The sequence below is a fragment of the Sphaeramia orbicularis genome, chromosome 21, assembly GCF_902148855.1.
Source record: "Sphaeramia orbicularis chromosome 21, fSphaOr1.1, whole genome shotgun sequence".
In the NCBI taxonomy this organism is placed as follows: Eukaryota; Metazoa; Chordata; class Actinopteri; order Kurtiformes; family Apogonidae; genus Sphaeramia; species Sphaeramia orbicularis.
Window position 1 is genome coordinate 26,966,408 of NC_043977.1, and position 70,777 is coordinate 27,037,184.

Genomic DNA, 70,777 nt, shown 5'->3' on the forward strand with positions numbered 1-70,777 from the left:
ATTCATTAATGGTTTTCAAAACATTGCTTTGTAAAGATATTGTCAAGGGATACAAGCAAGAATGATTTTTGATGTACTGATTGGTTACATACTGATTTGTATCCTAAAACTGATTTTGATTTGACTGTAGGTGAGGTGTATATAAGCATTTAACTTCTGCCTCGGCCTGTTCAGTCTCAACCGAATTCACAGTCAGTTGACTTAAAATTAGCCTCATTGTTTGTATTTTCTGTATTTTGGATGATGATTGAATAAACTTAAACCTAAACTTAAACCCTCTGTGTCACCATCTGTGGAGTAAAATTGTAGAACAGATTGTGTGCGGAGATAAAACCAATATCAAACATAATTCAGTTTAAAAAAAGATATAAAGAATTGATTTCTGTGAGGTACAGTACTTAATAATGACAGTGACGGCTGTTTGTTTATGGATGATGTTGTATTGATAAATATGCTGTAATTATTGAAGAAAATTGTTGAATTGTTGAGTCTGTTTGTATGACTGTACTGCTATGAACATATTGTTGTGTATAATTCAATTACTGCATTCTGTATTTGTTATGGTTGAATGCTAAACTTAGGAAAAATGTATTGTTTGATTGTAGTAGTAGTAGTAGTAGTAGTAGTAGTAATAGTAGTAGTAGTTGTAGTAATAGTAGTAATAGTAGTAGTAGTAGTAGCAGTAGTAGTAGTAGTAGTAATAGTAATAGTAGTAGTAGTAGTAGTAGTAGTAATAGTAGTCGTAGTAGTAGTAATAGTAGTAGTAGTAGTAGTAGTAGTAGTAGTAGTAGTAGTAGTAGTAGTAATAGTAGTAATAGTAGTAGTAATAGTAGTAATAGTAGTAGTAGTAGTAGTAGTAGTAGTAGTAGTAGTAGTAATAGTAGTAATAGTAGTAGTAATAGTAGTAATAGTAGTAGTAGTAGTAGTAGTAGTAGTAATAGTAGTAATAGTAATAGTAGTAGTAGTAGCAGTAGTAGTTTATTTCGAGCACACAGAATCATCAGATAACAAAGAATCATACAACATGGTCAAAAAAAATAAATCCCTAGAAATTTTTCTGCGCTGGAAAAGGAGTGGGAAGAAGTATAACTTACTGACTCCCACCCCCTTTTTTTACAATCTAATACTCAAACTAGATCTGCTTCCTTTGCTTCGTTAACACACATTTCCTCTGTATATTTTTTTACAATAACACAAAACGTCTATACAAACCATTCATATACACTTTTAGTCACTTCACACACAATCAGATTTGCGTAGTCAACCGTTTTTAATATAAACTATAATATTTATAGGCACTTTAAATATTTACGCCAAATATAATGATCAATAAATATGATAGTATCTTCTTATCATGATAACCAATTAACTACAATGATACCTTATTTTATGCGTACTTCTATAATGTTCTATATTTTGTTATTATAGTGGATTTATACATCCTTTTAAATGCACAAATTGAAGAAGACATTTTAAGTGTTGCTCCAGATTATTCCACAGATGTACCCCTCTAACAGAGATACACTGGCTTTTTATGTTTGTTCTACACTTAATTTTCTTGTAGATTTCAGTTCCCCTTAAATTATAATTACTTTGCCTGGGCTCAAACATCTCCTGTAGACTGTAGGGGAGCATATGGTCATGGGCTTTATACATTATAATAAGAGTATTAAGGTCAACAAGATCGTGTAGTTTTAGAGCATTTAATTTGATAAATAGGGGATTTGTTGGAGCTAAGTACTGTGCTTGATTGACAAGTCCAATTGCCTTTTTTTGAAGTAAGAATATAGAATTAATGTTTGATTTATAATTGTTACCCCATATCACTGCACAATAGTTCAGATATTGTTGTATTAAGTTAGTGATAAAAGTGTAAAAACACTTGAGCGGTAGGATTAAATAAGTTTATACTTCTTTCTACTCCTTTTCGATCATGCAAAATTCAGACTTGTATGTACTTGAAGATAGATTCTGTTTATTTAAATGCTATTTGTTTTTGTTTTTGTCTTAATTTGCTTCCTTTGAAATAAATAAATAAAATAAAATAAAATAAAACCTAAAAAGCTGTGAGCAGCATGTAGCCAAACAACTGTAAAGTAGTCTTAGAAGCCTTTTTTGTTCTTCTTATTCATCCATCAAACACAAACTAACAACTCATCCTTCTGCATGCGACATACGCTCTACAGACATGGTGATGGATCTTATCAAAACATCATTTGTGCTTTAATTCAGTAGATTGAAAGCAAAACAAACCTTCCGAGCTTTAGTGCATTTGAGTTTTTTCAGCGTGTCATTTTCTCTGACCACTTACTGCGACCGTGGAGATGAAAAAGCTTTTACGTGAAGCCGTAGTGGGACTCACAGCGGCTGTCATCCTGAATCAGATTCAGGTGGAAGTGCGTGCTTCAAACAAGCCAAGGTGTCATATCACAACCTTTCATCAGCTGCCTGCAGTGCACCGGCAATCATCACTTATTGAACGGGCCATTAGGAATATTGCTGGGGTGCATATCCAGGAAAAAATGCTTACATCATGTTGGGTGTTTTTCCAATGTAATCTGCTCCAACACTATACAGGACTTTGCCAGCAAATGTCTCATATCATGTTTTTTGTTTTGTTTTGTTTTTTTTAGCTTTCTGTGCAACACAGTGTGTGTTTTAGCAGAATTTAATCATCCCCAGCTGTAGCAGAATTAGTCTCATCTGTTTCTGTTTTATCTGAGTGTTTTTGTTTCACCTCCCTCTTGCTCTGTCCATCTTTCTTCTCCCATCTATCCATTGTGTCCATACAAGGTAACTCTCGTAGCCAGAAACAAAATTCTTTCTCTGGATATAATATAGCTTGTCTCAGCTGCTGAGAAAAGTCATACCCACAGAGGCTATAAATAACTGAAGAAATGGGGGGGGGGGGGGGCTTAGGGGGAAAATGTCCTGAAGCAAACATGTTTCAAGGCAAAACTTCCTTTGACATTTGAGGTGTTGTCTGTGTGAATCACAAAACAGTTCTTAATATTTACAATTAAAACATACATGAAAACAATTCAAAATCACTAATCCTAATGTCAATGTTAATTTTCTAAATCAAATGTTTGAGTTCATTGGAATGACACCTCCCATTTTTTATATTTTAATACATTAGTTGAAAAATTATCATTTTGTCAAACCACAATCAACAATCTTGCATCCAAAAAGTCTTGCTGATGTTGTTTAAACGCATAAAGACCCAGTGCTACTTTTATGCCCCAAAATGAGTTTTTCGCTGTATTTAACCTTATCACCATTTATTAGAATATTCCCCTCTGTACTTTGCATTTTTTTAGTGAAAATCAGGTATTCTCTTATATTTAATATACTGATCATGTTGATATTCATAAAAGCGCAAATTAAAGTTAAGGGTTTTATATCAAAAACAGAGAAAATTGAAGAAAAAGAAATTTTTCAGCAAAATATATCATTACTGAACATAAAAACGAGCATTTCCACTCACTGTCATTGATCCAACTCCATGGGTTTTACTGGTGAATCAATGTTGTAGAAGGTGACAGGGTTTCCACGCTGACTATGAAGCCTCTGAACGTCCAAATGGGTCATATCTGATGACCATGAAAGACGAAAACTGCATTTACACCAATTATTTCATATATTGATGGGATTAGTGGTTCAGAAGTTATTAAACATTTTACATCAGTAGATGATTTTAATTACCAGTGGCCATTTGGATCTTTATGGGTTAAAGCTTAATCCAATCCACTATGCAAGAACACAGTGTTGTTTTGAGAGCTTTTATTTACTTTTTAGTCATTAAATCTTTTTTCTGGGTGTATCAGCCTGAATTAGTGTCAAAGACACTGCTTGTGCTTTGGCAATACTCCTTTAGTCTCAATGATGAAACACTTCGATTTTTACTATTGATGCTCACTGCATTATCTATATTGATGTTTTCTCCTCATTAAGCCAATGCCTGTTTTTTTAATTATCTCAACCTTTAACCTGAATGTAAGGCCAATTAACCATCCACATGACTCTGTGCAGCACTGCAGGAATGAACTCCTTTATCATTCACCAAAGAGTATTTTTACAACAATGCATCTAAAGCAAGACAATGGGTGAAAAGTAGACATAATTGACCTTTTTTGTCCTGGCTGTTTTTCAAGGCTTTCATGTCTGTTTAATATTAATTACTAATTATGATTCATGTTACCTGGCTAACAAAGAATAAAAAAAAACAGAGACACAGATTTTTTTTACACCACCTTATAAGTCAGGGGTGTCAAATTTATTTTAGTTCAGGGGCCAAATACTGCCCAATATGATTTCCAGTGGTCTGGACCAGAAATGACAGTGAAAAAAGTGGAATAACACTATGAAAATGTTCACATCTACAGTCTATCCTTTAACAAATGTAAATAACATGAACAACCCCAATATGAAATTTATTAAGAAAAATAAGTGCAATTTTAACAAAACTATGCCTCAGCTTATCATTTACACATGTGCATTACAACTTACAGATCACAGTAGATCTACAAATACACAAAACATTTAGTAATATATTCTATTTGTAATATCATATATTGTTAAAAGTGCACTAAGGTCTCTGAAGAAATTTCAGGTTGTTCCAAGGTTATAATAGTTTTGGATTTTTAATTATAGTTTAGTTTTAATTAGGTTTGACTTTTTTTTCTCTAATTCAGTTAGTTTTAATTAGTTTTTAGAGAAGGTTTGTTAGTTTTTATTAGTTATTGTTTTTTTCTGAATGCTTAGTTTTAGTTTAGTCTAGTTTTAGTATTAGTTTTAGTTATTTCATATATTTTATCTTCCTCACCATCCTATTCAAAGAAATTAGTGAGGGGCGAATCAGTGGGTTACTCTGGACACTTTATTTGGGGGTCAGGTTAGAGCGGCTCATTGACTGAGCAGAGACACAAACACATGTACAGTAGGATGTATAAATTCCCTATAGCAGGTTGGGGGAGGGTGCGATCCATACACAACGTCACTTACGTGAAAACAATGTGAAGATGTGCAAAGCGTGCGAGGAGATGCACTAAGCAGCCAGCAGTTAAACCAGATAGAAACATATATAAACCAGCCAACCAGCAGTAAACTGCATACAAACATATATAAATCAGCTAACCAGCAGTTAAACCAGATAGAAATATACATCAACCAGCTAACCAGCAGTGAACCGCACAGAAACATATAGAAACCATATAGAAACACATATAAACCACTTATAAACACATATAACTCAGTCTTTCAGCAGTAAACCACACCTTAGCAGATCTCTCATATCTTAATCATCTACAGTTCCGTTATTAGCCAACTTTGCTACATTTAAGTTTAGGTAGCTGTAGCTAGTAACATCAAACGTTTTTTAACATTATAACAGGTTCCATACCTCTGTAATTGGATTAGTTTTCATCCTTCTCTTTTCTCCTCTTCTAAACTGTGCAGTTCAGGGCTTGGAAGGTCTTTTCATGGTGATAAACTCTCCAATTTTTACCTGGATGCTAGTTCAACACTGATGCTGTCCTTTAGCTCCGCTCTGTCTCTGTCACACACACACAGTGCACAAAAAAAAACAAAACAAAACAAAAACAAAAAAAGCGACTCCACTCATCACTAAAGTCAATCCCAGACAGGACTGTGCTGCTGTGTCCCACCTTTAGTCTGTATGTTCCAGGTAGAGTTAGGACCAGAAGAAGACTGGAAACCACAGTGACCAGACATGACAGACTGTTTAGTGTCCTATGGTGCTGCTAGCTAAAACTGCTGGAGCGAAATAAATCAATATGATATCAATTGACACTGACAAAGACGAAAACTAAGGGAATTCTATCCATAATTTTTATACGTTTTAGTTAGTTTTGTAAGCTCACAATACAGTTTCAGTTAGTTATCATTTTTTTCTTTTAATTAGAGTTTTTATTTATTTCAGGTAACGAAAATGTTTTTACAATCTTAGTTTTCATCATTTTGTTCGTTTTTGTTAACGATAATAACCTTGGGTTGTTCACATTTGTTCAGGTTATTCACATTTTTTGTGAAAGGATAGTTTGTAAATATAAACATTTTCTCTTTTTTGTACATTAAAACAAAGTTTGGAAGTTGACATTCTCTGTAGGTTATTAGGATTTTATTGGTGTTGAGACTGACTTAGGCAGCATGTGGCCCCTGAACTAAAATGATTTGGACACCCTGGACTGTTAACATCTTCAGTGTAATTTCTGCATTTCATGAATTCATCCCATTGGCCAGATTGGACCCTTTGGTGGGCCGGTTTTGTCCCATGAACCGTATGATTGACACTCCTGTCTTAAAGTGTCAAGGTCACTGGTGTCAAAAGATGAGCTTAAACCATCAAACATCTGTACTGTAAATCCAACAGCACATTCACATCCACCCCCTCCCTTAAACACCAGGACTCACAAGAAAGAAAGAAAGAAAGAAAGAAAGAAAGAAAGAAAGAAAGAAAGAAAGAAAGAGGGTAGATTGCTTCCAAAATGCCTTTGGAATTAGATGAATTACATGGATGTTTTCGTATATTAACCCTTAAAGACCCTTTGCTACTTCTGTGTCAGTTCCCAAATGAATTTTTCTCTCTATTTAATCTCTCTCAAGCTATTTATTTCCATTTTTTGTAATATTATCCTGTGTATTTTGCATTTTTTTCAATGAAAATCAGGTATTTTCCTACATTTAATTCACAGATCATACAGATGTTCATAAAAGCTCAGATTAAAGTTGACTGTCATTATATCAAAAACAGACAACAATGAAGAAAATGTGACTTTTTCAAAAAAAAATATATCATAAACTGAGCATAAACCAAGTGTCTCCATCCACTGTCATTGATCCAACTCCATGGGTTTTACTGGTGAATCAATGTTGTAGAAGATGACGGTGTTTCCACATTCACTACAGAGTCTCTGAACGTTCAAATGGGTCATTTCAGATGACCATGAAAAGATGACCAACTGCAGTTTGCACCAATTTTTCACTTATATTGATAGGATTAGTGGATCAACAGGTTTTAAACATTTTAGATCAGTAGAGGATTTTGGTCGCTGATGGAGGTTTGGGTCTTTAATAAATTGACAGATGTGTTGCTTCTTTGTGTGTTTGACAAAGTGGGCTTAGGACTGTGTGATAAAATACACTTGGTGATAATGATGATATGAAGAAATCATGTTGTAACAATGCATTCACTTTGCAAGTTTAATGGTTCTATCCCTTACAGATATCTGACCTGATGCTGCAGTTCATAATATCCATGTCTATCTGGAGTCATGTTTTGATTTTCTATGTTGTAAAGCACTTTGAATTACCATGTGTAGGTATTGTGTTATTCAAATAAAACTTGCTTTGCCTTGCTCATATTTATGTATGTTTCTTGTGCTAACTAGAAAATTCTATTCTATTCTATTCTATTCTATTCTATTCTAGTCTAGTCTATTCTAGTCTAGTCTAGTCTAGTCTAGTCTAGATGAAAAGATGACAAACTGCCTTTTACACTAATTATTTCTATGTATTGATAGAGTTGGTGGATCAACATATATTAAACAGTTTAGAGAAAGAAAGAAAGAAAGAAAGAAAGAAAGAAAGAAAGAAAGAAAGAAAGAAAGAAAGAAAGAAAGAAAGAAAGAAAGAATCTCTCTCAAGCTATTTATTGCCATTTTTTGTAATATTATTCTCTGTATTTTGCATTTTTTCAGTGAAAATCAGGTATTTTCCTATATTTAATTCACTGATCATGCAGGTGTTCATAAAAGCTCAGACTGAAGTTGATTGCCATTATATCAAAAACAGAGAAAACTAAAGAAAAAGTGACTTTTTCAGCAAATATACCATTAGCTGAATGTACAAATATGTCCATCCACTGTCATTTATCAGCCTCCATGGATTTTAGTGGTGAATCAATATTGTAGAAGATGACGGTGTTTCAAAGTTCACTACAAAGCCTCTGAACGTCCAAATAGGTCATATCTGATGACCATGAAAAGATGACAAACCGTACTTTACACCAATTATTTCTATGTATTGATAGAATGAGTGAATCAACATATATTAAACAGTTTAAAGAAAGAAAGAAAGAAAGAAAGAAAGAAAGAAAGAAAGAAAGAAAGAAAGAAAGAAAGAAAACACACAGTACACATAAGACCTGTACAGTATCTCAGATAACCCACTCCAGTGTGTTGCACCTGAAAACATCCTCCACTAGAGGGTACCCACTAGCTCAATGTGATGACTAACTCCAGCTGAAAACATATCATCTCTCTCTCTCTCTCTGTTTCTCATTTGCATGTTATGCGTGTTAGGGGCTGCAGTAAACAAAGCGGCTTTAGATGTGAATAACTCCAGCTGGGAGAACGTGCTGGCTGGACTCCCTTTTTGTTTTTTGGGGTCACAGTGTTGTTCCAGTGAGACGAGCGTCAGCACTAACAGCAGCTGGCATGCTCCAGGCTCTTACTGGCAAATCCCACTGAGTCATCAGCAGGCTGCAGCTCTTTGTGCCCAGGTTTAGCAGCTCTCTGTGACCTCCCTCCTGTACTCCTCTGCCACGGAACCGTGTGCGCTGATGTTTGGGGCAGGTTACAGTAGGTACAGTAGCATCAGGTAGTGGTGGACCTGTCTGCAAACACCTCAGAGATCAGCGCAAGACTGCAGCTCACCGAGAATTAAAATGAAGAATTAAAATGAAGAATTAAAATGACCAAACTATGGAACTAGTCCTGTTCTGTTTGCACTTTTGCATGTTTGCAGTGTATGTCGTTTTGCATGTGAATGGACCTGTGGTTGTTGAAAAACTGCAAACCTCCTCTTCTATGTTGCAAATGTCTCTCTTTTTTTACATTATGTTCTACATTATGTTTAAACCAAGGAGAAGGATGTAATACTTTTAATTTGCACATTCTATGCAACTGCAGGAATCTCCTATTTTTACAGGTGGAATACTGTAATATTGTAATACTAAAGGACTTAAGCATAAATATGATCTACTTGTACGTAACTGGAGTGTTTCTGTCTGCTTGAATACACAGTTAAAATGGTCATGTTTCTACTCAGGTTTGTTGCTGTAAGTTTTATCAGAAAATGTTATTTATTTTATTTGTCTGTTTTCCAACTTGGAAATGTAGGTTGAATTCACACTCAACCACTTTTCACATCTGAGAAACTGTCATACTTTTATTCATCACCAGTATTGCTGTATTTACTCTGCTATTGAGGACTTTAGTTTCAGCTCACTTTTCAGATTTTCATCACCTTCTTGTCCAACGAAAACCAACATCTGCATTTTTAATGTGATAAACTGAAGGTATATATTTTCTTTTATAAATAAACTCTTTAAAATTTTCTTAGAATAGCTGCAAAATGTCACAAAGCTGAAAATAAGGTTGATTTCCTGAGCTCATGATAACATAACATTTTAAAGATATTTGTTGGTTTGTTATTTCAAATATAACATTAAAACCAAACCACAAGAAGATTTATACAAAAAAGGAAGGAAAACATTCGAAAAGGAGCGAGATGAATTCTCCCAAGACAGTGAAGTCATTCCAATGAGCTCCAGTACAACATATGAATTATTGCAGGAGCAATGAATCTAAAAACACTATTTAATTATAAAACACTGACCGCACAATGACTACTTTTACTTCTTGTACTTTAAATACATTTTTCAGATACGACTAACATGCTTTTACTTAAACCGACTTAACTGTCACATCCATGAGCACCACTAAGTTTTTTTTACAAGTTGTATCCTAAACCTAAACTTAATAGTAGTACCTGTATATTATGTAATATTCTATAAGCAAAGGAGTTACTCTGTAGTTTTTTGCATTTTACAATTATTGTCTTTAACTGCTATAAGGAACTGAATCATGTCACAGAAAAATAAAAGCAAATAACTGAATAGATGACTAATAACTGTTTTCACGCAGAGAATGAAAATATTCACACTGAAGAAGATTCATGGGGAGTCTTTTAGTCATGCATGATAAACATGGCTGTGGCTGTGCACACTGTCATTGACTATGTAGGGATGCAGGTTTTGTGATTTTTCTATGTAATTTAAAGGAGTCATATTTTGCTTTTTTAAATGGAATTATGCATTTTAAAACATTTTCCTGTGGTCTACATAAACTGTAAATGCTATGTTTGGATCTGTATTCTTCATTAATTAAACTCCACAGGTCCGTCTTCAGCCCTATTTCTGAGTAACGACACCAGAAAACAAAAAGACAGGGGTAGGATTAAATAAGTTTATACTTCTCCCTACGCCTTTGCAACCTTGCAAAATTCAGACTTGCACGTACTTGAAGATAGATTCTTTTCATTTAAATGCTATTTTGTTTTTGTCTTAATTTGCTTCGTTTTGTTTTATTTTGTTTCTTTGCATGCTCGAAATACATAAACAAACAAACAAACAAACAAATAAATAAAGGTTGTTTTGAGCGCTGGCTCTTTAAATGCAAATATGCCACTTCCCACCCCATCTTATATGTGCAAATGTCGTGATGTAACTAGTTATAGACGTAACAAATTAAGAAGGAATTAAAACAGGTTGTAGAAATCCACTTGATTTTTGCCAAAATTAATATAAAGATAGCTTTGCAGCACCTGGAGGGTTCAAATTCAAACTTTATGAACTATTACGGTCCAAATACACAAATAAATGTACCAAAGACTAATAAAAGTGGGTTTAGCAAAATATGACCCCTTTAAACTTCCACAGATGATCAGCTATAAACCCACTATAAAATAATTTTCAATGTTAAAAAAAAAACCTCATGTCGAGAGCAATCCAAGAAATGTTCAAAATTAAAGACAGTCAGTATGATCTTAGAGCACAGGTGTCAAACATGCGGCCCGGGGGCCAAAACTGGCCCTCCAAAGGTTCCAATCCGGCCCGCGGGATGAATTTGCAAAGTTCAAATTAAGGCATCGAACTCAAAAATAAAATCATAATAATCTATAAATAATGACAATGCCAGTTTTTTTCTCTTTGATTTAGTGCAAAAAACATTAAATTTTGAAAATACTTACATTCAGAAACTATCCTTTAACAATAAAATATGAATAACCTCAACAAACATGAACAACCTGAAATGTCTAAAGAAAATTAAGTGCAATTTTAACAATATTTTGCCTGTTACTAAACGTTTTGTGCCTTTGTAGATCTGATCTGTAATACACATTTAAAAATGATAAGTCGAGGCATAATATTGATAACATTGTACTTATATTTCTTAACAAATTTAATTTTTCAGGTTATTCACATCCTTTTTGTTTGGATAGTTTTGTAAATGTAAATATTGGCAGAATTGAATGTTGATTTTTGCACTAAAACAATTTGGACTTGTCATTATTTATTGGCTGTCTTGCTATTATTTTACTGGTCCGGCCCACTTCAGATTAAATTGGGCTGAATGTGGCCCCTGGAAGAAAATGAGTTTGACACCCCTGTCTTAGAGGGACTGAAATATTCACAAAGAAAATATTTAGAACAAACATTATGAAATCCAATAGGTCTGTCAGAGGAAATTGAAATTGTTGAAATTATGTACCTCTCTCACCTTAAAAAAAAACATTTATAAATATAACTCTTAATAGATACATGAACTTTAAGTCTTAAGTTTGTGCGCAACATTTAATATTTATTTCAGCATTCATATTGTTTTCATTATCGGTGTGAATATACAGGATGGGGAAGCAAAATTTACAATGAACATTTAGTTGTTTTTTCTCAGCAGGCACTACGTCAGTTGTTTTGAAACCAAACATATACTGATGTCATAATCATACCTAACACTATTATCCATACCTTTTCAGAAACTTTTGCCCATATGAGTAATCAGGAAAGCAAACGTCAAAGAGTGTGTGATTTGCTGAATGCACTCGTCACACCAAAGGAGATTTCAAAAATAGTTGGAGTGTCCATAAAGACTGTTTATAATGTAAAGAAGAGAATGACTATGAGCAAAACTATTACGAGAAAGTCTGGAAGATACTATTAAAGAAGAATGGGAGAAGTTGTCACCTGAATATTTGAGGAACACTTGCGCAAGTTTCAGGAAGCGTGTGAAGGCAGTTATTGAGAAAGAAGGAGGACACATAGAATAAAAACATTTTCTATTATGTATATTTTCTTGTGGCAAATAAATTCTCATGACTTTCAATAAACTAATTGGTCATACACTGTCTTTCAATCCCTGCCTCAAAATATTGTAAATTTTGCTTCCCCACCCTGTATTTTGTTTGTTAAAGTTGAGTACGTCCTGTAAGATCATGTATAAAGGGTAGGCAAAATAAGCAGAAAGCTTCAGCCTACTCTTTTTCAGTCTGACCGTATAAATTAACAATTTAATTAGCGAAGTTTGAGTTATAAATTTTCATTTTATGGAGTGATTGTTGGATTTATGGATTGGGTGGATCTGTGGACTGTGTTTGTTCTTCAGACTGAAATAAAACAATAAAACAGAACAAAAAACTACAAGCAAACAGAGGAGTGCATTTACTGAGCACAAAACTTTTTTATTAAATGTGCAAAGAACAATTAAGTACAACATCAACTGAGAGAGAGACAGTCTAAAACTCATGGACTCGGCGGAAGGACCCCACAGCGGGGCTCATGGCTGCCCACTCGTTGAAACGGCGGTACTCTCCCCTCTCCAGCAGGTACTGGCGTCCACGGAAGTTGGGGAGCTCGTGGAAGACCCAAGCGCCGTCCAGGATGTTGGCGGAGTGGACGTCACGGAGCTGCCAGCGCTCGGGCAGGTTGTTGACGTCTTCAGTGCACTCCAGCATCTGTCCACTGAAGTCAGGACGCTCATAGACGCGCACTCTGAACAAACCAGTGGTCTGAGAAGCAAATACCCACATCAACAACACTACACAGGTCAGAAAAAATCATCAGAATGCACGAATGTCGACTCCACAAACTTACATTTCTCACGATCCTGCATGACCTGATGGCATCATTGTAGCCCATCCAGGACTGGTAGTTGGGGTACTCCCCCCTGGTCAGGATGTACTGGTAACCCAAGTAGTTAGGCTTCTCGAACAGAACCCAGGCCCCGCTCTCCACACGAACAGAGTTGCAGTAATTGAAATGGGTGTTCAGCTCAGTACAGTCAGCGGTGCATTCATAATAACGGCCTTTGAAGTTTACGTCCTCGTAAAAAATAATCTGCAAAAGGAAGAAGGAAGAATAATGGAGGTAGAATGGGTTGTACGAACTCCTGCACATTTATAAATGAGGCAAAGGTCTTTTCTGGACTCATCTTAGCTTTTGGTGCATGCATAGAGTTTTCATACACCACACATTATGCAAACTATGTAATAAATCAAATGATGCTAATAGCTGGTCAGACAGATTAGCATAAATCCAGCGAGGTCTTACATTTAAATGGATTCACATTTTTACAAGATACAAATATAAATATCAGCTTGCTCTTAATAACTCTCCAAGTCAAATAGATGTTAACCTTTTATCAGGCAAGTGACTATTTTTGGTCATTTCCAAACATATTACAAGACAGTGAGGACAGTGAGACAGCAGTCTGAGGTCCAGTGTGGTCTGTAGGGTCTGTTAGGTCCACCTCTGCATGAACAGTAAGAGTAACTGCTTTAAATGTTCCTTTCACAGTACGGGTTTTTCTTGTATTATTTTATATATACGTCTTGGATTTTTTTTTTTTTTTTTTTTTGCCACTTACAGGCAAGGAACTAAATACAATAACTCCACTGACCTTGATTTTCTACATCACAATAAAAAAAATTTGAAAAATTCCACAAAAGTAATAAAGTCCTTCAATGACACATTAAGGTTAATGTTTTGCATTTGCATTTTGCAGAGTGTCCTATAAAGGGTTAAATATATAAAATTAACAAAAAAAAAACAAAAAAAAAACTATCCAATTCACATGCTGTATACTGGATATGTCTTTACAAACCATCTCAGCAGCTCCAAAAATAAAATCTTAAAATCATTTTACAACAATTTAAAATGTAATAATAAAAAGCAGTTGCATCCCACTTCCTCTTATGTAACCATCTGTTATCTTCTTCTTACCTTCCCTACACGATCCATGTTTGGGCCTCAGACCGACGTTTAATAAGTGTTTGTTTATTCCAACTGTCACATAGATAATATTGCCCACCGGGATGGTCCAGATTTATATATACACTGTATGTGGGCACGGTGAAATGCACTGCCAGGGGCATCATTGTCGTTTTAATTGCCTCAGCATTTATATCTGCACAATGGCTGATAATGCTCTGCTTATACAGTGTTTACTCACAGTTGCAAAAGGTTGACCTTTTTAACTCTCAATACGTGATTCCAGAAACTATTTATTGATTGATTTGAAATTGTCTCCTTTGCAGCTGGTATCAAGGCTGGTACTGTGGAGTTGGCTTGTGGCCACATAGCACAGTGGTATGAGCTTTAACGTCTGTGTTCAGAGGGGCAGGGGCATTCAGACTGTCACGCCCCACCAGTATAGTCAGCTGACTGCTCTCAGACCAGCTCTGAAGATCCATGAAGACACAGAACGGTTTGTTTCTCAAAGTGTGCAACAATGGAGGAGTTTATTCTAGGGGGGGCAGTTGTTTAGATGTTTGGAAGCTGTTTCACCAGATTGGAAAAGGAGCAGCATTAGTGTAGTCATTCATTTGTCAAATAAAGACGTGTGTGTTTGCAGAGTTTAATAGAAGCTTCGATGGAAGTGTATTAACCTATAAAGACCCAGTGCTACAGTCATGGAAAAAATGATTAGACCACCCCTTGTTTTCTTTGATTTCTTGTTTGTTTTAATGCCTGGTACAACTAAAGGTACATTTCTTTGGACAAATATAATGATAACAACAAAAATAGCTCATGAGAGTTTAATTTCAGAGCTGATATCAAGACATTTTCAGTGTTTTCTTGATAATAACCAAAATCACTTCAGTTCTTACATCAATAGCTGGCACTGGCAATGGCACTGTACTGCCAAAAACAATGCTTTTATATGGAAGTAAATCTGTGTCAACAGATATTGAATTATAGAAGACACTGAATTTGTAGCACTGAATTTTTTTTTGACTGAAATTAATTATTTGAATTTTTTTTTTTTGGCACTGAAATTAAGTATCTGAATTTTTTTTTTTTGCACTGAAATTGTCTGAATTTTTTTGCACTGAAATTAAGCATTTGAATTTTTTTTTTTTGCACTGAAATTAAGTAACTGAATTTTTTTGCACTGAAATTAAGTCACAGAATTTTTTTTGCACTGAAATTAAGTAACTGATTTTTTTTTTTTTTTGCACTGAAATTAGGTATCTGAATTTTTTTTTGCACTGAAATTAAGTATCTGAATTTTTTTTCTGCACTGAAATTAGGTATCTGATTTTTTTTTTCCTCTGAAATTAAGTAACTGAATTTTTTTTTTTTTTTTTTGCACTGAAATTAAGTATCTGATTTTTTTTTTTTTTTTTTTTTTTTTTGCACTGAAATTAGGTATCTTAATTTTTTTGCACTGAAATTAAGTAACTGAATTTTTTTTTTTGCACTGAAATTAAGTATTTGATTTTTTAAAATTTTTTTTTGCACTGAAATTAGGTATCTGAATTTTTTTTGCACTGAAATTAAGTAACTGAATTTTTTTTTTGCACTGAAATTAAGCATCTGATTTTTTTTTTTTTGCACTGAAGTTAAGTATCTGAATTGTTTGTCTCTGAATTCAACTATGTTCATAAATTTAGAATTTAAAAAAATCAGATGCAAATAATTCAGATGCAAACATTCAGGTGCAAAAATTCAGATGCAAAAAATTCAGATACTTAATTTCAGTGCAAAAAAAATCAATGCTAGAAATTCAGTGGCTTTTGTAATTCAAAATCTGATGACACAGATTTACTTCCATACTTTAGGCATTCCATGTTTTGTTTTCTGTCTGTTTTAGTCACATGATGCACACAGGAGTTAGTACTTGATTGCATAACCATTGTTTTTGATGACTTTTGATGGTCTAATCATTTTTTCTGTGACTTCCCAAAAGAATTTTTCTCTCTAGTTAAGCTTTCTTCAATGACTTATCACCATTTCCTCTAATATATCATAATACTGGAAGGTCTCAGAGCATCTTTGTGTGTATCTGCACAGTTCTGAGAAATTAAAACCTTTTTAACTGGACAATTTGGTACCTACAGTTGAAGAAGTCCATACATAGTCCCATCTCTATATTAAATATCTCGGCAAGTTGATAGGACCAACATTTTGGGAGATATTAGTAATTTTGGAATACAATAGCCTTACAGTCACATTGCTATGCCCATTATGGTTGATGGGAAACGTGGTACCACACTGCATGACGGGAAATGAAGATAAAAACAGGAATGGAACAGTTCCTGGATATTGGTATTAATATGACCTGTGGTTTCCAACCGGTCAATGCACCAGTTATTTATTCTCTTTTTTTTTTTTTTTTTTTTAAAGTAAATCATGTATTTTTCTTTATTTAATTTCCTACATTTGATTTAGACATTCATGAAAACTCAGAGTTAATTCAAAGACTATTATATCAAAACAGAGAAAACTAAAGAAAAAGTGACTTTTCCAACAAATATACCATTAACTGAATAAACAAGTGTCTCCATCCACTGTCATTTATCAACCTCCATGGATTTTAGTGGTGAATCAATGTTGTAGAAGATGATGGTGTTTCCACGTTCACTACAGAGTCTCTGAACACCCAAATGGGTCATATCTGATGACCATGAAAAGATGACAAACTGCATTTTACACCAATTTTTTACATGTATTGATAGGATTAGTGGATCAACAGGTATTAAACATTTTAGAATAGTAGATGATCCCCCCTCTCTGTGGTGTCTGCTGGATGGCCGGGCCTTGGGGCCCTCTTGGTCGGTCCCTGATCCTTGGAGGGAGTGCGGTTGCGGTTGCATGTGTGTGTTCTTCACCTCAGTCTGGTTGCCTGGTTCACTCTGTCACAGCAGATGAATGTGAACAACTGATGTTGTGTGGATTTGTTTCTGGTATTATTTGTGTGAACGTGGTATACAATATTTTGTTCATGCTTTCTTTTCTCATATTCATCATTTAATAGGTCTTATGTATGTTATTGTATTTTTTTGTAGTTTTATTTTGTTTTGTTTTGTTTTCTCTTTCTTCTGCCCAGTTTACTCAGTTCTGGTTGTAGTTACTGTTACCATTATAATTATCACCATGATTGTTACTGTTTGTATTGTTGATACTTCCTTGTGAGGGTCTTTGCCACCTTCTTCTCTCTTGCTCTCTCCCCTTCACCCCCCCCCAGGTCAGGTTCGGCATCGAAATGTGGTTCAACAAAACGCATAATAAACACAGTAGAATATCAAGGGGAGCTTCATATACTTTATGAAGTTACCCTTGGCAAAGCAAATTTGTTCAGCACCAAAAGGCAGCCAGACTACCATTCTGCTGTTAGGATGCTGGACAAGACAAGGGGAAGAAGAAAAAAAAAATAGAATAGTAGATGATTTGGTCGCTGGTGGAGGTTTGGGTCTTTAATAAACTGGCAGATGTGTTGCTTCTTTGTGTGTTTGACAAAGTGGGCTTAGGACTGTGTGATAAAATACACTTGGTGATAATGATGATATGAAGAAATCATGTTGTAACAATGCATTCACTTTGCAAGTTTAATGGTTCTATCCCTTACAGATATCTGACCTGATGCTGCAGTTCATAATATCCATGTCTATCTGGAGTCATGTTTTGATTTTCTATGTTGTAAAGCACTTTGAATTACCATGTGTAGGTATTGTGTTATTCAGATAAACTTGTTTTGCCTTGTTTATGTCTGTGTATGTTTCTTGCTGGAAAATTCTATTCTATTCTATTCTATTCTATTCTATTCTATTCTATTCTATTCTTGTCTAGTCTAGTCTAGTCTAGTCTAGTCTTTTCTGTTCAATCGCTTATTCATTTGACAGTTGTAGCACTATACCTAAATCATGACTAAAGACAGTGACAGTATCATGACCAGTGAACCTCAGCAGTTTCTAATTCACTAAAACCTTCAAAATGACTTTTGACGTGTATCAGACTCTTTCTCTAACAGTAAACAAATACTGAATTAATGCAGAGTGCATTTATTTAGACTGCAGTCATTTTAGCTTTGGACAATGTTAGATTAGCAGAAAGGTATGCAGGGTTAAGACTATATTTTTATGATCTTAAAAGGCTTTTAAAACTGTTTAATTGTAGTAATATGTTCAGGTAGTTGCACATGATGGATGTTGACCATACAAAGAATATTACACTATATATATGTACTGCATACTACTTTGCAACACTTTTTCAAAATGATTTAATCCTCTACTTTATATTTTCATTTTACATATAGGTAGTGTATGTGTACATATGTAACAAGAGATTCATACACACTCAGTCTGCATTAAAGACGTTTATTGGGCATTGTCTGGATCTGACTGCTCTATAATTCTTCTGATGGAGCCCACAGTTGCCCTCAGAGCTCCCCACTCAGTGTGGTGCTGGTATTCTCCCTTCTCCAGCAGGTACTGGCGACCACTGAAGTTGGGATGTTCATAAAACACCCAGGTCCCCTCTAGGATCTTGCAGGACTGAACCTCAAGTCTGAGCCCTTTTTCAGGTGCAGATTTGATGTTCTCTGTCAGCTCCAGAGATCGTCCACCAAACTGTGGCTGATCAAACAGCATCAGTTTGTGTGGCCCTTTAGCCTAAAAGGAAACCAGTCAGTACGTTGAGTGGAAACTGAGTGATGATGACAAAAAGTGACATTCATTTCTGTTATTATTGCACTTGGTGACTTACATTTTTGATGATTCTGCAGGATCTCACACAGTTGTTGAAGCCCATCCAGTGGTGATAGATGTTATACTCTCCTGGACCAACCACATACTGGTAGCCTGTGTAGTTGTTGCGCTCATACAGAACCCACCAGCCACCTTCCACTTTGAGAGAGTTGCATCTTCGTATGTAGCTCTGCAGGTCAGCAGAGTCCCCTTTGCAGTCGTAGGACCTCCCTTGGAAGTCCTTATCCTCGTAAAACACGATCTGGAAGAATCACACACACAATCACATTTGTGTTTTTCCCTACATCTGTGTTTTCACTTAACACATCTGACTTCGACGTCTCATGTACCACACATAACTGTACACTGTGGATTCTCACCTTCTCCATCTGTGGTGCTTAAAATGCTAAGCGCAGTAACAAATGCAGTACTCTTTATACATGGCAGAGACAATGCTACCAAATGCATGGTTAGCAGTGCATGTAACCGTTATTATAATTCCAATATTCATCCAGACTCTGCCCTTTGTTCTTACTCACTGAATAGACTTTACACAAACAATAGTTGTTTAGCAGTGCCAAGTATCTAACCCTCAGCCACTGTTTAGTCCACATGGATGCAAAATGACAAACCATCATCACTTTCTACCTAACATAATACCAATATGCAATAAAAAAAATAACACGCAAATTTTGGAGGATTTTTTTTTTTAGTTAAACACAAATTTCTTTTCCATTGGTTTGTGTTGGTATCAAATACTGATCGTATTGAAGATGCTAAAAGTTTTGACTCCAAACTTAGTAAAAGTGATCTGTAATGTGTAAATTAGAGCAATATCTTGCAAAATATGCCTTTTGTGATTCATGTGTTAAATGTGTAAATTCATTTTTACCTCCAAACACAGAATGGAGTTTATCGACAGACATACAACATGCCAAATGTTGCTTTGTTTATCAATTTTATTTATTCTTTATTAAGCCATGAATTTCCCATTGAGATTTCCTCCTCTAAGGAAATCTAATCAAAATGATAGTAAAACCAGTTTCATATACTAAGCAAATCCACATATAAAGCACACTGCATACATAAAAGCAACATAGAGATATAATAAAAGAAAAAAAGTAAGAAGTAAATAGACAACACTGCTGATACCAACAGCTCACCCTCTTGCAGAGATTATGTTAAGCATCTATGTTTTTCCTTCTTTCATTGCATATAAGGAATGTGAAATAATGTTTTGCAGTTCCATCCATGCCTATGGTGCATACATGCAAATGGCAGTTTTGACAAGCTCTGAGCTGAAGTCGATGAAATCATGCTGTAGTCACAATAAGAGGCTTAACACAAAAAAAGGTAACACCTGCATTCTAACCTCTGATTTAGCAACAACCATCCTACAGTATTTATTACAAAATGTAGCAGATGTTTATTATTGTTGGCTTATTGGATTGATAAAAAATGTGCAAATTTTGTATTCGAATAAATATTCCTTCATACTCTTTACATGCATGAACTCTATTTAAAAAGACAATAACCGAAAATATATGACAAAATATGAGATAAAACTCACTTATGCAGTATTTATAAATTAGATGTCATTTCAACGAGACAAAAGGATGTCAAAACAATGCTGATGTTCTGTTTTTATTAAACTGATGCCATGTGCTGAAACGTCAAGAGTTTTTCCAAGCCAACAATTGTGGGCAATATATCCTCCCCAAAAACAATCAAACTGAATTATTCTGGTGCTTTTGGGGTTTTGTCTAAATGTGTAATAAATAAATAAAAAAATAAAATAATAATAATAATCATAATAATAATAATAATAATAATAATAATAATAATAATAATAATAATAATAATAATAATAATGTGAAAATGGGCCGATAAGAGCTTATTTTGTTGGACTGTGAATCTATTTTGTTTTAAGATGTGCTGAGCACTTTATAGACACTGAGAGAAAAATCAAAATAAACTAAAAAATAATAAATTAATAAATAAATAACAATAATAAGCCATGTTATTGTAGACAAAAAAAAAACAACCTAATGTATATGAGTACCACACACAGATGAGGTATCTCAACAGAAAAAAGGCAGGTGGATTGTCTGCAAATTGCCTTTTTGGACACTAAAGTTCTAAAACGGTTCAGGAACTGTGGGTAGTTTAAAGCCAAGACTCTTCATGCCAAAGCTGATGTTGGTTTAGGAGAAAAAGGGATGATGAAGGGGTTTGTAGCGGTTTCATTGTGATTCTGTCATGCGATACATATTTAGAATCTGGTTGGGTTCTTCACTGTTCTAGAACTTGGTGATCCTGCAAAAGGGTCCCTCTGCTGGTGTAGGTGGAGGTGTGGTACTCACCACAACACAGGAAGACCTGGGTCTGTGGTAGTTGGGCTACTCATACAGGACCCACACACAACTGGAACTCCCACAGCATGAAGGCCTCAGAAAATGACGGACAATCCTCGACACACTCTCCAAAATTTCACTTGTGATAGAATCTGATCTTTCAGGACTTTTTATAAACCTTATAAGAGGATCAAAAGGATAAAATCTGATGAAGTTGTGTTAGTGTTTAGTATTTAAATACTCTGGCCTGGTTGTGTCTCCTTTTGTGACTTTGGGCTCATATCCACAAATGGGTTTCTTGGCTGTTTTCCTGGTTTCCTTCAATAATTGATATACACGGACATTAAATATACAACTGCCAAATCATGAGCCTTTTATCTCTGCTTTTTGTCTTTTAGTCTTTAATTACTGCCTGGTTGGTGCCCTCTGTGGTCTTTCACTGGAGAATGGGACTCTTTAGGACCTTAGGTGTCTAAATAATAATAGTGCATCACTTGGTTTTTGTAATGGAATTATAATGCAGAGGTTGTTAGATGTGTTTCTTCAGATTTACAGAGAGTAGGTGCAAAATGCTATTATTTCCAAGCCTTGACAGTCTGATGTTTATACTCTAAAGAGCCTGCGTTATTTACCGTGCAGCATGAATTAATGTTATCTTTAAACCACATCTACTGCAGATGATCTTGGGCGCTCATACAGCATCCTGCAGCCACTCTCCACTTTAATGGAGATACAGCGGATTAAGTAAGAGCGCAGGTCTAGGTCTAGGTCTGTAGCTCCAGCCTTGGAAAGTCTTATCCTCAAAGAACACGATCTGCATGGAAAAAATACAGATAACAATCCTGTAACCTGTAAATGTACAGCCATTAACGCTACACCTGGAATAAAGACATGCACTGTGGTCTCTACGGAGCCTTCACTCTCCCCTTACCTTCCCCTTTTTAATGATAAAGCTCATCTCTCAGTCGGCTGCAGCTGTGATGTGGTTTATATCGAAATGACGAGGAATAGCTATTGTCATCTAAATTAGCTTGATCTACATATTAACAAAATGGTTTGTTCAAGTTCGATTTCTGCGTACACATTAAACGGACTCATATCAAAGAATTGCCAGAACTGATTTGAGAAAATTAGAACCCATAAAGGCTTTACCTGCTGACAGTTTGTGTGAGGTTTCTGTGTTTTCATTGAACTCTGATACTTAAAGGACTGACATTATGTTTATAGGAGTTTTGACATTAAATACTAACTAGCGCGTTGACTCGTGTGGATCCACTGGTTCTAGATGTGGTAGTTTTTATGCTGTTGTGTATTTGTGCATGCTGTACCGCATTTGTCCAGCAGTCACCGCCAAAGTATTCTGGGTATAGCCACATGATTGTAAGGCTATTGTATTCCAAAATTACTAATACCTCAAAAAATATTGGTACTATCAACTTGCCGCTTTCGTTAGTTTGTTCCTTGACCAAAAATACATAAGCATGCCAAACTGCAGCAGTCAGCACTTTCTGGATTTTGTGTGAATCCCCAGACACACATACACACACATACACACACACACACACACACACACACACACACATACAGCGGCCACTTGGCTTTTATTATATGGTTGGTTTAGTACAGCGGTGGGCAACTCTGGTCCTAGAGGGCCAGTATCCTGCATGTTTTGGATATTTCCCTCTTCCAGCACACCTGATCTAATTAATGATCAGCTCATCATCAAACTCTGCAGAAGCTTGGTCATGATGTAATGGCTTCCAGGTGTGCTGTGTATGCGCCTACCCCTGCTTTAGTAAGTTATAGGACGTGTTTGGATTTTGCCTTTTTGTACGATAAATTAAGGTAATGGGATTTTCTCCTCTTAATTATCACAACAGGTGATGCATTCTTCTACATGTGGTCTGTAATGCACATAAACTGCACCTCAGCATGTTTTTTTGCACTAGTAAGTCCTGTAAATTCAACATTATATTATAGGTTGTTAGGGATATACGGATATCTGCAAAATGCAAACAAAACAAAAGTTTACTTCATCTAAAAGTTCTTTCATTCCTTTTTTGGGCCAATAGTAATAGATGCAAAAGCTTAATGTAATCTGGGAGTGTTCACAAAGTACAAACAATATTTGTTACAAGAGGGAAAGCACATCTAATACCATTAAAGATCACCCTATTAAGGTGAGTGCAGCCATGATTACTGTCAGTAGTTTCACCGGGGGCAAAATGCAAAAAATGCCATTTGACAGATCATCATATGCAACAGCTGTGTCTTTTACAGTGGGGAGAAGGAAGTCCTGATTCTAAAAGCTGGGCATTTGGGTACCTAACATGCATCTGAAATATTTGGTGTCCCATGAGTCTGCGTTTAGGGTTTTAGGGACTGCACTATTCTTTGTGTTTGAGATTTATGGAATAAGGTTTTGGAATTTTAAGGAAATTTAAGGCACTATTATTATTATTATTATTATTATTATTATTATTATTATTATTATTATTATTATTATTATTATTATTATTATTATTATTATATAATTAAACTAAATGTGGACAAACATCTTAATATCAATCAATACTTGCTGAACAAACTGAAAGGAAAGATTTGAGTAGAGTTAGGGCTGACATCAGAAAAAAATGAAACCAGGATATTAAACAATACTAAGTCTGACAGATACTGACAATGACATGTGACTTAGCTACTGTTCAACCACAATATGAATGGGAATGTTATCTCATTATTTCAGAGGTCATGTAAACAGGTGCTTAAAGAACTGTAGCAAACAATAGGCCTTTGTTTTGCTGAGATTTCTATGCATTATAGGTCACTGTTAAAATAACACTACAGTCTACAGTATATTCTACAGTTTTTGTTTTTAGAAAGGATCTGCTAAATCTTATATACTTTAATAAGATGAATTAGAAAATGAATCACAAAAGTTCTGGTTAGTTGATGTTTTCAATGTATATGATAAAATGTACACAAATATACTGGTTTATGTGCATTTATACAATAGATTGATAAATCTTCCACTTGCAAGAACCTGAAAAATGAATGTATTATAATGTGCAAACAGTGTTCTAGCTCTGAGACAAAGATTCATTTTGAGTGATATCCATTTTCTCATTAATATTCATAATTTCACATTTTGGCTGTATTTTGGAAACTTGAACCAACCAGCATTTTTGATTAAATTTGTTAACTTTGTTAGTGACTCAAACTTGGTAAAGTTTCACTACTTTTATTCTGAAGGTGTCTTACTTGTAGACTAGTGAAATAGGGAGTAACTAAAAAAAAAACAGACTCTTGCACATGTGTATTTGCCGTGTCCCATCACTATTCTTAAATCATCTACAACTTGGATAAGTAATAAATGTGATTATAGTATATTATATCCAGTCAACAGGTGGAAAACAGTCCTGGATCTTCATCTAATCTTTGTCTGAGAACTGTAGAAAAGTGCAGCCCAGTTCTTCTTTCCTCCTCCTCCTGCCTTGTGTCTTCCATCCATTTCCCCTCTCTTTGTTCTAGATCATGAAGGCATAAATGAAATTAACAGCGATTGCAGAGCTGCTTATTCATCAGCTTCCAGATAATTTAAATAACAAAACCCAGTTACAGCACGCATAAAGTATAAAAGCCTCTGAGCAGCCGAAGGTTGTTGGACAGATTCCCATCAACACAGATCATCATCAAACATGGGCAAGGTATATAGAGAAAAAAGGCACTTTTAGGTGTTCAGGCACACGCTATAAAGAATCAGTTGCTGAAAAGGAAACGACAGGAGCATGAGTTAAGAAAAATGTCAAGTTTGGGCTACATTTTTGCTGTAAACCTTTTGTTTGTTTGTTTGTTTTCTCCAGATCATCTTCTACGAGGACAGGAACTTCAAGGGTCGCTCCTATGAGTGTGTGACCGACTGTTCTGACATGACCTCCTTCCTGAGCAAATGTCAGTCCTGTAGGGTGGAGGGCGGCTGCTTCGTGGTCTACGACCGCCCTAACTACACGGGAAACCAGTACTTCCTGAGGATGGGAGAGTACTCTGATTACATGTTATTTGGCTTGACTGACTCCATCCGATCCTGCCGTTTGATTCCTCAGGTAAAAAGACAAATAAGATTAGAAAAGAGAAATCAACAAAAAATGCAAAATACACAACCTGATTACTATTGTTTTTTTGTCAATTTGTAGCTTTAAGAGTAAAAGTTGTGTGACAAATGGGATTATAGCAGCAGAGAATGCAAGTGTTTTATCATTTATTTTGTGTCAGTAAAACTAAGCAGGAGAAAATGTGCAAGTTCAACATTAATGATGAATTTGTCTTCTTCTGCATCTTCATTTGCAGCACAAGGGCTGTTTCAGGTTGAAGATCTATGAGACGGAGAGCTTCCAAGGTCAAAATCATGAGCTGGTTGAAGACTGCGACAACATCATGGATCGCTACCACATGTGCGACTGCCAGTCCTTTCAGGTGATGGACGGACACTGGCTGATGTACGAGCAGCCCAACTACAGAGGCAGGATGGTGTACCTGAGCCCCGGAAAGTACAGGAGCATGAGAGATGTCGGGTACAGCGGCATGAGGATCAGCTCCATCAGGCGCATAACAGAACTGTGCTGAAGCAGAACGAAACCACAATGTGTCAGATAAAATAAATATGAAGCAAAATAATACTCTTGTCATGTTTTCTGTGAAGAGTCTGTCTAGTTAGTGCAAACACAACAGTGAGCCTTACTGTCAGATTTATTACAGCATAGCCACACATGTGCTGCTTTGACAGAACATGACTAAAATACTCTATGTAAGGGCCCTCAATAGATACTCAGTTTTAGTCAAAATACATCATATTATATGATTTTGTTGCTATTAAAACATAAGTTTTTTGCAATGCAGTCAGACATATTGTAGTTACCAGCACATCTTGCGCATCTATAGTTCCAGTATTTAGATTCTTAGAGCTTCTCAAGTCCAGAGAGAGGTTTATAGACATACAGTAGTGGAGAAAAGTTTTCAGACGCCCTTAAAATTTTACACAATCTCAAATATTATCATATAAAATCAAAATTATAATGAAAAATAAACAAATCCTTTTTTTTTGGGGGGGGGGTTTATTGTTAACAACAAAAAATAATGTAACTAGATTCTTGACAGTTTCAACATGTCATGTCCTGGATGTGTTACGTTATTTTGCTGAAACATCCAGTTTTGACCTCGATGGAACTGAGCATGTGCAGAAGGGAGCATGTGAGTTTGGAGAACAGAACAATACTTGACACAGTTCAATGACCTCAGAGCGATTCTTAATGCGATATGTCACAAATGCATGTGATACCCTAAAACTTTTTTCTAGATATGCAGTAATGTAGAAAAGTTTTCAGACGCCCTTAAAATTTTATACACTCTCATATATCATGAAAAATAAAAATCCTCATGAAAAACAAACAAATGCAAATGATTTTTATTTTTTATTATTAACAAGGAAAAAAAATAAAACTAAATTCTTGACAGTTTCATCATGTCATGTTCTGGATGTGTTTCATTATTTTGCTGAAACATCCAGTTTTGACCTTGATGAAACTGAGCATGTGCAGAAGGGAGCATGTGAGTTTGGAGAATGGAACAATACTTGACAGAGTTCAATGATGTGATTCTTTATGTAATATGTGACAAATGCATGTGTTATCCAAAAACTTTTTTCCAGATATACAGCAGTGGAGAAAAGTTTTCAGATGCCCTTGAAATTTTACACAATCTCAAATATTATCATGAAAAATAAAAATTATCATGAAAAACAGATGCAAATTATTTTGTTTGTTTATTGTTAACAAGAAAAAATAACAAAATTAAATTCTTGACAGTTTCAACATGTTTCCTGGATGCGTTTCGTTATTTTGCTGAAACATCCAGTTTTGACCTTGACGGAACTGAGCATGTGCAAAAGGGAGCATGAGAGTTTGGATGACAGAACAATACTTGACAGAGTTCAGTGACCTCAGAGCGATTCTTAATGTGATAGTCATAAATGCATGGGGGATCCAAAAACTTTTTTCCAGATATACAGTAGCGGAGAAAAGTTTTCAGATGCCCTTAAAATTTTACACAATCTCAAATATCATCATGAAAAATAAAAATTAGCATGAAAAACAAACAAATGCAAATAATTTTTTTGGGTTTGTTGTTAACAAAACAAAAAAAAAAAACTAAACTAAATTCTAAACAGTTTCAACACGTCACGTCCTGGATGTGTTTCATTATTTTGCGGAAACATCCAGTTTTGACCTCGATGGAACTGAGCATGTGCAGAAGGTAGCATGTGAGTATAGAGAATAGAACAATACTTGACAGAGTTCAATGACCTCAAAGTGATTTTTAATGCGATATATCGCATATTTTGGGGTACCCAAAAACTTTTTCCCACTACTGTATTCCTATTGTTGTTTTCTGCACCAAAGAGTGTTAAATGGAAGCTCCACTTGTTTTACATGAAATATCAGTTTATTTATCACTGTAAACCTGTAGGTCATTACACGGAGCTTTGTCAGACTCTGAGCAAAGGAAAAGATGGTCTTTAAATGTATTTTGGGAAATATATAAAGTTAAGATGTCAAGATATTGCCAAAGCATCATTTTCTGTTCTTTCCCTCAAAGACATGTTTCTGTCCCTGTCCTTCTCTGTCTCCCACTGAAGATGTGAAACTCAGGTCTTATTTACTCAATACTGCCTCAATGTTCATTTGTGGTGAATAAAAATATATGGAAATTTTCAGTATGAAATGTTTGTAGAAATGTGTGTACATAAAAGATCTATTGCACATCTACATGTTTGTCTTGGAGGCTCTTCCTGTGGTTTCTTCAGTTTTTCTTCAGTCTAGTGTATAGATTTTTGGATTGTATAAATGAAATCAAATTGAATTGAATTAAACTGAATTTAACTGTAAATGAATTGAACTGAACTGAACTGACACATCATTAATGTTGGAATTGGTAGTAATATAATGCATGATAGTTTATCGTTTAATTTTTTTTCCATGTTAATAATACGATCTATGAAACAAAATAACTAAAGTTAAGGGTAATGGGGTAAAAAGTATAATATTCGCTCCAAAATTTCATAGTAGAGGAATAAAGGAAGACATGGGTAGTATAAAGTATGAAGGCAGAAATGGAAAACTTAAAAAATGTAATCTAATGGTACTTGTGTACTTACATTCCACCACTGAGAGTTATTTACATTCACTTTATTTTGCATAACATGTAACACTATCAGTCTATTTATAACATACTCAAAAATTATTGACATTAATTACATAACTGAACTGTATTATAACAAAGACTAAAACTGCTTTATCAAGCTAAGAGTTGGGAGGAAAATTAGGGGTTGACTACTTTTTACTGCTTTGCTTAAAGGGATATTAGAAGAGGCACATTATTTATTTATTATTTATTACATTTATCACATTTATTATTATTATTTTTTACGAAGGGTGATTCTCAGTAATGACAGCTCAGAGGGGAATAAGCTGCAAAACATCCCCAAACAAAACTCTCAGCACTAGTGCTCATTAAGAGTCTTTCATGTATAAAGTGTGGATGTTCTAACAGTTGATATTATATTTTGTATTTTATGTCTGAGACACAAAATACAGCTTTGGCTCACAAGCTGAAAAAATGAGTATTTACAATTCAGTCATCAGCTGCAGTGTCTTCATTTACCTAGTATTGGAAGACATGAGCTGTATAGAATTTTGTACATCCAGGTTACAGGAGTGTCAAATTATAACTTGACCTAACACTGGCAGAACAGAGAACCAGCTGATGGATTTGCCAGTGTCACCCACCTCTACCCCATAGGAGCGCTGCTGCAGTTGGCACTGCACCAGATGCATACAATCTGGAATAATAACCATTTACTGTCTGATTTAACAAACATTATAGGCCTGTATGCTTTGCTGCTGAGTAAGATTTTCAAAACAATGGCTCCATAGATCATTTATCTATCATGATGGGTATAAAAGTGGCAGAGTTTACCAGGGCAAAGTACCAGTGCAATCAGGGCAACGATTGAGCTCCAAAATGGGCAGAGTAAGTGACTATTTTCATGCTGGCCGCTACTTTGACTACATTTAACTATCAGCTCATGTGCTTACTTTTAAAATGTGTCGCTTTATTTCCAGATCATCTTCTACGAGGACAGGAACTTCCAGGGTCGTTCCTATGAGACCAGCAACGACTGTGCAGAGCTGACCTCCTACCTGAGCCGCTGCAGCTCCTGCAAGGTGGAGAGCGGCTGCTTCATGGTCTATGAACGTCCAAACTACATGGGCCACCAGGTGCTGGTGAAGAGAGGAGAGTACCCCGACAACCAGCGTCTGATGGGAATTAGCATGAGTGACTGCATCCGTTCCAGCCGCATGATCCCCATAGTACGGAGCTACACCATTAACACTGATGCATGTTACATTATAGACACAAACAGTCAGAACCAACCCGATTCTGTAAGTGATTCGCCGAAAAATTTCTATTTAGCTGACTGTTTTTGTTTCTTGTGTTATTTTACAGCACAGAGGTCAGTTCAGGATGAGGATCTATGAGAGGGAGAACTTCGGAGGTCAGATGCATGAGCTGGTGGAGGACTGCGACTCCCTTCAGGAACGTTACCGCTTGTCCGACTGCCAGTCTGCCCATGTGATGGACGGCCACTGGCTGATGTACGAGCAGCCCCACTACAGAGGCAGGATGGTGTACCTGAGGCCTGGAGAGTACAGGAGCATGAGAGACATGGGATTGGGCCCCTTGGACATGAGGATCGGATCCATCAGGCGCATCATGGACTTGTGTTAGACAGAAGAGCCTCAAAGCTTGAAAATGTCACCAATAAATTAAGTCCAATTCATTAATAAATCAAAAACGTTTATCAGTATATCATTCGTGGTGAGTTTCCAATTATTCAAGTGTGATCCTGCACGGGTAACTGCACGATAATACACATCCAGCTATTTCTTCGTGTTGGAGGACAGTTTGGTCTTAAGTGAAACCTGCTATTTTTATTGTTTTCCATCATCAGGTCAGTAGTTCTACCTTTAAAATGTTCTATCATGTGATCCATGTGACATAAAAAATATTTCTATACTAAAAATGACATACATGGAAATATTCCTTAAAGAAACTTGGATATTTTACTATGAAGTCTGTAGTTATGACAGAGATATCACTGCAATATAGAATAAGATAGTCTGACTCCCAGGATGCACTCTGCTGGTATAATCCTGCCATTGAGCAAATCTTTGAGTCATACCCTTCCATTCTCCTATATTTGTATATTTCTGTTTTTCTTAGTGGGTTTTTTGTTATTTTAATACCACACTCACTTTTCCACTGAAACAACTTCTCCCATGATTTGCACCATCAGTGCCTCCTGCTCTCAGCCCCATCCATGACAAATGTGACTTGTTAACAGAAGTGTATTATAACAAAGACTAAAACTGCTTTACCAAGCTTACAGCCAACAGCCAAAATGAGTGGTTGACCACTTTTTACTGCTTTAACTCAAAGGGAAATTAAAATCATGTCAGTGCTGTGAAGAGGTGCATTACTTTTTGATAAAGCACCTTGTGGGCTTTTATGAGGGGAGATGCTTAAAAGCTTAGATATGAACAAACATCTCTAAATAAAACTCTCAGTATTGGTGCTTATTAAGAATCTTGTACACAGTGTTGGCACTGCACTGATGGGCATACAAGTGACAGTTTACCAGGACAAAGTACCAGTGCAATCAGGGAAACAATTGAGCTCCAAAATGGGCAGAGTAAGAGACTATTTTCATGTTAGCCACTACACTGATTTACATTTAATTAACAGCTCATGTTGAGTTTTAAAATGTGCCACTTGATTTGCAGATCATCTTCTATGAGGACAGGAACTTCCAGGGTCATTCCTATGAGACCAGCAATGACTGTGCAGAGCTGACCTCCTACCTGAGTCGCTGTAGCTCCTGCAAGGTGGAGAGCGGCTGCTTCATGGTCTATGAACGTCCAAACATGGGCCACCAGGTGCTAATGAAGAGAGGAGAGTAACCCGACAACCAGTGTCTGATGGGAGTTAGCATGAGTGACTGCATCCGTTCCAGCTGCATGATCCCCATAGTACGGAGCTACACCATTAACACTGATGCATGCTAACCCTCCTGTTATCCTCAATATTACTAATACATTTTAACCTTGGGGTCAATCTGACCCTCCAGAAAAAAATTGTTGATCAAGTTTTTGTGTCAGGCACTTTATTATTATTAACATTATTAATATTGTACTTGAGATGATCATTTTGGAGGAGAGGCATGTGTAGTTGGAAAGGCTTGGATGTGATCAACTCTACAGCCTACACTGGCTTCCTAATTTTGGCAGGAGTTCACAAGTCAAGTTGTTTCCCACATGCCCACACCATGAGAAGTATCAAAGTTCTGGTGGGAATAGTTGGTTTCCCCACCCCCCTATTATGTATCAGCTCTGCACCTGCAGGTGTGGGGACGTTAGGTCACATACAGACAGACCAATTTTACACAGATTAAACAGCTTGAGGTCAAACTGACCCCAGAGGAACACCAATGGGTGCAAAATGTGTTGAGCACATTGAAAAAATATCACGATCATTTTATGCTCAATCAGTTGTCCCCATCAAATTAGGAAAATTCATGAAATATAAAGCAAAAAAAAAAAAAAAAAAAACCTCTCAACTATTGTTTTTTGAATGGGGTCAAATTGACCCTAAGGATATTACAAAGGTTAAATTAAAGACACAGTCTAAACCAACCCTGGCAGAGCATGAGAGGAATTCTGTAAGTGATTCGGTGAATAATCTTCTATTTAGCTGACTGTTTTTGTTTCTTGTTGTGTTATTTTACAGCACAGAGGTCAGTTCAGGATCAGGATCTATGAAAGGGAGAACTTTGGAGGTCAGGTGCATGAGGTGGTGGAGGACTGTGACTTTGTGACCTCGTCTGCCCAGTCTGTCCACGTGACGGACAGCAACTGGCTGATGGACGAGCTGCTCCGTTACAAAGGCTGGATGGTGTACCTGAGGCCTGGAGAGTACAGGGGCTGGGATGGGACCCCTTTGACAGGATGTTTGAATCCCTCAGACGTATCATGGAGCCATCAAGTCCATGAAGTCAAAGCTTGAAAATGTCACCAATTAACTAAACTGAACTAATTAACAAATTATTAGTTTATCATTCATGGTGAGTTTCCAGTTATTAAACCATGATCCTGCACAGGCAGACAGCTGCATGATAATAGACATAATTTCTTCATGTTGGGGGACAGTTTGGTCTAAATTAAAACCTGTATTTTTATTGTTTTCCAACACCAGGTCAATAATTCTACCTTTAAAATGTTCTATCATACAATGCATGTGACATTAAAATTCATAAAAATGATTATTTGTGTACTAAAAATAATGTGATAACGTTAGCACAAACACAGAATCCAAATGCAGAACTCCGACAACAAAAGTTAGTTCCAAAAGGTTTATTGTTCACACACAGGTGAAAAAATATTATGAGTGACAGAATCTTGAGGATAATGGTTGGGGATTTCCTCCTCTGATTCGTCCTCCGGATCGAGGGCAGCAGCCCGTCTCCCCGAGCGGTGTTAGGAGTCCTTTCCCCGACTGGGGAAAAGCAAAGGGAGGTCAGGGACGGAAACAGGTCATACACAGGCAGGCTAACAATCAAGCAACAGGACATAAGGACTAGGCAAACTCACGTACCGGTAGTCAGGGCGAGAAGGTCAAAACCAGATCAGATGAGGCAGACAAAACCGACAGGGATCAGGCAGAAGACGAGAAACCGAGGAATCCAAAACAGGCAAGCAAACGAACAAACGAGGTCAAGTACGCTGGTCTGAACTACTGGAGTTACAAACTGGCGACTGACAAGGGGAAAGGACAGGGTTTAAATACACAAAAGGGCGGGAAGACAACTAGACACAGGTGGAGCAAATCAGGGCGGAGACAGGTAATCAGGTCAGAGGTGAGGATGATCAGGGAACAGGAAGTAAAGATGACAGACACGACACATGAGGGAAAACTTAACAAAATAAAACAGGAAGAGACAAACAAAACATAAAAGACAGACAAAACCAGACTATTGTCTGGCAGCAGGTATGACAAATAATGTACATGGAAATATTCTTTGAAGAAAACATAGATATTTTACTATGAAGTCTGCAGTTATGACAGAGCAGAACAGGGAACTTTAGTTTAACTTCATAAGGTTTATTAGAGAATTAGTCATAAACTGTTAAAATTTCAACAAACTTTGCAATATAGAATAAGCTATTCTGGCTCCCAGGATGCACTCTGCTGGGATAACCCTGCCATTAAGGTTATGTAAATGTATCTATATATCTTTATTTGTATAGTGGAGGAAGAAACTGTGATGTTTCCCATTGGCTTCTAAATTGACGAAACTGTATTTTGCAAATTATCCATTAACATTTTGGATTTTTTGGTCCCAGAAGTGACCAAATTTGGAGAAATGGGCAGGACTATGGAAGCCTACAGAGCCATGAAGAAGGGATGCTACCTTACTGACCCAAAAAACAGTAAACTTCATCAAATATTGCAAAACAAACTCATTTTACAGTGTTGTTATCAGAACCTATTAACCATAACCACAGTGGATTTGTCTGTCAGTAAAAAAAAAAAAAAAAAAAAGGTTTTGTAAAATAAACCTTAACTCCAAAAGTCAATGACATGTCAAACACACCTGAAAATTAAAGTCTGACATTGCAGACATTAATGCCTTCTATCCAACCTGAGATTTAATTGAAAAACTAAAAAAATCACTAATGCCACGTCAACAATAATGTAGATATTTGGCAAAACTGATATTTTTATTTACATTTGGGCCTCTCATCCACATGTAAATGGTGCTTTAGGTCACAAAAACTGAGATTTTCAAACATCTCAGTTTGTGTGTATTCATGTGGAACAGGGAAAGACAGAAAAACAATGGAAACATACAACTCCATTTTGCGCATATTTATTTCTGCTTTGTGTGATGAACCTGCACCTGAAACAACACCTGAATCAAATCCAGGTGTATAAATCAGTGTATGACCTACAGTAGATCGAGGTCAGCACAGATACCTTTGGGAGGTGGACTGGACTGGTGTTATGATGAAATCCACATCAGGAAAAGAATACACTTCTACCAAGGTCATGTAATCACCTGCTTGTGTTTGCTGGTTTGTCTATGAGCAGAATTATACAAAAACTACTGGACTAACTTGGTCTCAGAGTAGAGTTGGGACGAAGGATGAACCTATAGAGAGGAGAAGTCCTGCCCGTTCTGTTTGCGCCCCATGGAATCTTATTTCAGACGAAAAAAAAGTATTAGAGTCTATTGCAAGAGACACTTTTTTTTTTTTTATCCTGGCTTAACTATGGCATCATTTACACAGATCATGTTTGTCTATTTAATAGTGATGGGACTTTTGGCTCTTTGAAGGGAGCCGTTCAATCAGGAGCCGTTCACTGAAAAGAGCCGTTCAAAAGACTGGCTCTTTTATGTTTTTTGCGTTCTTTTGAAACACCAACGTTTTAATGACTAAATAGGCTATATGTGATGATTGACATTACATTTTAAAGGTGTTTAATTGGCGTGGTAGTAAATATTATCTTACTGTAAAAAAGAATAGTTAATTCAAATGTGTGGGCTGAATACATGACATGAGAGGTGACATTAGGCAAATGGTGGAATTGGACAAAAAACATCCCAGTACATTATGTGGACTAGTCTGTAGCCTAAAATGAAGAAGAAAATAAAAAATTTTCTCATGAAATAACATTTTTCTTTGGCTCATTACTCACAGGTGGTCACTCACTCACTCTCAAACGTTTTTCTGGTTTCGACCAGTCTTCCAGCTCCGCCTCCTCCAGTATGCTCACCTCACGCTTCAAACTGTTGTTTTTTTGCTAACTTCTTGCCATGAGACATGCGCAGTGTGCAAGCACTCTTTTTTTTTTTCTGCTCGAACATTCTCCTCCTGCCCAATGCCTCCCCAGTGACGCTAAATTGACAGGCAATCAGACACTCCCTCCTATAAAAAAAATTTTTTTTTAAATGAACGGCTCTTTACAAAGACTCAGTTCCCATCGTTCATTTCAAAGAGCCGTTCAAAAGATTTGATTCATTTGTGAATGGCACATCACTACTATTTAAAAGACTATTCAGACTGTTTTCGCCTCTGTTATTACTTTTTTCCTAACGCTCAACAACCAAGACATAATATGATGAAATAATGACTGTTCTGGTGTTGGTGATGTGAGATGGTGGTTGGTCCATATGGTGTACAAGGAGAGAAAGAGCTGTTTAAAGATAGATAGATAGATAGATAGATAGATAGATAGATAGATAGATAGATAGATAGATAGATAGATAGATAGATAGATAGATAGATAGATAGATAGATAGATAGATAGATAGATAGATAGATAGATAGATAGATAGATAGATATGTTTAATTGTCCTTAACTGTCTTCATAATCCGTACAGCCATGATAATACAGCAAATGACACAAAAACATATGACATAACACAAACACAAAAACAGTAATTCCACACCATACACCCACCCAAAACAGCAAAGACAACAAATTCACCACCATATACCCACCACCACACATATCCAACTAACACATTACAGTCTCTTTAATGATTTGTTCAGTTCTGTAATTGCAGTTGGGATGAAACTTCTGCTAAATTTAACTTTTTTTCAGTTTATTGATCTGTAGCGGTGACCAGAAGGAAGCAGTATGAAATATGGATGAAAGGGGTGACTGGGGTCAAGGGCAATGGTGTGTGCTCTGCGTGCAGTGACTGTGCTATTGAGGTCTGAGAGCACTGGGGGAGGGGAGTCCAATGATTTTAGCGGCTTTATGTGTAATCTGGATGAGTCATCATAATCAAGTTTACTTCTCTGAAATAAAAAAATATGTTTAAATCATTATGATACAATACTTGTCTTTAAGTGCTGTAGTTCATGTCAGAATTTATTGAAGTTATTTATAACTGTATTTAGTTAATTCCTCTGTGAATATGGTCACTTTCTGGTCTTAGGGGTCCAGAAAAAATAAGTAGGTGGCTCCAAAATTGAGGCTGTGCTGTCATTGGATTATTATTTGTGCTATTTGACACATGTAGTCAATGACAAATGTTTTTATTTTCAAGTCCTTATGTGATTTTCTCTGTGTTTCCAAGTGGTCTCAAGTCGGATAAAGACACTTTCTTAACTCCAGAATGAATGTAAAGCTAACAATTAACCTGCTCCCATTCAACAAATTACACCTGTTTAGTCTCCATTTGGCCTCATATTTGGTTTAGTTTAGTTTAACCAAATATGAGGCCAAATGTCACTTGTTTACTCGACAGCGTAGATCTTATTAGAAATTAATTCAGCAGTTGACTAGTGGTCACTGGATAAATCAGGGGTTTGCCAAATGGGGTATGTGAGTTTGATTCCTACCAAAGTCGGCTTCTCTTCTCCACTCTACCTGGGAACACGGATACAAAAGTTGCATCCTATATGGGATTTCTTTGAATACGATGGTGAGGAAAATAAAAGATATGAAAAAACTGAAACTAATCCTTTAGAAAAAACTGAAAACAAATAAAAACTAGCAAACCTGCTCTAAAAACTCACTAAAACTAACTGAATGAGAAAAAAAAGTCAAAACGAAATAAAACTAAACTATAATGAAAAATCAAAAACTTTTAAACCTTGATGCAGGCAAATAGCAAACATTAATACATATCAAAACAACACTCTAACCCAAAAAAACATAAGCATGAACATGAGTGAGCAAGACTAACCCAACTATGACTGTAACCTATGATATCTTGTCTTTATGAACTACAATATCACTTAAAGTATCATATTTTCAGTACATTTTTGACTAATGTCCCTACACATTTACTCTGAAATACTTCAATTCACAACACATATTATTGTTATGGAATATTCAGTGTTGTTTTGAAATATTTAAATTCTATTTGTGGGAAATATTTTGACAAGTAGTTAATTAATCATCTCAAACACTGTGAAAGATACACATAGTAATAGTGGCTGTCATGTTAGGCGCGGAAGCTTCTCTTTATTTTCTCTATGTGAGACAACAATACTGCATAGGTACACTACATGCAGTGTGGTGGTATAGTGCTACATAATAACCCTTTAACGTCCTGACTGCTCAGTAGGCTTCTATGGCATGCTGCTGGGTCAGGGATTTGTACAATAGAAGCTTTACATACTTTTTTCACATTGGGCAAGTATAAATGTAACGGTTACCACTGACAGGAATTCACAACAGCTTCAGCTGAGCCGTGAGGAGCAACCAAAGACTGCAACCATGGGCAAGGTAGGTAGATTGAACAAATCAGTGAACAGATTAAAAAACATAAATATATAAATAAGTAAATAACTCAGTGGTTCCATTAAAAAATTACAACAAAAAAGGTTTATTAGAGATGAATGAAAAGGCATTGCTGTGTTTCAGATCATCTTCTACGAGGACAGGAACTTCCAGGGTCGCTTCTATGAGACCAGCAGCGACTGCCCTGACATGTCCTCCTACCTGAGCAGGTGCCACTCCTGCAGGGTGGAGAGCGGCTGCTTCATGGTCTACGACCGCACTAACTACATGGGAAACCAGTACTTCATGAGGAGGGGCGAGTACTCTGACTACATGAGCATGATGGGAATGAGGGACTGCATCAGGTCCTGCCGTATGATCCCCATGGTAGGACCCGTACTATATTCATTCTTAAAATTTTCTCAACTTAAGTATCTTCTGGTTGGTTCATACTCCCCCTTTCTTTCATTACAGTACAGAGGATCCTACAGGATGAGGATCTACGAGAGGGAGAACTTCGGCGGTATGATGCATGAGCTGATGGACGACTGCGACAACATCATGGACCGTTACCGCATGAACGACTGCATGTCCTGCCACGTCATGGACGGCCACTGGCTGATGTACGAGCAGCCCCACTACAGAGGCAGGATGATGTACATGAGGCCTGGAGAGTACAGGAGCTTCAGGGACATGGGCTACAGCGGCATGAGGTGGATGAGCATGAGGCGTATCGTTGATTCCTACTACTAACTGTTCAATAAAATCCAGTGAATAAAGAAAAAACATTGTCTATTCTTTCTCTTTTGTTCATTGTGTAGAGCTTTAGTGGGATGTAACTGTGGGCATTTACTCCTTTGGATGAAATTTGAGACACTTATCCTTTATTCGAGCGTTTCCATTTTTTGATGTTTCGCACTATTTCCAATTCAGTACTATTTACTCACTACCATCTATCTATCTGAAAACTTTATTTAATACTAACTAGCACTATGACAAACCTTTAAAGCTATAGTGTGTTATGTTTCAAGATAAGTAACAAAAAAAAAAAAGTTTTATTTTGCTTTCCTCTTTCAGCATGCATTAGCTAATGTGACTTTCAGCTATTTCATTAGTATGATGTCATGATGGGATATTTATGTTAAAAACATCGATACATCAGCTCATTATTTCTGCCTGAGCCATATTAGATAGAATTCAGCAGTAAGAACAGCAGTTCTCATGATGCCATGCTACTTTTTAACACCATCTACTACACCTGGGGCACCGATAAGGAGGGGGGGACCATGACAAATTCATGGGGCCCAGCATTTGTGGGGGGCCCATAGAGTAGTGGAGGGGGTCCAGTAGATACAGGCTAGAAGTTGTGAAAATTTCGTGTAAGATCCACTATAAGAGGGGCATAGAGGTCGGGAGTCGGACGTTGAAAGCATGTTAAGTTTCTGTTTCGTTTTCACGCTAGCGTAAGTGACATTACGTATGGACCGCACCCCCACAAACATTAAAAGCCGTAAACATAGAGCATATGTGTGTCCAAGCTTCATTTTTCTTCTTCTCTTTTTGATCATCTGATGAGCCCTTGTATATTTTCTCTGTGTCCAGGAGCTACAACAGTAACATATTGCTCTGACACTGATGCTTCACTATTAAAAATGGAATTAGCTCAACACACAGCTACCAATACTTACAGTATGTACTTTTACACAAGTAGTATTTTTCATGCAGATCCTTTGGGGTATTTCTACACTGATGTACTGGTACTGTCACCAAAGTAACAGATCTGAATACGTCTTAGTTTGAACAGAACATTGCATTTTAATTAATGCTTCATGATGACTAGGCTTTTGGGATTTTTTTGTCGGGCAAGTTAAACAAGTGGTGCCAGGCACAACAAACCCCGCCTCTTGCATGGATTATATCTTATTTTGGTATCAGTCAAGCTGATGTTATCATGTCTATGCATGTGCTGATGTCAGCATATCAATTGCCTCTATGTATGTGCCAAGTTTGAAGAAAATTGAAAAAAATGTTTGTTTTTATAGATATTTGAAATGTCGCCCACTATAAGTAAATGAGAGAAGAAAAAAATTTTTTTACAAATTCATATAAAATTTGAACTTTGACCTACTTTTCCCAAAATGTAACCATGTCTATTCGGGGTCACCAGCAATCTATAAACCTAATCTGGTATAATTCAACCAATACTTTTGCTGCTACAGATATTTTAAATTTCACCCATTATAAGTAAATGGGGGGGGGGGAACCTAAGAAATTAATAAAAAATTAAAAGTTTGACCTACTTTTCCCAAAATGTAATGGCATCTATTCTGGGTCAGTGGAAATCTATAAACCAAATTTGATATGAATTCAGCCAATCGTTTTGCTGCTACAGACATTTGAAATGTTGCCCATTATGAGGAAATGGGGGGGGGGGCACTTAATTCATAAAAAATAAATTTTTGAACTTTGACCTACTGTTCCCAAAATGTAATCAGATCTATTCTGGGTCACTGGCAATCTATAAACCCAATTTGGTATGAGTTCAACCAATAGTTTGGCTGCTAGAGTGTTAACAAACAAAGAAAAAACAAACAGGGGTAATAACATAAGCCACATAACTTCATGCTGCTTGACCCAGTGCTGTAACACAGGACATGGTGTATTTGCTGCCATTTTTGCAATTCCTCACATTGATATAAGGAGTAATGGGTAAAAGTTTGACTATTTACTAGTGTTATTTCAGTGGTTTCCGACAAAATCTGCAGTCTTTAGTGCTCAGTATCACTAAATGTAAATTGTTATGCTATTATTCTAATCTGTGCATGTATATTATGAAAAGACAAAATCTAAAGAGATTAAAAAAAAAAAAAAAATACTGTCATCATGTAGCTCCTGGACTATAAACTATCACAGATGCTCCTGACAGTAAACAGTCTGTTGGATGCAGAAATGAGGGGATGCACCAGCTCTATGTGCTGCACCATTAATGTTATAAACACCATAAACAAACAATAATAAACGAAAAATGAAAAAAAAGACAAATATCTCCCAATCAATGTTTTCAGCTCAAGACCCAAATGAGAAATTCAGTGTCTTCTCCTAAACCAAACCTACAAAAACACATCATAAATTGCCATAGATTTTTGTCTTTTATGACATTTTCATCTTGTAACATGTTTTGTGTTATTTTTGTATTGTTGCATCTTTTACATAATTTTATACTCTGTTAAACTACATTTCTTACATGGTATTATTGTTATTATTATTATTGTTGCTGTTATTTTTTTCCTGTCATGACACCCCATTCTCGAAGAAACATAACTCATGATTTATAACTCTTGATTTACAGTGATAGTGAAGTGTACAGAATAACATAATGCCATTAAAAGTATATGCTTTCTCTTTTAATATGGAGTATAGTACAAATATGAGAATGGGTTGATTTAACACTTGGTCAATATATAAATGGAAATAAAGCTGAATCTAAATCATTTACTGGTTCATTTGGTTTAATCTGAATAATTTCAACAGAAAAATCTTACTCTATAATATTCACCTTTAAGACGTGTATTTATTTTACTTATTTACTTTAAAGTCACTGATTTCATTCATTTTGTGTTTCTAACCATTGCTGTTGCTTCTGAAATAATATTTGATAAGTAAATATAAATGAATGATACTTTGATTAAATCTGTTGCTATAAAAATGTCTAACACATGGTTTCTGTACATTCTGTTTCACATTGTGATTTGTAGTAAGTTGTTTACTAGAGACAATGTGATTGCATTTCCAAACAATAATCCTCTCCTCCTCCTCCTCCTCCTCCTCCTCCTCCTCCTCCTCCTCCTCCTCCTCCTCCTCCTCCTCCTCCTCCTCCTCCTCCTCCTCCCTGCTCCACCGTCTTTCTCTCACACATATTGTCTCATCTTTAAGGTAAATTAGTTAATAAAAAACAGTTTATTTCTTTTGTCTTCTCTTTTATTATGTTTTTATAATTGTTAGTTTTCTTTCTAACTGAATTTTTTTGTTTTAAAAACCCTTTAAAATGATTTTTGGGTTGTTTTTGGGTGGTTTTAGGGGGGCTGGAGTGTATTTCAATTAATTTCAATTGGGAAAATTGATTAGTAAAACGAGTACACTGGAAAAAATTTAAATCTAACCGAGGGTATTTTTCTCATTTCTAGTCAAAATATCTCATCACACTTAAAATAAGACATAATCACTCAAGGAGTAACTTTTCAGTGAGATATAAGAACTTGTTTTTAGACAATAGATCTTGAAAATCTTATTTCAAGAAATGTTACCAAGATAATTTTCGGTTGTTCCACTGGCAGATTTTATTTTTATTTTTTTTGCTTAAGTCAAGATTTTTTTTTGCTTAATTCACACAAAAAATCTGCCAATGGAACAAGTGAAAATTATCTTGGTAAGATTTCTTGAAATAAGATTTTCAAGATCTTTTGTCTAAAAATAAGTTCTTATATCTCACTTAAAAGTTCCTCTTTAGGTGATTATGTCTTAATTTAAGTGTCATGAGATATTTTGACTAGAAATGAGAAAAATACACTTGATAAAATTTTGATTTTATCCCGTGTAAATCACAAAAGGATCTCAGTCGTGAAATGAATTAAACTCGTACTGTGAGGTTCTACTGTAGTAGAAAAAAAAACACAAGCACTTAATATTACTATAATATTAATATAACTGTATGTAAATTCTGCAAGTGAATGTAAGACACTCTGTGAAGTGTTAAACGATCTATACTGTGATTTTTTAAAAATTAATGATAAAACTGTATTTTTAAAAAATATTTAATAAGTTTGAAACTGTTTAATTGGCTTAAATACATTGTACTGTACATTAATATCTCTGCGAAGAGGACAGAGGGGGTCATACTGTGAAGCCCTCCAGTACAGATCTGTGATTTAAAATCAATAGCTTTAACATAAAGTCACTTCATTTTTGTGATAATGGACTTACATACATAAACAGTAACATACAAGTATCTGAGAACTGCATTTAAGTAAGACCACTGTCCTTCAAACGTAATACTCAGTTACTGTCCACCAATCAAGTATTAACAGTATTTCTATGACCACAGTTGATCATTGATGCAACTTCTGTGTGTGTTTTTTGTTTCTAAATACTCTGTTCTTTGTCTACTATTTTTGTACAGTATTAAAGCTCTTGTCACTTTGAACAAGCTTCTGGTAAAATTACAATTTGCATTACACAGCTTCCCAGCTTTATTTCACACTGTTCACTCAATTATCATAACAGTATTTAAAATATACTCTTTTAATGTCTGATCTTGCTAAAGGAAAATTCTATGTACAGCTCGTGACCCTGTTGGCATATGGGTAAGCAACTCAAAACTGTATAGGCTTCTATAGTGGGTTGCTGGGTCAGGACTATTGCACAATAGTGGGGCACACTGTCTTTGTGTCTGTCCAGGTATAAATGTGACATGTTCAGACAGGGAGGGTATCAGTTCATAAACAGTTCTCTGACCAGAGAAACCACCGTGATCAACATGGGCAAGGTAGGAAATCATGCAAAATGCAAAAAATAATCCAGCATTAATTCCCTTTAAAGGATCAACGTGATAACAAAATGTGTATAATGTGTTTCAGGTCATCTTCTACGAGGACAGGAACTTCCAGGGTCGCTCCTATGAGTGCATGAGCGACTGCGCCGACATGTCCTCCTACCTGAGCAGGTGCCACTCCTGCAGGGTGGAGAGCGGCTGCTTCATGGTCTACGACCGCCCCAACTACATGGGAAACCAGTACTTCATGAGGAGGGGCGAGTACGCTGACTACATGAGCATGATGGGCATGAGCGGTGGCATCAGGTCTTGCCGTATGATCCCCATGGTAAGTACAAAAGAACATCTGCCATATCATAACTCCACTATATCTGCAAATCAGTTTACGCCTTGTATTAAACTTTAAATCTCTTCACCTTACAGTACAGAGGATCCTACAGGATGAGGATCTACGAGAGGGAGAACTTCGGTGGCCAGATGTACGAGCTGATGGATGACTGCGACTCCATCATGGACCGTTACCGCATGAACGACTGCATGTCCTGCAACGTCATGGACGGCCACTGGCTGATGTACGAGCAGCCCCACTACAGAGGCAGGATGATGTACCTGAGGCCTGGAGAGTACAGGAGCTTCAGGGACATGGGCTACAGCGGCATGAGGTGGATGAGCATGAGGCGCATCATGGACATGTGCTAATTTTACATTTTGACTTAAATAAATGATATAAGTTTCTAACTCTTGGTGTTGTTTTCATTGATTTACTATTAAACATCACACATATAACCTATATAACCACTGCAACACAATTCACAAACAGAACTACCAAGAGTAACTCATTTACACATAGTGTAAGCATATTAACTACAATGTGCACTAAATACACTTTAATTGTAGTGTTGCTGCATGATGTGTAATTTTGTACGTATTAAGAATTTTTTTTGCATATTTTATGGTGCTTTTTTATTCTACCCTACTTACCTTTTATGTATTCTATTTTATATTTTATTCTTTATCTTTCCTGAGCTACAAAACCGAGACCTGGGTTACTATATTTCGTTCTATCATGTACCATTGACCGAATGATAATTTGATTTGATTTTGACTTAGTGATTTATTCCGAACATGCAATGAAATTTAACATATATATTGTATGAACAAGCAAAACATAAATAATAATACAAAAAACAACAATCAAGACAATCTTAGACAGAAGAACAGCACAATAGTTTAATTTACATGCCCGAAAAGTTGTGGGAAGAAATGCAACTTAATAATAAAACTGAGTCTGATGAAAGTATTTCCTATATTTTAAAAACTAATTTTTCACTGAGTAGAAATTTAACCCTTTCATGCATGAATAATAAGAACCTAAGTCAACATTTCTTTCTTGAGTGATTTTTTTTTTGTTTCCTCTTTTAGGCATGAAAAAACTATGCAAATGAATTTTTTTTTCACAGTTACAAAAATGTCCACTCAGTTGGACACCATGCGTTTGATTTTTGAAGCAAAGAAACATGTATTTAAAACCCATCATCAGAAAGTGATATACTGTGTGAAAAATATGAAATAAAAACATTTTTAATGCCGCTAATGCCTTTATCTCACATTTTAACATACTCTAATACTAGTTGTTACTCATTTCATGGAGATAATATGCAAAAAAAAAAAAAAAAACTTTTTGTTGAAGAAAACTGTCAATTACAGTCAAATAACAATTAACAATTGATTTACACTCAAACATGTTACTGCAGATCAGGTTTATTAAGAACAGCAAAGTTACAGTAATGGTATGAATTGCAGTGTTTGGGATGATGGTTAAGAGTCTACTGTTTTGGCTGATATGGAACTAAAACGACAAAATTCATGAATATGCAAGAGAACATGTGTAGAATAACTGTCCACTGTACTGGCCACTATGTATGAATGGGTTAAGCATAGTAACACAGTTATAAGTAAACACAGTGGTATTTTAGCATATGTTGTATGAAAAGTTACCCTATATCACTTAACTCCCCGTAAAAATTCAACAGAAAGCATAACTCTCATTTTCTAATAATAATATGATGTTATAATTATAACTTCATATTGTATCATCCTATATCCTATCCTATCTCTGATGATGATAGTGCGTAGTGTTAGTTGTTGCTATGATTTTCTTATTATTTATCATGTATATATTACTACCATATTATTTCTCTTCCTTTGCTACAAATCTCCATAAATGCAGCATAATTTTTCCCAGCAACATCCTCAGTAATCATACTGGTCCAGAGATATCTCATATTAAAACGTGAAAGAAATAAGTGAAGTCTTGGGATACAATGGTTTAAGAAAATCATCTATGGAGACTTTTGGCATTTAAAGGACAATTTTTATGGCTCTGCAAATGTGTATGTGACCCATGTAAACAGAAAGGAATTTGGGGAATTTTTCCTGACCTTGACCTTTGACCTAGAACTGCCAAAATGCAATCATCTGGAGAAAGACATCTTCACCAAACAAAGTAAACATGTCAGGACTTTGTGCTCTTTTAATGGAGATTTATTTGGAGTGTCTCACTGAATAATAACTTAGGTAACCTCTGTGATAATGTTTAAAATCCACACATACCTCACAATGAGTACGCGCAGACCATACGACCATACGTCTCCTCTTTTCCTTTGCAAAGTGAAAGTGAAACTTAACACGCGTTACTAATTCCTCTGCGTCTCCTGTTGTTGTGAAGCTCATTGACTTTTTCCCGACCTCCTGAAACTTTGCAAACTTACAATTGAGGGGCAGGACATTTGTTTAAAGGTGAAGACACACCAACCTGGGTGCCTGTGGTCAGTCATTGTTGTCAGAGTGTTGAGTAGTCACCAGTCAGCTGTTTAAATGGTAAATGGACTGAACTTATATAGCGCATTTATGCACCTTCATGGTACCCAAAGCGCTTTACAGTTCCTCACATTCACCCATTCACACGCACATTCATACACCAGTGGTGCTGCCAGGCCCTACTGGGAGCAATTTAGGATTCAGTGTATTGCCCAAAGACACTTCAAAATGTGGACAGTTGGAACCAGGATTCAAACCGCCGACCCTTTGGTCATTGGACGACCCACTCTACCAACTGAAATAAACTTTTATAAACACCTGTAAACAGATGTTTATAGAAGTTTATAGTTTCACTTGAAATCATTAGATGCAAACAAGATTGTTTCCCACCGTTGGCCTCTTTCTACAAATAGTAAGTTGCATGAAATAGCAGTTTTATGTACTTCCATTTTTAGTTGCTTACCTTCTCCCACTTTTTTCTTCAGCTGCACATCCATATTCAGCAGAGCATGTAAAGGTAATGTGGAAACTGTGCTTACTGGAATGTTCTATTAGAAAAAAAAAAAGAGGAAAAGGATGATCCATAATGCATTGGAAGCAGTTTATTATCAAGATACTTTGAGTGACACACTGAGAAGTTTAGCCAGTGCAGTAAACTCTGGTATCTTTGGCAGTCTGCAAGGATTTCAGGTTAGTCACATATTACTTTATCCTTACCATTTTTGGTCAGAATTAGTGGCAGTAGTGTGCAGTATTTATGTTATGTGTAGTGAAATATTTCATACACAGCCTCTGTCATCAGGAATTCACACACACATACACACACACAACAGGAAAAAAAAAAATTAAGACAGTTTTTCCAAAAATAGTTTAGAATTCATAGATGGACATTGATCAGGATGAGGATAAACTTTATTGTCCCATACAGGAAATTTGTTTTGAACAACAGTGCTACATGTTGCTGCGTTCACATTCGGACACATAGAACAAAACACACAATTTTGGAGCCAGCATAATCACAATTCTGTATTACACTTAATCTATGTCTTGCACCTTCCCCTCCAAGGTAAAAATAAACACAATAAATATAATTGATTAATACAAGAAATTAATTTTAAAAGATGGGAGTAATTCCATTCCTTAAAGAGTAAAGAGAGTAAAAGCATTGACACACATAAATAGTAAGAACATGGGTAGTTTTAAAAGCCAGAGCTTAGGCAAGGTTGAATGAAAGAAAGAGGGCTCAGAGCCAATCGTAGCAGGCTTCTTATTTAAGAGTGCTATAGATGTTGGGAGAAAAGAGAGCTTATAACGGTTGGTTTTGGACCTACTTGCTCTATAGCGTCTCTCTGAGGGTAATAACTCATATTCCGGGTGGGGGATATGGGATGGATCTTTGGGATGGATGCTGGGGCTCGTTTCTGGGTTAAATAATGAATACACCCGTTAGCCCACACTTCATCGCAAATACCGAGCTAACGATGGGTCAGGGAACACAAAGGCTTAGCGTATGCAAAATCTGTTTCTGGGCTTGTTGCATTTGCTAAACCACCGTTAGCGTAGTATTTGCAACTATATGTGAGCGAACAACTGCAGAGGCCTCTGCTCCCACTGTTTCCATTCATCTGTCAGCATTACGGTTAGAATGAAGAATGATTATAAGCTATTTACACACGTAGATATCGTGCATCCGGCTGGACGTCTAAGAATGACCCGAGTTATTCCACACAGGTGACTTTATTAACAGAACTGTAAATGGTTACTGTTGGCTGTAACCACGCCGAACAACAGGACAAACAGAAAAACTGAACTCTGCTCCATTTCCTCATCCACTCACTCATACCTCATTACACACACACTCACACACACCGGTTCACTCTCTCTGCCCCCATACCACTCTCATTCATTCATTCATCTCTCAAACCCACACCCACTCTGTCCTCTGCTGCACTATGTCCTGAAGTAATGTATAGCTCCAAAAATCAATGCAAAGCACAAAATTCAGTGAGCGGATCAATCCTCACACAGAAAATTCATTTTTGTTGGTGTAAAATGTCTAGGGGAAAAATCTGATTTGATATCATCAAAGATATTGTCAAACTTCTGTTAAAAATCTTCTTTTTCAAATGTAAATAATATTTCAAAGGACACACAACAGAAACAAGTGTTCAGAGAACACAAACCTCCTCCAAGCACCCCGAATGGTGTGCATGTGTGGATCGACTGTTTCTTTTTTAAATTAAACAGTTTCAAGGTTGTTCCATACAGCAGGAAAAGTTGAAGCGTGGTACCAGTCATGTGTATGTCCAATTATATTAAATTCCAATCAATATTTGTTGAGTTATAATGAAAAATGTGTCGTAAATGGGATTTTCAATGTTAAATTGAAATGTCCACAGAGTCCACATTCCACAGTGGATGTGGACGATTTTGTGCCAGATACAAGATATTGTTATAAGCTACGGGTGTGTCAAATTGGAGGCTAATCCAAGTCGTTTTGAATTTTTTATGTATTTTCGAAAATTGCTCAATGATGAGAGATAGGAAAATTTAAGAATTTTGTGACCTTGCTGTGACCTTGAACTTTGGCCTACTTGGCCCAAAATTTAATGGGTTCATCCCAGGGCCTAGGCCTATCTGTGGGTACAATTTGGTAAAGATGGTTGTAATAGTTTTCCCGTAAAGTTGCTAACAAACAAACAAACAAACAAACAAACAAACACACAAAGCAAAGTGATCACAAAACCTCCTGGCAGAGGTAATAAGGTGAAATGAAGCTACAAGAATATATCCTCATTCTAATGCAGACCTCAGAGGTCAGCCCTGCAATGCAGAGCTTAGCAAGTGCAGACTTTTAACCAGCTAGCCCAGAAATGGGATAACACATTTTGCATTGTGTTGGGCTTAACAATTTAACAAATGCATGCAGACACGAGCCCCAGATGAACAACTATCCATTCATATATTGATTGAAGGGACCAGTAGTCTTTGTTTCCTATTACTTTCCTATTCCTATTACGTTTCTCAATCCTAGATCTGGGCTAAACGGTGAGTGAACCAAACCAGGCTGGCATCCCAAATCTGATTAGGCTTTCAAACACTGCATTATAAAAACTATGCATGACCTTAGTACTTACACCAAACAGTCTGAGCCTATGGAGAAAATGCAGGCTTTGAGCCAGTTTTGCACACAGGAAGTCGACATGTTCAACCCATTTCATAGATGTATCCATGTAGATGCCCAGGTACTTATGTGAAGTAACCTGCTCTAATGTACTGTTGACCACTGATGAAGGTGAAGATAGTGTAGGCAGCCCCCCTCAGAGGAGCCCACCAACCACCAAAAGAAGCAGCAGCTGTGATGTGTCTCAGCTGGTGCCCACCTTATTGTCAGAAAGCCCTTTAGTCAGAAAATTAGTTTGGATGTAGTTGATCAATCTAACCCTAACCCTTTTCTGAGTAACAGGCCTGTTGATTTTCTGACTCACTAAGTAGCTAGTGCGCATGTTAGCCTCCACGCAGCCAACTCAGCCAAATGCTTCACTCAGTCCACACGCTAGTATAAACTTACAAGATGCTGTTCAACTCCAGCACATGTAAAACAGTATAACAGACAAAGAAACAAATGCACTAAAGACACACTAAAACAGTAACCAGCACTGTAGTCCATGTCACCTGTAGAGCAGCGTCATTTTGACATTCACCAGGTTACTGACGGCCCACTTCAGAGTTAGAGTTGGGTTTAGTGATATTTGTGTTAACTTTTGTGGTATGGATTGAATTTTAGCCAAAGTAGATGTTCTCTATGTGATAGAGTCTGATCCATGCAAACCGCCCTGTGGTTTAATTGAACTGAACTGAATTTTAAAAAGGTGTCAATAACTGGTGCTTGCTAAGTGTTTACCCTGGTATTCTATGCAGTTTTGCAGTGTTTAACAGTCAGTCGAAAATGAAAACTGACATTCTTTACCTTAATTTATTAATGCTTGCTATGCCATTGGTTACTACAGGGCTACTGGATTGTTGCAAGTACAGAGATCCTCCCAAAAAACATTGACAGACAGTGAATAAATCTATTTGCATTTAAATGTCATTTTGCACCTTCTCATTCTGAATATCATGCTTGTTTTGCACCTTACAGTTCTATTTTAGCACATTACAGTTAATATCCAGATTCTACCCAGATCTTTTTAGTCTTCTAATATATTATGTACAGTGTTTGCTCTTGTGTCATATTTCATTTTTTAACTCATGTTTTTATTGTGTCCGCTGCTCCACTGTAATGTCCCAGTTTAAGATAAAGTACATCTATCTATCTATCTATCTATCTATCTATCTATCTATCTATCTATCTATCTATCTATCTATCTATCTATCTACAACAGCAACAGAGTGTTTGACTGAAACTGTAATCTGTGTGATTATTTAAGTTTTCAAACACGCTCTGATCTTCAGTTCCAAATAACCTATATGCTTATCAAACTATGGATGTGATTCCAAATGAGACATATACTTCATAATGACTTCCTAAATTGTTTCCATTGTCACCCACTACACCTTATGCACTATACGTAGTCAACCAAAAGTCCCATTTTCATTGAACAATGTAAAGCATGTTAGAACTTAGGAATTAAACTGAAAGACAAAGTTATATTATTTCTAGAATAAGTGATTCTGGGATTCACAAGTTAATGTGACTTACTTGATGTGATAAAAGGAAGGAGACAGACAGAACCATAACAATCTAAGCTGCAAAGCACAGGAAATGTCACATCAACTTTATATATCAAATAAAACAGGTAGTTGTGAAATGAATGAAAATGACATTATTCATATTTACCTATGGCTCAACAAACATTGTGCTGTTCACACAGACGTGCATTATGTACTGAGACAGTGGATGCAACGGCCCATTGTGATCACTCAAAAGTATACTCAGGTCTATAAATTGTTCACTTACCAATCATAGACCATGTGTTAAAGGCTCTATTGTTTGCTCCTCTGTATTGTACCTTCACATAAAATGCTCATTGTTTTGATGTTCCTATGGAAAAAATATTCTAAAGTCTTCTAGGGGATCCAGTCACATGCAAATGTGACAAATGCCCCTCGGGACTGTATAGGCCTCCATACCATGTTGCTGGGTCAGGGGTTTACACAATGGGGGCCACAGATTCTTTAGTTTTGCTCAGGTATAAAAGTAACAGTAAAACAGGACCATCATCAGTGCAGTAACACAGTTCTCTGAGGAACTAACACTCCTACCACAACCATGGGCAAGGTAAGCACACTCACCTCTCCAGCCATGTCGAACTGGTTATATTTAAAAACATTTCTTCATATCATTTGTATTCACATTTTTAATCATTTGTCCCATTTAGATCATCTTCTACGAGGACAGGAACTTCATGGGTCGCTCCTATGAGTGCATGAGCGACTGCTCTGACATGACCTCCTACCTGAACAGGTGCCATTCCTGCAGGGTGGAGAGCGGCTGCTTCATGGTCTACGACCGCCCCAACTACATGGGAAACCAGTACTTCATGAGGAGGGGCGAGTACGCTGACTACATGAGCATGATGGGCATGAGGGACTGCATCAGGTCTTGCCGTATGATCCCCATGGTAAGTGTGATACACAAGTACTGTGTAAAGAATACAGTGGAACTTCAGACAATATAGAAGTAACATAAAACTATGAATTGTTCTTCACTTTACAGTACAGAGGATCCTACAGGATGAGGATCTACGAGAGGGAGAACTTCGGTGGTCAGATGTACGAGCTGATGGATGACTGTGACAACATCATGGACCGTTACCGCATGTCTGACTGCATGTCCTGCAACGTCATGGACGGCCACTGGCTGATGTACGAGCAGCCCCACTACAGAGGCAGGATGATGTACCTGAGGCCTGGAGAGTACAGGAGCTTCAGGGACATGGGCTACAGTGGCATGAGGTGGATGAGCATGAGGCGTATCATGGACATGTAAAAATATCTGTATAGAATATGTCTATGTAAATAAAACTTTTTGACCAAACACATTTTCTACCAGTTAAGTCATTTCACACAAAGTGATTGGGCAGTGGGCTTCAAAAAGTAGTTAATTTAGGAAGAAATGTCAAGAAGGTGTCAAGAATTACCAGTACAATTATAAGTAAAGTCATTTATTCTGTTCAAGCTGCATATGACTTTCATCACCAATTTTTCATCAAATCTGTAAAACCCGAGTCATACCCTAAGTATCACAAGTCCATAAGTCTTTCTGTGATTACACCTGAATCTCTTCCTTAACGGTGAACAATTTGAAAGTCTACTCCACCATAAACAATCCATTTGTTTACAAACAAAGCCAGTAGGTCACTCGGGCATTTTCAGAAATTTGTCGTGACCTGCATTGTGGGAAGCGGAGCTCCACGCTGTCGCAGTATCAGCAAGAAGAAACATGTCGACCAAGCGAAAATTTCCGGAACAACTTACAGATTTATGATACTTAGGCTATGACTTGGGTTTTACAGCTCTGATGAAAAATTGATGACGAAAGTCATACGCAGCTTTAAATAAAGCATGGCATACTATTGTTGGTGCTGTTATTGATGTTGCTACTTGATGCATTGCATCATTTCACGCATACTAATTTATTGTTTAAAGATTAATGACCACATACTATGTTTCACACTAATGTATGAGATTACTTTTAGCAAATTTACATAAATGACCCTCATGTCATTATGTTATAAAAATAATAATAATGTTAATGAAATGGACAGAAAAGTGACAAACCAACGTTATCTGTTTTAGTGGTTTTATGTTACACGAAAAAGTTCATTGGTCCTTGGTATTGATTCTACAAACAAAAAGGAATAAATACCATTCTCCCAAAAGAAGCTCCCTCATATACTGTGGTGATGCTGATGTAGAGCACATGTCAAAAATCTGTGTTTGGATCAAGGTCTGGTGACTGTGAACGTCATGGCATACAAGTCACAACATACGTATATGCACTAATCAAACCTTTCAGTGAACTCTTGCTCCCCATGGAATTGGGTCATTGTCACTCCCATCATGTTTTTACTTTCATTAGTCACCCATGGATATTTACTAGAATGCACATGCAAATGAGACATCTCTTCAACGTACGTTGAAAGCATTTGCAACTACAATTTTTTTTTCTTGCTCACAAAAAGGAAATACAACCCAACTCATATATACTGGTGAATATTGGTCAGGTATTATTATAACAGCTCAAAAGTGAAAGCATGTAGCATTGTTGACATTGACATTTGTTGCAAATAATGCATGTTGGAAGTATTTAATGTAACAGGATGCTATGTAATGATTAAAAATATTTTAACAATGACTGCAGTGTTGTTCAGGGTTTTCCACAAACTGTCCATTAAGACAGACAATGCAGAGGTGTTTCGTTTGTCGATCAGCTGTTTCTAAATCCTTAAATACTAAATATTAATTTCAGCCTTAATAAAAACCATCCTGAAATACTCTTCATAAATGCTTGATCCAAGTCCATTTGACTCACATTAATGGGGTGGAGCTTATGGCTTTTATTGCAGTCAGCCACCAGATGGGAATAGACAGTATATGGTGTTTTACCATTCACAGGGGTATATATAAACAAATCAGAGCAGGTGCCTGATCTCAAAGAGGATCTGTATTATAGCCCCAAGTGAGCCATTTCTCAGCCAATAAGACTAGTTCTAGAGGGGAACCACCCTATAGACCCCCTTACTGGTCTAAGATAAGACAGGACAGGACAGGATAGGAACAGAGGTGGACTTGTGTCTAGTCTTCCAATGTAAAGAATGTTCTATCTCTTCTTCCTGCCCTTTAGGACCTCACTCGGGGAAAAATATAAATGGTAGTGAATGGACAGAAACAAGTACTGTTTTGATCCTATGTGAATAATACCATCATTTTCCTGTATGATATTTTTCAATTTAAAAGATCATTTTGCAAGTCAATAAAGTCAAAGGATGTCATAAAGATAGTTCAGTGCCATTTAGTTTTGTGCAAAAAACAGCTCAGTTGATTTTATTTCACATCTCACATGATACACATCACCTACATGAAAAGAGCGATTACCTTGACTCATTTCAATGTGTTCTTTGAGAATGAGTGAACAGGTACTGAAGCAGGTTAAAATCACTGCAGGTGTCGTCATGCTGACAGATACAGCAGCATCTTCAGCAGCTCTGAGCAGTTTGTGGAGAGAAAAACCTAACATGATGTTACATGTAATATTTGGGTGTGCAGTCTTTCCTCAGCGTGATACTTAACCCTTTCATGCATGAGAGCCTTAATCAAGTTTTTTTTTTTTTCCTGAGTGTTGTTATTCCTCTTCAGGCATGAAAAAAACAATGCAATTAAAAGTGTTACTTTTTTTTAATACTAAACTTCCATGAGGCCCATCCAGACGAACAAATTAATTTGTTTGTAGTAGTGACATACTGTCTCCTTATACAATACCACTACATATCATAATATCATTTTCTAAAGTTACTCAGATAAAGCTATTCTCTGTACAGTACCATGAGCTCTGACTGTCTACTCATGTTGAGTTTTAATGGATGCTGCTAATTTCTAACAAAACTGAAGAAAATTCCAAGTGGGTTCTGTGTTAATAAATTAAACAGATTTGGTATCTAAATACAAAACATTGTACAACACATTAAAAAATCCATTATTCCCAACTGTTTTGGCAAACCATATGTGCTGAGGTTAGTGCACTAATTAAGCAGCAATTACAGCCTAATCCATTATTGTGTCTATTGGGATATATCCCTGAATCATCGACAACACATAAGACCACTGTTAATTTTTGGTTTATGCTGGGCCGAAAGGTTGTTATGACCAAATGAGAAGGAGAAGAACCTCCTTTAATATATCTGTGGAAGTCTTTGATGTCAGATTATATTTCTCTGGAAAGACTACGATTTTATATTATCGATCAGAAGGACCTCTTTACAGTAAAGCAAAAACAGTAAAAAAAAATTTCATACAACCTGTGTATGTAATGTGCTGGACTGTTATAATTTTGTAAATGTTCAATAAAAAGAATGTAAAAAAAGAAAAAAAAGCCGTCATTCCTTTACTCAATGATAGTCATTCCAAAAAAAAAAACAAAACATACAGCTTTCATTAACATGCATCTCTCTAACACTGACACTTGATAATCTTCAAATATATATAAAAAAAATAATGAATGTCTTTATGGTGGCTCTGGAGCCAGTGGAAAACAGAACGCTTTTTTTTTTTTCTTGTTCATGTGTTCATTTGGTTTTTCCTTTCTTTTTTTTTTACTCACATAAAACACAATAGAACCAAAAAACCAAGCTGGGAGTGGTCAAATATATATATATACTGACCCACACACATGCATGCACATACACAGACGAGTGTATACATGAGAAGTATAATATACATTACGTAGTATAGTTGCAATACAATATAGAGCAAAACTCATTCTTAACTCATACCTGGCACCAGGATGAGGTGATGAAATGAGAATGTTCATGGCTCCCAAAGGATGAATCTGGTGTTAACAATAATTATTATGACCCCTCAAACCTTTACATTACTGGGATTGTCACTTAACCCACAAAGACCTAAACACCCACCGCTGACCAAAACCATCTACTGATCCAAACTGTTTAATACCTGTTGATCCACTAATCCTATCAATACATGTAAATAATTCATGTAAGATACAGTTTGTCATCTTTTCATGGTCATCAGATATGACCTATTTGGACATTCAAAGGCTCCATAGTGAATGTGGAAACGCTGTCATCTTCTACACCTGGTGATTCACCAGTAAAACCCATGGAGTTGGATGAATAATAGTGGGTGGAGACACCTGGTTTATGTTCAGTTAATGGTATATTTTACTGAAAGTCACTTTTTCTTCAGCTTTTTGTTGACATAATAACCCTTAACATTAATCTGATCTTTTATGGGCATCTACATGATCAGTAAATTAAATAATGGAAAATACTTGATTTTGACTGAAAAAATGCAAAATACAGAAGATAATATAATAAATAGGGATAAATTACTTCAGAAAGATTAAATAGAGAGAAAAATTAATTTAGGAATTGACACAAAAGTAGCACTTGGTCTTAATGGATTAAAAACTCCATCTTTTTTTTTTTTTTTTTTTTTTTTAAATAACACCAATCACATTCTGATATCATTATTTATAAGGCCCTCAAAACAAATTATCATATGTGATTTTGGCATTGTCTAATTATTAAATATATGCCACATTGATTTTCATTTCAAGAACAATGTGATTTGTTGTTGAAACATTTCTTGAAGCAGATGAGATCATAAGTGTGTGGATAAGGTGATATTTCATTCAGTGTTAAGAACATTTCATATATTTCACCCACATTTCAGCCAAATATCGCTGTCATCAATGTGCTTAAGCTGTTGTGCTTTCTGTAATCTGGTTTTGACTTATTTATTTTTGTTTGTTTTTCAATAAAGATCAAGATAACACTTCAAATTTAAAGGTCTTTTCTCATCATTGAGTTGTCATTTTTGAAAACACACTACTGTTGAAGTCAGCAAGAACATTTGTATAGTGACATCAATCTTCCATATCCATATCTATGAAAGAACAGTATCATAACAATATACATAAAACAAATGCTCAAGTTTTTATTTTGTATTTTTCTAATGTCCTTACTCATTTGTTAAATAACTGGTAAATTATGTACCAGAGAGGTCATACAAAGAGCTCTTAACAGTCACATGATTCACCCTATTCACATGGTACAAGCTCAGTTGAAAATGCTTTTGGTAATGAGAAAAAAAGACTGTGAGGTCCCCAGTGGACGTAACCTCCGCATTCTATTGGCTTCAATAGTAAGCTGCTGAGTAAGGGGTTCTCTGAAGGGGACACACTGATTCTTTACTTTTTGGTCAGGTATAAAAGCAAGGGGTTAAACCAGGTAGGAAGGCAGTTCAGGAGCAAGACTGAAAACCCATCCACAGCCAACATGAGCAACACCGGCATGAGCATGAGGGGCAAGGTACTGTTAAAAACATTCTTTAATACTTCTGTTTCCAGTTCATATTTCTGTTCTGTTCTGGTCTAAAACCGTGTACCTGCTGTGTTTCAGATCATCTTCTACGAGGACAGGAACTTCATGGGTCGTTCCTATGAGTGCATGAATGATTGCTCCGACATGACCTCCTACCTGAGCAGGTGCCACTCCTGCAGGGTGGAGAGCGGCTGCTTCATGGTCTACGACCGCGCCAACTACATGGGAAACCAGTACTTCATGAGGAGGGGCGAGTACTCTGACTACATGAGCATGATGGGCATGAGGGACTGCATCAGGTCCTGCCGTATGATCCCCATGGTAGGACCCATACTATATTCATTTTTACAATTTTCTCAACTGAAGTATCCTCTGGTTGGCTCATACTCCCCTTTCTTTCATTACAGTACAGAGGATCCTACAGGATGAGGATCTACGAGAGGGAGAACTTCGGTGGTATGATGCATGAGCTGATGGACGACTGCGACAACATCATGGACCGTTACCGCATGAACGACTGCATGTCCTGCCACGTCATGGACGGCCACTGGCTGATGTACGAGCAGCCCCACTACAGAGGCAGGATGATGTACATGAGGCCTGGAGAGTACAGGAGCTTCAGGGACATGGGCTACAGCGGCATGAGGTGGATGAGCATGAGGCGCATCATGGATTCCTGCTACTAAATGTTCAGTGAATGTATCACCTTTAAATAAATAATTCCATTCACTATGTTGACTTTTGTCCAGTTTATTTTCTATATGGATATGACAAAACAAAATCAAAATACTTCAGACCTGTGATAAAATTCAAGCAGTAAGCAGCAATTAGCCTGTGCTTTACTTAGGACAGTGTTTTTCAACCTTGGGGTCGGGACCCCACAGGGAATTCAAATAGGGTCACCTGAAATTTCTAGTAATTGATAAAAATTTAAGAAAACAAACAAACAAACAAAAACTTACTAATAAAAAAATATATGGTGAGTTGAGAGAGACAGTCACAATCCATAAAAAACATGACAAACTGAAGCTGAAACTGAAGCTGAAACTGAAGCACTGTGGTACTGTTTATCTTTCAAATGTTCATTGTGGTCAGTTTCAGATGCTGCAGCTCTTTCATAATTCATAGTTTGAGTTATTGTTTTTTATTAATTGTCAGCCTTGTAAATACAAGCTGGACTGACTGTACATATCCTGACCAAGGAAAATTAAATTCTCACTTTGTGCAGTAATTTCAACCTGGCTTTTCTGCCTCCGTCCATAATAATAATATACATTATACAGCCTAAATGTCGTCTAAAATTAACGTTTACCTACAACATAGTATAGCAAACTATTACATGATCAAAAACAAATTAATTTTAGCAAAAAAAAAAAAAAAAAAGAATGTCTCAGTTTTAAATGGCAGGGGTAACCAGAAATTTGTGACGTTAAAATGGGGTCACGAGCCAAAAAAGGTTTGGAGCTACAGACTTTGGAGGTTTCATGTTTTGGGTGTACACTTAACAGGAAGCAAAAAGAGGAAATCAGAAAAGTGTATAATAGGGATTGTGAGGCATCCACGCAGTCTTACTGTGTAAATACATGGTTACGTGGTTGTAACATCATTTAGAAGTTGTGGAATGAATTTCAGACACAAAACTCAAAAGAACAATGACCCCAACTCTGAGGTGGAAAACAGTGACTCAGGTATGCTTCAGGTGGAGGGCAGCAAATGCACAGTACACAGTTTGGCAATAGTACCTGCAGCTGTTTAGTGTTGAAAGCCTGAGGAAGAGTCAATGAGGAAGAGGAACTGGATGGATGAAGAGATGTCTTTGTGAGAAAGTACATGGTAAAATGGTAAAATTTTGAAATTGCATTGAACCCTTATCTGTTTCTGTTTGGTCTGTACTCAGAAAAACATAACTTCTGCAATAGTGAGAGGATATTCGTAGACCTCAGTTTGCTCATTGCCAAGAAAAGTATTGCACTGTGGAAAAATATTCAAGGACCAGATGTGACTCAGTGGCTGACACAGATGTTAACAAACCTTCCTCCCAAAAGAATAACATGTATACTGAAATTAAAAAAAAAAAATGTTTGAAAAGATATGGAGACCTTTCAATGATTATGTCCAAAACTTAGAAGAAGGATGTCTGCGGACCATGTAGTTTATTTTGTCAAGATCATTCCTTAATTTACAATTTGATATTTTATTTCATTGCACACAAGGTACTTTTTTTGTAATAGATTAGCTATTGTTTTTCTATATTATAAGAGAGAAGCAATGTTGTTGATATTTTTTTTACACCTTATTTGGAAAATTTTAATAAAAAAAATATTTTATTTGGACTGGATTTCCCTCTTTTTAGTTATTTTCTCATAAATATTCTGTATACATTTAAATTATTGCTACATTGGTGAGAAACATTTGACCACAGAATGTAATAATTTCATTTAATGCACCACTAATAATAATGTCAAGGTTAAGACTCAGCTATTTAAATCACTTTTACTCCAATTAACTGGAATGTACTTCAGTCCGATGAACTGCTCAATCATTCATCCATATGACTGATTAAATGTTTCAGATTTCAGTGTTTCATGGTCGAAAGATTTAAAGTAAAGTGAAACTTGCCAACAAATATATATGGAGTAGAAAAATTTACACATATTTATTTTTATAAAATCAACAAAAGTCTAGAAAGGCTTATGCAAATATCTTCACATTTCTCAAAGTGAAAATAAATGTCATTATGTTATACATCTTAATGGTGCCTTTATCTAAAGAAATTAGTCTCATTCATTCTCCAAATGTTAGCCATCAACGACTGTAGTTAATATGGGGCATTAAACCAACAATTACTTTATCATAATATAAAGTATCTTTTATATTGTTATAAATATGATTATCATAATGTACAGATTTATTTTCATCTCTTCGGTTTATTTTGTTCATTGTGGCTTTCACAACATTAAATCCATGAAAACAATATAAAGCAAGAAATAAAGAAATTAGATTCTTCAAGTGTGTTTTTGTCTTGCATCTCTGTTGTTGTTCTTATTTTATTTTATTATGCCATTTTCATTGCATTATAACTTTAACAAATGATTCTAAATGACAAAGCATTGTCTGCCTTTTTTAACCTCTTAATATCAAATACCACTTTAAACCCAGAAGGGGTAATGATTTGACATTTAACACGAATTAATCATCAGCATCTGATATGAATATTATCATCATGATAAATATTTGGCTGTATCACACAGCCCCAGACATAGCCTGAGGGACTTTAATGTACTACAACTTAAGAAAACTGGGGTAATAGAGCACGCAAATACATGAATGCTGCAAAAATAAACCACACTATGGAAGACTAAAAACTGATTAAAAGATGTAAGAAAGATGTTCAAAACCCCATTACAATACAAACTGATGAAGCTCACTAAAATAAAAGGTTAATGCTTCCAGTTATCAGTATCTTCAATTACACTGGAATTATGCAATCACAAAGAATTTATTTTTTACTTTCATTTATCAGAACAGATACTTGACAAATTTATTGATTTTAGCTGCTGCATTTCCATTACATTATTCAATGTTAATTGCATTACTTCATCTCCTCTGAGTTTTTTCCGTGCGTCGTTGTCGTGCTGTAATTCGTGCAGGATCAGTGGTTGTGCACTGTCATGGGTGTTAGAAATGAGACAAGGCTTTGTGGTACTGAATCAAAAGGGAGAAATATTCTGAAGTCTTCGAGGTCATGTGATTATATAACATACTAACACAGGCCTGTACAGCGCTCTATACTATGTTGCTGGGTCAGGGGTTTACACAAAGGGGGCCCACTGAGTCTGTAGGCTTCAGTTAGGTATAAAAGCTGGAGTTAAACCAGACAGGACAGTGCAGCAGTAGCAGTAGCAACAGCAGCAGCTCACCTCCAACTATGACCACCACCGATATGAGCATGGGCAAGGTAAACCTCAGCCAAATCCATAATAATGTAAAAGAATAATAAAAAAAAAAAAAGTATTAATTACAGTCTAACATAATGCATCTGCTGTGTTTCAGATCATCTTCTACGAGGACAGAAACTTCATGGGTCGCTCCTATGAGTGCATGAGCGACTGCGCCGACATGTCCTCCTACCTGAGCAGGTGCCACTCCTGCAGGGTGGAGAGCGGCTGCTTCATGGTCTACGACCGCGCCAACTACATGGGAAACCAGTACTTCATGAGGAGGGGCGAGTACGCTGACTACATGAGCATGATGGGCATGAGCGGTGGCATCAGGTCTTGCCGTATGATCCCCATGGTAAGTATAAAAGAACATCTGCCATATCATAACTCCACTATATCTGCAAGTCAGTTTACGTCTTGTATTAAACTTTAATTCTCTTCACCTTACAGTACAGAGGATCCTACAGGATGAGGATCTACGAGAGGGAGAACTTCGGTGGCCAGATGTACGAGCTGATGGATGACTGCGACTCCATCATGGACCGTTACCGCATGAACGACTGCATGTCCTGCAACGTCATGGACGGCCACTGGCTGATGTACGAGCAGCCCCACTACAGAGGCAGGATGATGTACCTGAGGCCTGGAGAGTACAGGAGCTTCAGGGACATGGGCTACAGCGGCATGAGGTGGATGAGCATGAGGCGTATCATGGATATGTGCTAAACAGTTTCCCTGTCAAATAAATAATGAAACATAACCATGAGACTTGGGTCTGGTTTTATCAGATTAGCCACATTCATGGACTGTAAATGGTATTCATACAAAGGACAAAGTACTGCAACATGGTACATGCAACAAACACTAACCTTCCTTTAAAATTCATTGACACTGTAGATAAAATAATTATCATTTCAGTAGTTCAAAAAAAAAAGCTGCATTATGTAAAATGTAAGCTCACACTTGGATGCTGTGAATCTGACACTTACTATCATGTTAAATACATTTGTCTCTTTCCATGCTTTTTGTCCATACAGTATGTTGTGAGTCAGCTGTGCGCTGTAATGCTTTATAGGGATCCAGTTAATCATAGATAGTCATAGATATCAACATTTCTTTAACTGAAAGTAAATAGCTAAAGATTAAGTATTTCACAAGCTGAAAAATGTTAAACATAAATACAAGAAAGAAACAAAAAATATTAATCAACAAAGATCTAAAAAATATTAAATTCTTACTTTAAAGCACAAGGACAGACAAATCTATCTTCTTCAATCTTGGAATAAATAGAAAAAACAACTGTGTTAATAAGAAAGTAGGTCTAATGAAAACAGTTGACAGTGAGGTTATGTGAATTGAGGACTGGGTTAAATATTTACTGAGTCCTCTTTTTGTAGAGGTTTAAAACTCTACTGAAAACTGTAATATACAATATGTTATATGACTTATAACAAATGAGTGCAAATAGAAAAATAAAACAGAATATTGACGTATATTTCATTCCAGCGTCACTTTCTCACAGTATTCATTACTAGTGATTTTCTGTTTGACAGTAACTTTAATAATGATCAATAATTTCAATCAGATATAGCCACTATCCTTTAACCCTTAAAGATTTAGCTGTTTCTGTGGTGACTTCCAAATTATTTCTATTGAAGTGGTTAAAAAACTATTCATAATAATATTATTCTCTGAATTTTGAATTTTTCTGTGTAAATCAGGTATATTATTTAATTTACTGACCATCTACATGTTCATACAACCTCAGAGTAAAGATTATTAGATCAGCGACTATGGCTCAGTTGGTAGAGCAGGTCAGCCAAAGGTTTGAATCCTCGCTCTGACTGTCCACATGTCAAAGTGTTCTTGGGCAAGACACTGAACTCTAAATTGCTCCCAGTAAGGCAGCACCTGGCATGGCGATGTATGAGTGTGTGAATGGGTGAATGTGAGGCCTTGTAAAGCACTTCGAGCACCATGAAGGTGTATAAAATGCACTATATACGATCAATCCATTTACTATTTACCAGAAACAGAGAAAACTGAGGGAAAAATGACTTTATTAGCAAAATATATCATTAACTGAACATAAAAATAAGTATCTACAACACTGTTATTTGTCAAACTACACTGGTTTTTACTGGTGAATGAATGTTGCAGAAAATGAAAGTGTTTTCACGTTCACTACGGAGCCTCTGAATGTCCAAATGGGTCATATCTGATGAAAAGATGACAAACTGCATTTGACATCAATTATTTCTTTACAATAGAGGTTCAACAGTTATTAAACATTTTAAAACAGTAGATTCTTTGGGGGCAACATGGTGGTGGATAGTAGGGCATTAACTGAAAAGTCAGTTTGTCGACGTCTGTGGCACAAATCGACGTTACTTTGGAGGAGTCGGCTAGTCGTGTGTTATTCTCTCTCTCCCTTCCATCACCCGACAGAGCATGAGCCTTCATTCAGTGCATGTCGATGCTGTCATCTTTCTACATGAAAACATGGAGCGCAGTGCGCAGAGAGTGGTAGTGATGCGCAGATCAGCGGACCCAGCTCAGGTTGGTGCGGGTCCAAAAAATGTCACTTTATTTGCTGGGCAAGTCAAAAAATTCCACAAAGTGGCTTAAAAAAAACAAAAAAAAAAAAACACCTGCGCATCACTAGTGCAAGGCCAAGACTGAAGGAAGAAGACGATCAGAGTAGAATTACTAAACTGACTGTGATCTAGAAAAACTATGGTCTAAGTAATGCTCTGTGAACCATGTAAGCACCACCAGTACCGAATAATCATTTGGACAGCCAGTGTGTTTGGATTATTCTGTTCATTTATTTCATTCAGACAATGTGCTCTTTTCTCTAGCATGTTGTGTGTATTGGCTGCCACGGTCTGAACTTTTTCTCACTTTATGTTGTTCACTTAAGTTTAAAAGAAACTTCTAGGTGTTAGCCTATGTTTTGTTTTGGTTAAATGTCTTAGAAGGACTGTTGATGCTTGAGTCTTAGTTTTTTATTCTGCTCTTTAGTGTACATTAATGTTACAGTGAACCAGGGGCGTAGAATTGCGTAGGGATGCTAGGGACACATCCCTACCAATATCCAGCCACTACTGTGTTGTCCCCATCAACACAACTGCTGTCCGTAGTGTTGAGTTAATGATTATGGCACACAAAGGGTTAATAGTCAGTCTCTGCTAGAAGTCCCGCTTCTAACGTAAATGTCACTCTCCAATTGGCTCTTTGGCTTTCCTATCGTACATGTGATTGGCCATCCCTGCTGTCACTCCATCTACTTGTAAAAGGAACCTGCTAGTTGGATCGCTAATGTAAGTTTTCAATATGTTTGGCATTTGTTCTGCCTGGGTCACATCAGCTAGATGGATATGAATATCAGTGATGTCATTTACATTTACACTTGTGCATGTGTTTGTTTATATGTGTGTGTGCGTGCACGTGTGCTCGGTAATTAGGATGTAAAGAACGTCAAAGAAAAGAAAACTAGTCATAAGACACTTCTTTAGGAGTCAAAGTGTAAGTTACTTCAAGGGTATAGAACTGTAGAGGTTCAACACAGATACTGAATAAAAGACACTGTTTAATGCCAAACAGATACACTTTTTAAAAGTTATTATTTTAAATGTATTTCTATGGAAGAGCAACTGTTTAAAAAAACACATAAAGAAAATTTGAGGGGAAAATACAATAAAACCTCAGATTCTAAATATGATTTTATCCATGTTTTTGGGGAATAAATTACATGTAATAATTGAAAGTAACAGCCTTTTTTGCTCAGGCAGTAACTGTACCATCAAACTCTATGATCACTGTATCCCTAATCTGTTCATATGTCATGCATCAGCATATTTTTGTCAAGTGACAGAGAGTATAGATGCAGGAGGAGGTAGAGGAGGAGAGGCTGGAAATTCACAGGTGAGGTTCAATAATAATGGATACGTTAGTCATGAGAATAAAATTACAGAATGCATTAAATTCTTGTATTGTCTTTAGATATTCAGTAATGTGTTATAAACATGTCAATTACTGATTTTTTTTTTCTGACTATGATTGTTTATTTGATCAGCTCAACATGACGTGAAATTACGATTGCAAATGCAAAAAAATATCAACTTTCCGGAGTGCTGCCTTGGAGCACCTTTGTATCCCCACCAATATCAAAATCAAACCTACTCCCTTGCAGTGAACATTAGTACAAGTCGCTCATTGTTGAACAGCTGTGTGTCTGTATTGTTCCTCTGCTGTCAATGTGATGATGTCATCATACGACGAGTCGACTTGACTTCAACTTTATTGACAAATAAGTTGATCTGAAAAAATCTGAAGTCACCAATGCTCTAGTGGATAGCACTCGTGCCTCACAGCAAGATGGTCCTGGGTTCAATTCCAACACCAGTCAATGGCAGTTGGACCTTTTCTGTGTAGAGTTTGCATGTTCTCCCCATGTTTATATGGGTTCTCTCCAGGTACTTCCTCCCACAACACTAATAGGTTAATTGGTTCATCTAAATTGCCCATAGGTGTGAATGTGAGAATGATTGGTTGTTTGTCTCTATATGTCAGCCCTGCAATGAACTGGCAACACATCCAGGGTGTACCCCACCTTTGCCCATACAATAGGAAGCTGGGATAGGCTCCAGCACCCCCACAACCCTCTCGAAGACAAACATTCATCAGAAGAAGAATGAAGGAATAGATTGTTCTGGTCACTGGTGGATGTTTAGGTCTTTGAGAGTCAATTATAAACAATTCTATGATAATGTATGTTCAATAGCAGAGTTTTTATATTTCATTTCATTTATTTTATTTTATTGATCACCTTTGGCCATCACATTCAAATCAGTTCATACAGTATACATTAATGTTTATTTCACATTTGAGGAAATTCTTTCAAAACATTCCTGAGATGGCACACTCATTAGAATGGACAGCCATGAGGTCAAAAGAACTTTGACTTTTGGCCACAAAACTCTTGTCTGTTCATCCTTGAATGTCAGTTAAAGGTTCACCAGATTTTAAGTTGCTGAGATATCACACGACTTAAACTTCAAACTTCAAAATAAAGGTGAAAGGAACTGACATTGTTACTTGGTTGACTTGAGGAACATTTCAAGACAACTAAGAAGCCAAGCAAATAATCTGGAAGGGAAGGAGTTGAATGATTTCCCTTCATATTATTGTATTGAACTCAGTTTCCAGCATCATAAAGTCCCGCCTTTTGATCTAGAATGATAGCGCCTGACGGAGGATGCATTATAAGCCTTTCCCAGCAGTATTCACAAATGGATTTAGAGTGTAACATTGCATGCTGCTGACTCATGGCTTCCATACAATAGTGTCATCGCTGTGTGAATGTCACGTAAGCTATAAAACAGGCTTAAATCTGGGATAGGATAGCTATAGCATCACTCATCATATCAGCCACCATGCATGGCAAGGTAGGTTGGTCACAGATAGTATACTCAGGATGAATTCGTTTCCATACCATTATTACTGTTATATTTTGTTGGCTAAATACTTAAATCCCTGGTAATCATCTATCCGTCCTTACTGTTTTTATCACCTTTATTTCTACAGGTTGCATGTGATTGATTCAACTGATTTCTGATTTACTGTTACTGCACTGCTTTTTTGTTGGTTTTCTTTGTGCAAGTAGTGATTCCTAAATAAGGGCTCTATCTCTCACTTTAAATAAACACATGTAAATTGAGGGTTGACTGAATTAAATCAGACTTGATCCTGAATGGGTCTGTTTTATTGGTTTCTAGATCATCTTCTACGAGGACAGGAACTTCCAGGGTCGCTCCTATGAGTGCGACAGCGACTGCTCCGACATGTCCTCCCACCTGAGCAGGTGCAACTCCTGCAGGGTGAAGAGCGGCTGCTTTGTGGTCTATGACCATCCTAACTACATGGGTATGCAGTACTTTTTGAGGAAGGGCGAGTACTCTGACTATCAACGCATGATGGGTTTCAGCGACTGCATCAGGTCCTGTCGTATGATCCCACTGGTAATACCCTGTTTATGTTGCTATGTGGAGGCACAATTTGCATTAGTACAGGGCTCATTTGGTTCCATTAAAATCACTAATAATTTTTATTTGTTTTGTTTCACATCAGCATAAAGGTCCCTACAGACTAAGGATCTACGAGATGGAGAACTTCGGAGGCCAGATGAATGAGCTGGTGGATGACTGTGACAACATCCAGAGTCGTTTCCGCATATCTGGCTGCATGTCCTGCCACGTGATGGACGGACACTGGCTGATGTACGAGCAGCCCAACTACAGAGGCCGGATGCTGTACCTGAGACCCGGAGAATACAGGAGCTTCAGCGAAAGTGGCTACGATGGAATTAGATTCATGTCAATTAGACGCATCACTGACTCATGTTAACCTGCCACTTTGTTCTGCTGGAAATGTGTAACTGCAAAAAATAAACCTCTTTTTTCCCATGCAAAATCTTCTCACCTATTTATTTTGCAAATTACCCAAGAAGTTACATTATAAACAATGTAACTGGTCAAACTAAAAAGTTACAGGAACACCAATTTAATGAACAGATTGCTGGCTAAAAGTAGTAGTGTTGCCAACATTTTAGTAGAGTTTTGCAAAACTTTAACAAAATATAAGTCACAATGATAACAAAATATTGCCAATCAATTGAGTTTTTGCAAAATGTGACCACTTGTTTACACAGAGATCGAATACATGGTGAAAGCATGCCTTCACAGAATAATATGCATTTAAAATAAAACAAAAAATCATCTGTTTGTTTTATGGCCCTAAATTCTAGATTCTGTGGTTGTCTGCGCAACAACGACCAAACAGTTATTTCAAGTAGTTATATTCTCAGAAACCACTATGCAACCATGAATATAGTTGAACTCCTAGCAATAATGCAAAATGTGGTGAAATTAGTCAGTAACATGTACTTTACTGTTCATGGCTTGGGGTTTAAGTTTAACTTCACATTGTCTGGAGAAGTGAGAGCAGTTTTCTTCATTCCATTGTTTAACCCTACAGTTGATTCAGTTGTTAAAGTCTTATTCCAGGAGCAGTATGAAGTAAATGTTACACATGCACTGTGGTTTAGACAAGAGTAATGTCAAATAAAGACGCTAACGAAAACTTGCTCATGAAATACTTTGCATCTGTTTTAAATGTGCAATGCCAATAGAATTAAAATTGAATAAATATTCGCCAAACGTGTATAATATGGAGTCTGTTTATTTTGTGCAGTCTATTGTGGCTTAAAAATCCAGAGAAAAAGTGACCTTTGGCCCATGAATATAAGTTCAGATCACAGATATTAGGTCACCATCTACTGAACCATGTATTCACCTCACAGTCAGATCAAATCAGCATCAATTATACATGAGTATTTGCATTCAAAACTACATCTCCCCATTACAGAGTAATAAAAATAGAGATGCAAATCTGAGAACACTTTAAGACACTCCAGAAGGTAATGACATACTAATGAAGAATACTCCATAAGTATTGCAGCTGGCTTTGCATTATTGTTCTAAGTAGTAGTCGTAACATTACTATTATTATTATTATTATTATTATAAGTAGTAGTAATAGCACTATTAGCAATATATTTATTAATATTATTATTATTATTTGTATTATTAGCATTATTATTATTAGCATTATTTAGTATAGTAGCTCAACAGAATAGGTTATTATTGTTCCGAGTGGCTCTGAAATTCATCTCAGAGTTTTAATAGTGATGTGTGCGACGATGTGTGTATTTGTTACCATATTGCACAAATCAAACAACCTGCTATTACCAGGACTATTATATTATTTACCATATTCTGGTCTAGTAAATGTAACAATTTAATATGTTTATACTGCTTATTAAATATCAATCATAATTAAATAATAATTATGGTAATTAATATTTATTATATTATAATAATTACAGTAATAATTTTCCTTGTATTACCTTCTCTCTTGAAAAACTATAGGTACATACTGTGTGTTAATTTAATGCGCTCTTTAGTGAAAGGTGTGTTTGTGGGAAAAACAGTCTCTGTTGTTTAAAAGCAAAGACAATACAACACTGGGCCTCTTCTCACAATTGCAACCAACGCAAATCATGATGTGGACAAGGTCACTTTGAATTGACCAGTATACAGGGGCCTCTCTGCTCCATGTTGCTCTGTCAGGAATTTTGACAATGACTCATGCATCCTTTGGGTGTGAAGGCAGGTATAAAAGCCGCAGGCGGCCATCGAGGAAACTGTGCAGTGTTTTTCAGCTACAACAGGCCTAACTGTAGAAATGACCATGGGCAAGGTGTGGACAAATTTAGTTCTGAATTCTCAAGTTTTCAGCCTAAGTGGAAATTGTAAAAAAAAAAAAAAAAAAAAAAAAAAAAAAAAGGAATATATACTTCATTCAGTCTACAATAACAACATAATGGTTTGCCATTTTTTCAGATCATCTTCTACGAGGACAGGAACTTCCAGGGTCGCTCCTATGAGTGCATGAGCGACTGCTCTGACATGTCCTCCTACCTGAGCAGGTGCCACTCCTGCAGGGTGGAAAGCGGCTGCTTCATGGTCTACGACCGCACTAACTACATGGGAAATCAGTACTTTGTCAGGAGGGGCGAGTACGCTGACTACCAGCGTATGGGTATGAGTGACTGTATCAGGTCCTGCCGTATGATCCCCATGGTAATATTAATCACTACTTTGGTTTGAAAACATCCAAGTTGGACCTAATGAAAGCAAATGAATACATATATTAAATATTCTTTCCTGACCTTTGTTCACTGATTTCAATTCACAGCACAGAGGTCAGTTCAGGATGAGGATCTACGAGAGGGAGAACTTCGGTGGTATGATGCATGAGCTGATGGACGACTGCGACAACATGATGGACCGTTACCGCATGTCTGACTGCATGTCCTGCCACGTCATGGACGGCCACTGGCTGATGTACGAGCAGGCCCACTACAGAGGCAGGATGATGTACATGAGGCCTGGAGAGTACAGGAGCTTCAGGGACATGGGCTACAGCGGCATGAGGTGGATGAGCATGAGGCGTATCATGGATTCCTGTTATTAGAGCATTTTAAATAAACTCTAGTAATCCTCTTTTAAATGAATTCTCCTATTACTTTTCACAGTGTGATTTGAAAAAAGTAATTTATTACCTTTAAATTTTCACAAGAAAGTGTAATCTGAACTCAAAATATGTTTAGAAGTTGGTGTAAAATCTCACATCTGTCCCTTTATGTAAAGTAAAAAAAAAAGGGGTGTTTGAGGTCACGACATTGCACAACATCAGATAGCAGCAGCATCTCAATGTTTTAAAGCCATAGCAGATCAAGCTGAACTAAGTTATGCTACTTAACAGAATTCTTATTTATCAAATTATATTAACATTTTACAATGTGTACACATTTGCAGGTTTAATCCTAACTTAACCATTACCTAGTATTCCTCTTCATCAAGTGAGGATTTTGAGGTTTACAACCTAAGCAGAACACTTGTGCCTAATATAGAGTAACTAAGCAACAGAAATATGCATACATCCCAAGACTACTAATGACCAAACAACTATCAAGAAATAAATTACAAAAATCCCAAAACATGCCCATAAATTAATGAAAATAAAGGCAGATGTTACAATATTATTTTTAAATGTTGGAGATTATGATCTATCTAGATATAGAATAATTACACATAATCACAGTTTTTGTAAACCTCTTGACAACTTTACACATCCCGATATATCATTTGAAGGCCATAACATTTTTTTAACGGCTGATGGCTAAAA

The 70,777-nt window shown here is 36.5% G+C and overlaps 11 protein-coding genes and 1 pseudogene across 12 annotated transcripts; 10 read left to right on the plus strand and 2 right to left on the minus strand.

Moving 5' to 3' along the window:
• Positions 1-12,594: 12,594 nt before the first annotated feature.
• LOC115412600 (gamma-crystallin M2-like) lies at positions 12,595-14,098 on the minus strand. The gene is made up of 3 exons (XM_030125195.1): positions 14,081-14,098; positions 12,953-13,195; positions 12,595-12,867 (listed from the first exon to the last, which is right to left on the minus strand). Exons 1-3 carry the CDS (start codon positions 14,096-14,098, stop codon positions 12,595-12,597), a joined length of 534 nt encoding a protein of 177 aa, XP_029981055.1.
• A 4,358-nt stretch (positions 14,099-18,456) lies between these two features.
• LOC115411987 (gamma-crystallin S-1-like) lies at positions 18,457-19,214 on the minus strand. Its single transcript, XM_030124292.1, has 3 exons — positions 19,206-19,214; positions 18,845-19,087; positions 18,457-18,750 (listed from the first exon to the last, which is right to left on the minus strand). The coding sequence occupies exons 1-3, from the start codon at positions 19,212-19,214 to the stop codon at positions 18,457-18,459; spliced, it is 546 nt and encodes a 181-aa protein (XP_029980152.1).
• A 5,643-nt stretch (positions 19,215-24,857) lies between these two features.
• On the plus strand, positions 24,858-25,837 carry LOC115412383 (gamma-crystallin M3-like). Its single transcript, XM_030124877.1, has 3 exons — positions 24,858-24,883; positions 25,040-25,279; positions 25,524-25,837. Exons 1-3 carry the CDS (start codon positions 24,875-24,877, stop codon positions 25,797-25,799), a joined length of 525 nt encoding a protein of 174 aa, XP_029980737.1. The 5' UTR covers positions 24,858-24,874; the 3' UTR covers positions 25,800-25,837.
• Positions 25,838-29,241: 3,404 nt separating this feature from the next.
• Positions 29,242-30,020, plus strand: LOC115412275 (gamma-crystallin M3-like). Its single transcript, XM_030124687.1, has 3 exons — positions 29,242-29,261; positions 29,354-29,602; positions 29,739-30,020. Exons 1-3 carry the CDS (start codon positions 29,253-29,255, stop codon positions 30,018-30,020), a joined length of 540 nt encoding a protein of 179 aa, XP_029980547.1. The 5' UTR covers positions 29,242-29,252.
• Positions 30,021-30,975: 955 nt separating this feature from the next.
• On the plus strand, positions 30,976-32,341 carry LOC115411988 (gamma-crystallin M3-like; annotated as a pseudogene).
• Positions 32,342-37,586: 5,245 nt separating this feature from the next.
• LOC115412277 (gamma-crystallin M3-like) lies at positions 37,587-38,342 on the plus strand. Its single transcript, XM_030124689.1, has 3 exons — positions 37,587-37,595; positions 37,734-37,976; positions 38,064-38,342. Exons 1-3 carry the CDS (start codon positions 37,587-37,589, stop codon positions 38,340-38,342), a joined length of 531 nt encoding a protein of 176 aa, XP_029980549.1.
• Positions 38,343-43,092: 4,750 nt separating this feature from the next.
• LOC115412279 (gamma-crystallin M3) lies at positions 43,093-43,836 on the plus strand. The gene is made up of 3 exons (XM_030124691.1): positions 43,093-43,131; positions 43,223-43,465; positions 43,561-43,836. The coding sequence occupies exons 1-3, from the start codon at positions 43,123-43,125 to the stop codon at positions 43,834-43,836; spliced, it is 528 nt and encodes a 175-aa protein (XP_029980551.1). The 5' UTR covers positions 43,093-43,122.
• A 7,357-nt stretch (positions 43,837-51,193) lies between these two features.
• Positions 51,194-51,949, plus strand: LOC115412276 (gamma-crystallin M3-like). Its single transcript, XM_030124688.1, has 3 exons — positions 51,194-51,238; positions 51,339-51,581; positions 51,677-51,949. The coding sequence occupies exons 1-3, from the start codon at positions 51,230-51,232 to the stop codon at positions 51,947-51,949; spliced, it is 525 nt and encodes a 174-aa protein (XP_029980548.1). The 5' UTR covers positions 51,194-51,229.
• A 5,014-nt stretch (positions 51,950-56,963) lies between these two features.
• Positions 56,964-57,709, plus strand: LOC115412280 (gamma-crystallin M3-like). The gene is made up of 3 exons (XM_030124692.1): positions 56,964-57,011; positions 57,102-57,344; positions 57,431-57,709. The coding sequence occupies exons 1-3, from the start codon at positions 56,979-56,981 to the stop codon at positions 57,707-57,709; spliced, it is 555 nt and encodes a 184-aa protein (XP_029980552.1). The 5' UTR covers positions 56,964-56,978.
• Positions 57,710-60,932: 3,223 nt separating this feature from the next.
• Positions 60,933-61,690, plus strand: LOC115412272 (gamma-crystallin M3-like). The gene is made up of 3 exons (XM_030124684.1): positions 60,933-60,981; positions 61,077-61,319; positions 61,415-61,690. The coding sequence occupies exons 1-3, from the start codon at positions 60,952-60,954 to the stop codon at positions 61,688-61,690; spliced, it is 549 nt and encodes a 182-aa protein (XP_029980544.1). The 5' UTR covers positions 60,933-60,951.
• On the plus strand, positions 60,933-70,063 carry LOC115412273 (gamma-crystallin M3-like). 2 transcript variants are annotated; one of them, XM_030124685.1, is made up of 3 exons: positions 60,933-60,981; positions 69,430-69,669; positions 69,785-70,063. In XM_030124685.1, the coding sequence occupies exons 1-3, from the start codon at positions 60,952-60,954 to the stop codon at positions 70,061-70,063; spliced, it is 549 nt and encodes a 182-aa protein (XP_029980545.1). In that variant the 5' UTR covers positions 60,933-60,951. The 2 variants fall into 2 exon arrangements, with proteins under 2 accessions (XP_029980545.1, XP_029980546.1); XM_030124686.1 differs by lacking the exon at positions 60,933-60,981 and adding an exon at positions 69,251-69,286.
• On the plus strand, positions 66,403-67,372 carry LOC115412278 (gamma-crystallin M3-like). Its single transcript, XM_030124690.1, has 3 exons — positions 66,403-66,414; positions 66,745-66,987; positions 67,097-67,372. The coding sequence occupies exons 1-3, from the start codon at positions 66,403-66,405 to the stop codon at positions 67,370-67,372; spliced, it is 531 nt and encodes a 176-aa protein (XP_029980550.1).
• Positions 70,064-70,777: the final 714 nt, after the last annotated feature.

Excerpts from the sequence above, each read along its gene's own strand:
- LOC115412277 (XM_030124689.1), top strand. Across the intron at positions 37,977-38,063 it reads CCTGCCGTATGATCCCCATG|TACAGAGGATCCTACAGGAT; the intron begins GTAGGACCCGTA and ends CTTTCATTACAG.
- LOC115412280 (XM_030124692.1), top strand. The coding sequence starts at position 56,979 with ATGAGCAACACCGGCATGAGCATGAGGGGCAAG. Across the intron at positions 57,012-57,101 it reads GCATGAGCATGAGGGGCAAG|ATCATCTTCTACGAGGACAG; the intron begins GTACTGTTAAAA and ends GCTGTGTTTCAG. Across the intron at positions 57,345-57,430 it reads CCTGCCGTATGATCCCCATG|TACAGAGGATCCTACAGGAT; the intron begins GTAGGACCCATA and ends CTTTCATTACAG.
- LOC115411987 (XM_030124292.1), bottom strand. Across the intron at positions 18,751-18,844 it reads CCTGCAGAATCATCAAAAAT|GCTAAAGGGCCACACAAACT; the intron begins GTAAGTCACCAA and ends GTTTCCTTTTAG.
- LOC115412279 (XM_030124691.1), top strand. Across the intron at positions 43,466-43,560 it reads CTTGCCGTATGATCCCCATG|TACAGAGGATCCTACAGGAT; the intron begins GTAAGTACAAAA and ends TTCACCTTACAG.
- LOC115412273 (XM_030124685.1), top strand. The coding sequence starts at position 60,952 with ATGACCACCACCGATATGAGCATGGGCAAG. Across the intron at positions 60,982-69,429 it reads CCGATATGAGCATGGGCAAG|ATCATCTTCTACGAGGACAG; the intron begins GTAAACCTCAGC and ends CCATTTTTTCAG. Across the intron at positions 69,670-69,784 it reads CCTGCCGTATGATCCCCATG|CACAGAGGTCAGTTCAGGAT; the intron begins GTAATATTAATC and ends TTCAATTCACAG.
- LOC115412383 (XM_030124877.1), top strand. Across the intron at positions 25,280-25,523 it reads CCTGCCGTTTGATTCCTCAG|CACAAGGGCTGTTTCAGGTT; the intron begins GTAAAAAGACAA and ends CTTCATTTGCAG.
- LOC115412275 (XM_030124687.1), top strand. Across the intron at positions 29,603-29,738 it reads CCAGCCGCATGATCCCCATA|CACAGAGGTCAGTTCAGGAT; the intron begins GTACGGAGCTAC and ends GTTATTTTACAG.
- LOC115412272 (XM_030124684.1), top strand. The coding sequence starts at position 60,952 with ATGACCACCACCGATATGAGCATGGGCAAG. Across the intron at positions 60,982-61,076 it reads CCGATATGAGCATGGGCAAG|ATCATCTTCTACGAGGACAG; the intron begins GTAAACCTCAGC and ends GCTGTGTTTCAG. Across the intron at positions 61,320-61,414 it reads CTTGCCGTATGATCCCCATG|TACAGAGGATCCTACAGGAT; the intron begins GTAAGTATAAAA and ends TTCACCTTACAG.
- LOC115412276 (XM_030124688.1), top strand. Across the intron at positions 51,582-51,676 it reads CTTGCCGTATGATCCCCATG|TACAGAGGATCCTACAGGAT; the intron begins GTAAGTGTGATA and ends TTCACTTTACAG.
- LOC115412278 (XM_030124690.1), top strand. Across the intron at positions 66,988-67,096 it reads CCTGTCGTATGATCCCACTG|CATAAAGGTCCCTACAGACT; the intron begins GTAATACCCTGT and ends GTTTCACATCAG.
- LOC115412600 (XM_030125195.1), bottom strand. Across the intron at positions 12,868-12,952 it reads CATGCAGGATCGTGAGAAAT|ACCACTGGTTTGTTCAGAGT; the intron begins GTAAGTTTGTGG and ends TTTGCTTCTCAG.